Source organism: Pan troglodytes, chromosome 6 (genome assembly GCF_028858775.2).
Source record: "Pan troglodytes isolate AG18354 chromosome 6, NHGRI_mPanTro3-v2.0_pri, whole genome shotgun sequence".
Classification (NCBI taxonomy): Eukaryota; Metazoa; Chordata; class Mammalia; order Primates; family Hominidae; genus Pan; species Pan troglodytes.
In genome coordinates this window covers 47,664,982-47,737,070 of record NC_072404.2, presented here as the reverse complement: position 1 = coordinate 47,737,070, position 72,089 = coordinate 47,664,982, and the positions used below count along the sequence as shown (strand labels likewise).

Sequence of the window (72,089 nt, the reverse complement as noted above, 5' to 3'; positions counted from 1 at the left end):
TGGGAAGCAAGAGAATACAAACCACCCCATGCCATTAAGCTCTAAAGTTAAACCAAGATAACTAGACCCTATTGTCTTACAAGTTGGAGTTGTACATGGTAGATATGTGTTAAATATTGTTTGTTTTGAATATAATTTATCCATGTAACTATTTCTCTCATTTCAAATATTGGAGTTCATTTCCTATTGTTTGTATAGATTGGTACAATTTTCCTGGAGGGCCATTTGATTAAAGATGTGCTTTCTTAAGTGTGCATATGTCTTGATTTACAAATCCACTTCTAGGATATGATTTTGGAGAGATAAACCAAGGTGTGTGTGTGTATGTGTGTATGCAAAATTTAAAACTTTTTAATTAAAAAATCATATTATATTTTACAAGAAAACTGCAGCCACAACATTCTTTGGGTAAGAGGGCTTTAGGAAAATGTGTGCTTTCATTAGCAAAAGAAGTCATGTGAAAAATAAGCATGAATTTTCTATTGTAACTGTATGTTGTTGCATAGACAGAGTGTTTGGTCTCAAAGCTTTCCTTCCTGATTATATCAGAAAGATTTTTGAAACTTTGGGGGATGCTTCCCTGGGTGCTTAGAAAATTCATCTTTGATCCTGATGTTTTGTTTCCTGAAAAAAGTATTTTTGAATATTAAAATATAAGAATCAAGACAAGTGTTACTGTTAAGAGTAGAATAAGGAGTTTGTGTACTTTGATGATTTTTAAGTCTCTGAATCTTGAGGGTAAAGAATCTGAATGCGTTTTATTAAGTATTCAGTTGTGATTTTCTGGCTGGGTTGATAACTATGAGTTATGACAGTGGAATAGGAATCAAATACTTCATTATGGCTCCACTTGCCCCACCACCTTCATTTTGCTCTCCAGTGAAGTGTGAAGTATAAGGATGTGATTAATATTGTCTACAAGGGATTCATGGTCATCTCTGACTCTCTGACTTTCAGGCCCATGGTCAGTTTTAGGAAGCAGAGGGAATATGTGCCATCAAATTCTTAATCTTGAAAGCAGAAAATTGGTGTGCAATAAGGCAATCCACCTTAAGCTGTTTAGATGAACAGAAAAAAAAATGCATAATTAGGACCATTCTGAGCTCTCAGCTCTCAGATCTATAGTACCTGGAAACCATGGAAGCCATCTGAGTGCCTCTGAAGTAGATTTGGTTGGAAAATGGAAACATACGCCCCGACAATAGCAAATAGCATTTGGGGACTCACTGATTTGAGATTAAGTTGCCATTTAAGTGGGGCCTTTACCCCTAAACTATCAGAACAGTGCAGCCAACAAATTTGTCTGTGAGGGGGAAGCAGAGGAAATGTATTGGGTCATTTGAAATAAAATCTCTCACAGCTGACCCATGAGAGGTGCTGATGGCTTCCAGATGGAGCTTTGTCCAGTTCCCATTGGCCAGATGTCTGGGCCTGTCCAGCAGGATTGTTTTGTATGTAGAGTGGGGAACCATGGAAATAGCATCAGGATTGACCAAGGGCTTACCCCTGAAATAAGAAAATTCCAGTCAGAGGTGTGGTCTATAGCTTGAAGCTCATTCAGTGCACTGACTGGCTTTAAACTCCAGCTCCATTCCATCAGAGCTCTGTGCCTTTGGGCAAGTTATTTAAACTCTCTGAGAATTAGTTACTTCATCTGTAAGATGGGGAGAATAAGAAGGAACACAGGCTTGCAGAATTGTGAGGAATACAAGAGGTGATCCATGTGACATACTGACTCAATAGCCCTTAATAAATGCTAGCCATTTATAATTATTAATTTCATTGTCATCACCTTTCTATTACACAAACATCGACTGAGCACCTGTGCTATGCCTGGAGCTTTGCTGCGTCCTGCAATGCAAACATGAGTAGAACCTGGTCATGGTTTTCAGGAACTTCAGTCAATTATAGGAGACTGAGAAATAAACCACTAATTGCCCAGAGTGGATGAGTGGTGACAGGGATGTGCACACAGTGTTTCAGAAGAGGGGAGAGGAAAGTGACACTTACACCCCCCCACCATTGCCACACACTGGCATCAGGCTTGGCAATGCCATCTCAATAAGTTTAAGACAGCCCCATAAAATAGCCCTATTCTCCCACTCAACAGGTGAGAAAACTGAGGCAAAAGTACTTTGCTAAGTTCACAAAGCTAGTATACAGCAAAGTTTGGTTCGTCTTGCCTTGTCCTCTCTCTACTCAACCAGGCTGTCTCCTGAGCACCAAGAACACCTGGATGGCAGGCCAGAAAATGGTCCACAAATTAGGGAAAGTTTCTATTCTAGATAAATAAATAAAAGTTCTGCAAATGGCAAAGGGCAAGAAAATCTCATTCCCACCAGGCAATGGGAATAGTATGTTTAAAAGTATGAAATCATGAAGACAGTGTAGACAGACAACTACAGTTGCTGCACTGGGTCTAGAAAATAGGTTCTGGGTACGCAGGTGGAGTCTGTGAAGAGCCAGGGGAAATGAGGAATGAGACTACAAAAGTCAGTGGGGACTAAAGCACAAAAGGACACTGTCGGTGATCAGAAAGTGTGAATTTATTTGCTATGATATGTGCCTTTCATCTAGTCAGTCTCTCGGCTTAGCATGAGCCATGGGCGGACACTCATGAATTCCACTCCATAGCAGAATAGAGGGATGAGCTGGAATTAATGGGAATTAGGCACAGTTTGAAGATCTCTAACACCTCCAATTGCCTGCAGGCAAAGAAAAGTGCTCCAGTTCATGGATTTTAATGCAGTTCTTCCCTAAATGCAGTGAATTCCACAAATAGAAATTAAGTGCTTACTTTGTAGAATGCACAGGTTTAAGTATCAAAGGTCTATAGGCATGAACAGAAGAAATTCTTGTCTTTCTGGAGTTCACATCTTAGTTGAGAGACACAGAGACTAAATGTCACAACAAGTCAATCATACAGGATGGTGGTAAGTGTCACTGAAAAAATAGGGCAGAGGAAGGGGGTGCATAGGGCTAGCCAGGGGCATTGGTCACAATTTCAAATAGGATAGTCAGGGGAGGCCTCACACACAAAGAGATATTAAAGCAAGATTTAAAGATGTGAGAGAAAGAACCAGATCTTGGAAAATCCCAGCCAAGAGAACAACCTGGGCTAGGGCTGAGGCAGGCTCACACCCGATGCATTTGAGGACCAGAGTGGAGTCATTCATGACTGGGACTGAGCACATGAAGGGGACAGTGGAGAGCTTCTGGCTCAGAAGTGCCTGGGAGTTAAAGGGGGAAGTCATTGGTGGGTTCTGAGCAAATGAGCAAACCTGGACTGACTTAGATTTGAAAAGGTCCCCCACTCTGTCCTCTGTGGTGAGAATAGACATAAATAAAAATTTAAACCAAGAGTAGCTAGATGCCTCACTAGATCAATGGCTCTCAAACTTTTGGACTGTGATTCTTTGGAAAGAACACATTCTACATGATGACTAGGATATATGCATACACATACGTAACTACTGTAGAATTCTATAATGACACCAGTTGCTTGGTTACTCATGCTACATAGGATGAACTCTGATGTTTTCTATCCTAGTTTAGGTTACTCTATTTCACTTTCAAAATGTCTGTTTGTCACCCAATAAACTGACTTTATGAGTATATCAGTTATAATCTGCAGTTTTGAAAACACTTGAAAAGGGATCTTTGGTCATAATGTTGCATTGTGTATATATGGTGGTCCATAGCTGTCTTGGTGCTGAATACCCTAGATAAGGCAGAGATCCATTAGTTTGTAACATAATGGAAATAATATTAAGTCCAATATATTCTTGTGGTAGAAGCAACTGATGACAATATTTACCTTTAGGTAAATCAGAGATATAGCTCCTTAAACTATGGATTAAGCTGTCAGATTAGATAAACTAAGGTCAAATATTAAGTGGGAAGGAAATAAAATATAGCTGCAGTGCACATGAGAAATCAGTGTGTATAAAATGTGTTAAAAGTTTAATTAAAGAATGAAATGTTAAAGCAGGGTGCAGTGCTGTGCACCTGTAATCCCAGCTACACAGGAATATCATTTGAGCCCCAGGGGCTTAAGACCAGCCTAGGCAACTTAGCAGATCCCATCTCAATAAAAAAGAAAGAAAAAAATGTTAGCTTTTTCTATGACCAATATATACCATGACTAGGGAAATATTCATACCTAACCGATTTACTGAATGCTGGTTTTTGTTTTCTAAAACTTTTTCTTTCACATAGAAGGAAAATTTTCAATTACAGATAGTATTTTTTTGCAGCCATAGAGTATGCATATTAAACTGGACACTACACCCAGCATAGTGCTACTGGAGACATCCAGGCTATAGGAAAACACTCTGGTAACATGGCTGGACCTGGAATCAGTCACTTTGTAATGTATTCTCGGAGTATGTTATTTATGTAAGGTTGAGTGACCCTTTTTCAGGCTCTTAGCCACCCTTTGAACCTTTGCCCATGTATATTATCAACCTTCAGTTGATATGCTGAAATATTTGGATGCCGAGTTTATAGCAGGGACTAAAGCAGGGGGTGTCAAAACACGACAAGAAAGGCTTTTTCTTGTTTGATTTCTGGCAGGGATCAGAGTGAAAGTGATGGAAGGCTTGGGAAAAAGCCCAATCCTGTCAGTTATTCTAGCCAACTTGGCAGACTCCATAGGTTTAGAGAGTTCAGATGAGCTTTGTGTCCATAAACCTTTGAATACTTATAGAGGAACTAATCTTCCTGTCTGAGATTTTCTGAGGTTCAACACATCTCATTGCTCTGGAGCCAAACTTCTAACTACAATCAGATCCTTCTCTTTCCCAAAAACAGCAACACGAAAAGGCATTGAGTTCTGATCGCATGTGCCAAACCTAAACTCACAGAAAATGGCAAAAACGTTGATAGAATATGTGCTGTACCTCACCTGGATAAAGATTCTTATTACTGTCTCAGCTTTGTAGTGTACACCCCTCAAAACCATCTGGAGTGTTTGGTTTGTCTGTTTTGTGTTTTTAAAGCTATGAGAGCTAACACAAACCTTTTAAATGTGAAAATTTCTGCTTTGCCCCAGGAAGTTATAGACTAATTTTTAGTGTTCTTTATAAGGGAGAAGATTATTTACTGATTTGCGTTTTATAAGTGAAGAGTGTGTGTGTATGTGTATATAAAATAATTTATGATTTACATATACTCTAAAGCTACTTAGTAGTTAAAAATTTCATGATTCAATTTTTTTAATCTGTCATATAATTTGTTCTAGATAAGCCCTTAATAAAAATCAAGATTTTCCAGAGAAACTACACTATCTGGCAGCCTGTAATACTGAGCAAAGAAGGAAAGGCTCTAATAAGGAATCTGAGCTTTTTACTAGACTCACAGTTTTTACGTTATACAGATCTCGGATATTCTTCCTAGGGCTTTGTAGAGATCTGTGCAAGTCTCCACGTAGATCTAAATTATCTCCAATACACACATTTCCTTGAGAACATTCTTATTGAAACCACATTTTCAACCTTAAGTCCCTGGTGTTACTGTGCCTACGAGGCTGGCTCAGAACCAGAAATATGTCTCACATATTACTGCCACATTTCCTGAGTGAATTCAGGGTTCCAGTTGCAGGCTGAATTTTCTCTGAACTGTAGATACATTCAAGAAAGGCCATGTCTTATAAAATAACCGGAGAATGCTGGCAGGCACACTTCCAGGAGGCATGATTTTTATGCCCAGTGCTACCATAGAGTCCTCTGGGTGTGTGTATCTTCCAGCTTGGTCGGCAGGCCAGTTGGCATTCATTCTATAACACATCCCAAATGTATAAGTAGGTCACCAGAAATGGCCCCTCATGGATAAAAGAACAGAGCATTCGCTGAAGGGAGAAAAGTCGGGAGGGAAAACAATTTATAGGTGTTTCTTCATTACCTATATCCAGAGTCCTTCACCCAATGTCTAACATTGATCTTCCCACTGCAAATATTGATAGTGTGAACACCCAGAAAGAATGTAATATGCTTCAAACACCTAACAGAAATCAAACCAAAGAACAGGAAATACACTCTCATGTCGTAATTTTGCAAAGCTAGTTTTTACCACTGTATCATAGATTCAACAAAAAGAGAGCTCCATTATGCTTCAACCATTCAGTATTTGTGTTTGTCTCTTTCTATTTCAGCTTTGTCATAGATAGCTTTCTAATGTGTTTGTTGGTTTTGACAATACTTGAGACTGTATCAATAGGAACTAACACATTTTAATTTCAATTTAAAATGAAACTCATCATAGTAAACAAAATTGCAAAACTAGTTTTTCATATTGGAATAACCTCTGTAATTTTTAATGGATGCCAGTGTATTCCCTTGTGGATAATTATTAGAAGGCATTTAAGGGCTTTGCTTTCCAACCCCAGATTTCCAAGAGCCACTTACATAGAATCTCATGAACATTCTTATGACGGCCTCTGTACAAAGAAAAAAAATGAACTAACGTCCTACCTTGTAGGAGATTGTATTTTAAATTTTTTACTCAGATTGATGAAGATAAACCCAGAACTCTTGCTAGAAAAAGATAATAAACATTCGCCCCATTTATAATTTAGGACACCTAAATATTTCCACTGTTCTTTGATCTTCCTGAACTGAACAATCCCAAGGGTACCTACATATCTACATTTTATTGTGGGGAGGGGTTAATATGGACTGTTTTTAGACTAAAAAGCCTTCCAGACCCAAAGGAATTAAACTCTAATGGTGCCATTCCTGAAACTGGGGCAGGCAGTTGGGCGGAGATGGGGGTAGAGAAAAAGCCACAGTCTTTTCTACCAGAGAACAGGCACATCTGTCCACTGGAAAGGTCAGCCGTGTCTGTTCTCTGGCAGAGAGGACTGTGGCTTTTTCTCTACCCTCATCCCCATTCCATGGAACCAAAGCCAGCTCCTAGGAGCATACCAGGCACTTAATGAACAACTTCATTATTCTTTCAGGAGAGCACTAGCCACAAATCTAAGGAGTTTGGAGAAGAATTTTTCTTGGATCTATTTTAGTATTTTTTCTTCCACACTTAAATGTGGATAGACAAGATGGTTCCTCATTCAGTCAGAAGAATGCATGTCAGGCCACAGTAGAGCATCAGTGTTAAACATTCTTTCCTACTGGAGAACATAGGTTGGGAAGAGACAGCCGTGAATGCAGAGACAGTCCTGCCCAAGGGAGGCTTGGCAAAGCACTCTGCCTTTCCTGCTAAAATCCTAGGGGTGACTAACTTCCCTACTCCTGGTACTTACTCAGCAGATCACCAAACCATGTTGTATGATGAGGAAAAAGAAGCACTATGGTAGTATAAATTCCATGAGTATGTCCATGTATAATGAAGGCAAGACTACCCAGAAGGAAAATAATACAGGGGTTGTCTACAAGTGTAAAGGGTGTGTTTTCTCCATCTGCAGAGGCTGCAGCAATAATGAGAGACAGCACCTTAATAAGCCAGGGCTCAGTTCCCAATAAGACTTTGAAAGTGATCTGGCTCAACGCACATCAGCATTCAATTGTGCTGAGCATTAAGAGCTTAGGTGCACACAGCAGAGTATACTAATGAAACATTCCTAGGCTTGTTGCCCTCGAGAAACACGCTTTCTGTAGAGTCATAGTGGGCACACTTCTCTTCTATGATTTACTATTTTTAATTTGTTTTGCTGTTGTAAATAGTGACTGGGAGCAAAAGAGTTAGATGAAGCAAAAGAGTTAGAGTTACTGAACGTGCATATACCGATTATGACTTGAACTTACTTGGGATTAGAGTTCTCACTATTACTTACTTTATTTTATTTTATAAGAATTTTGATTTTGAAAAGATTGGGTATTACTTACAAAATAATAATACCTACTGGGTTTTCTGCATCAGATTCTATACCAACTATTAAGAAGAGAGAGAGAGAATGACCAAGGACATGAGCAGGAAAACAATGAATTTGAACTCTAGTAAGAGGAAGAGGAAAAACTACCTTACTGAAGGGGCTTAGGAAGTCTTCACAGTCAAGACCACAGAAATCTGGTTTTCCAGAGGAAAAACGAAGCTGAAGAGGTGATAATGGACTACGGGCGAAGCTCTGATGACATGATTGTGGTATACATCAAAATACGAAACTCCTTCTCCCAAGGGTTAGACTGAGCTAACCTTAAAAGTCAAGTTATTACGATTATGTAATTTCGGGAAAAATGACACACCAAACTTTCAAAACAAAAGTGTCAAGAAAAAGAGAGACAAAAAGAAAAAGGAGGACGACATGACAGGAGAACAAAAGAGAAAAACAGGAGATAAAATCATTTCCTAAGCCTAAGGCAGCATTTCCCTTGATCTTCCTGGTAGATGAGCGATTTTTCAAACCCAAACAATGTTTCATGGGGAGTTACAATTCTGCCTCTGGGGACCCCAGGGGAGGTGGAGCTGAGGTGAGGGAGAAGTGAAATGAGTTTCCAGGTCCAGGCTCCACTGCTTCTCAAATAATGATTTCTACTGTAGATGTAACTGGTTCCCAGAAAATTATTTGGAGTCTGGGGCATAAGACAGTTTGAAAACCACCTTCTAAGTTATCATACCTTATGGTACTATTTAGCATGTTTTTTCAGATGATATTCATGATGGGGCCTCCTTGGCATTCCTTCAAGCCAAGTGAAAAAAATCGGAAGGCTTAATGCCTCAATCAACCTGTCTCTTTCATCCCCCGTAATACCCCATTGCAAGAGTACATTAACCTAGGCAACCGGCATAGTGTCAATTTCGTTGCTTCTCTTGGAGGGCCATAACTGTCAGTGGAAATTATTTTAGTTATGTCAGCTCTGCAGAGGAAAGTACAAAAACAAGGGAATCTAAGTCCTTGGAGTTCTACGTTTGTCTCAGTCTTCAACTTGCTTCCTCAAGAGATAGTATGTGGATTCTTTTCATATGCCAGGTTCCTAAAGAAACCCCATCACCACCACTAATTTCCCATCTTTGCAGTTCCTTTGCCCAACCCCGCAGAACAGCTACTTCTTGTCTAAATTACAAATATAAGGAAATCTCATAGGTATCTTTCTTTTATACTTTCATGGTAGATTTCAGGCATTGCCTGAGGGACTCAGTTACTAAACCTAGTTTAAATGGAAACATTTTTCATTGTAAATCAAACTTAAATCCTTAAGACTTAGAGAACTTGTAATATTGGCCATAATTAATTCATGTGATGGAGAGGGGAATACTCCAAATTTCCTTGTTTTTTTGAACTAGATAGTTTACTATCCCTTGTAGAACATTCCTAATCCACTATATTTAAGTGTGGTTGAGATGTCTCAAAATCCTATGCATTCTGACATTTATAATTCTTAATAGATTTATAACTCATTTCTGTGCTATAATTAGAGTTTTATACTTCTAAATCAAAACCATTCATCAATTTTCATGTCCTTGCACCAGAACGTCTACATATAATAGAATTGCTTAGAGACCCCTAGATCTTTGCTAATCACATTAGTAAATTCTTCCTTGGTACCATATCTTATTATGGCAACAACATGTGTTTCAAATTTCAGCCACTCACAAGTCATTTCTTACAGAAGACGGAGTGCATTGCACATGTCTAAATGATGAGCATATGTTAGCACACAGACATACACATGAACATACTTTGAGTCAAAGTGTGCTATTGGGACTATAACCCATCTGGCCAATGAAAGTTATAGATAAGCATTTGAGGACTGACTCTTCTAATTCACATAATTAATAAAGCTTGTTTAAAATGGAAGGCTCATATTGCTATATTTATTTACAGTGTTGCCATCTTAACTAATAGACTCATTTACTATTCCTGAATTCAAGTTATGGCTTTCTATCTCTTGGAAGGTTTCAGTCCAGATCAATTACAGCTTGTGGTCACTATGCCCTTGTCTGCTGTAGTAATAATGTGCCCAGCTGAAATCTTTCTTTGAAGTATTAGAGACATCATACCAGAAAATACTTACCTTCAGTGAAGTTTCACAATTCCTTTGGATACCTGCTAAATCTGACAACCTGCTGTACATTGTTGAAATTTCAAGTGTTTTCTACACTGAAAAAAATAGGAAATACAGAAAGACTATATAAATCTAATCAATACTGGGTATGATTCTTAAGTGAACAATTTCTATTTAACATACTATATGCCCCTGGTTTATAAGTTTACAAAAAAAAAAGGGACATTTATGTTTAGCCAAGGATGGTTTAAATGCAGGTACTTAATGAAGAGCAGACTTATACCAATAGCTGCTCATCCTGGAACCCAGTGATGCCTGTTACTTCCTGAATTCACATTGGCAACATCACTTTTGATAACCAATAGCCGCTGTAGTAACAAAGACCTGGGAGCAGAGATCATTCACCCAGTAAGTGCTGTGAGTTGAATTGTGGCTTCTAAAAAGATATGTCCATGTCGTAAACCCTATAACCCATAAATGTGACCTTATTTGGAAAAAGAATCTAAACAAATCTAAGTAAGTTAAAAATCTTGAGATGGGTTCATCTTGGATTATGTAATTGAACCCTAATCTAATGACACATATCAGGAAAAGACAGAGGGAGATTGAAGGCAGACAGAAGAGAGAGGATGTGGACTACAGTAGAAGACCCTGTGAAGACTAAGGCAGACTGGAGTGATGGGCCACAAATCAGGGAATGCCTGGAGCCACCAGAGCTGCAGGGGATAAGAAAAGATTCTCCCCTAGAGACTTTGGAGTCAGCATAACCCTGTGGATACCCTGTTTTTGGACTTCTGGCCTCTAGAACTGTGAGAGAATTTTGTTTTGTTTTGTTTTAAGCTACCAAATTCATGATAAATTGTTTTGGCAGCTGCAGGAAATTAATGCACCATGACTTGCAAGCCCTTCTGAAACAGCAGATAAAAATATAGAATCATTGCGTGTCAATAAATGTTACCTTTCAGTTTAGAGAGGAAAAGCAAGCCTGAGCTATAAGTGTAAGCCTGGAAAACGGAAAATGTTTTATGAATGGTACAGAATTGACAGTGGTGCAGGCTGTTCCATTTCAAGCTAAGAGGAATGACATATAGACAACCAAAGAAGAAAGCAAAAGGCAGATTAACTGACCCGGAAGAAAGTTTAACATCATAAGTCAGGCATACTGAATCATTAGGACAAAATATTTTTATAGATTGATTGATCTATAACTAAAAACACTGCATAGAGAAAAATCTTATAAAACCTTCATATACAAGATTGAATAATCAGCACATTTCCAAGAATGTGTGAAAAGGAGTGAGGGTGTTCCCAGTGTGTCTTGATTTTGTCTTCTGATAGGGTTTCCTGAAATGAATACACAGGCTCCTCATGGGTCGATCCAATGTGTGTGTCTGCTCACAGACTGTATTCTGGGCGATCTACAGATACAGGCACAAAACTCCAAAACTCACCATGCATTTTATTGTTTGTATTGTTCCAGTTCATTTTTTTTTTGAAATAATATTTTTTAGTTCAAACAGTTCTATTTTTGGTTCTGCACCATGATTTCTCATTAATTGTGAACTAAGGCAAGTGTCTTTTTTTTTTTTTTTTTTTTTGAGAAGATGTTTTGCTCTTATTGCCCAGGCTGGAGTGGAGTGGCACAATCTTGGCTCACTGCAACCTACGCCTCCCGGGATCAAGTGATTCTCCCGCCTCAGCCTCCCAAGTAGCTGGGATTACACGCACCCGCCACCATTTCTGGCTAATTTTTTGTATTTTTAGTAGAGATGGGGTTTCACCATGTTGGCCAGGATGGTCTCAAACTCCTGGCATTGGGTGATCCACCCGCCTCAGCCTCACAAAGTGCTGGGATTACAGGCATGAGCCACTGCACCTGGCCGCAAGTGTCTTCTTGATGGTATCAGTCTATGAAGATTCACTGCCCATGGTACAAGAGTGTCAGCGTCCATGCTGATTGACTGTGGGAAATCCAGGATTGAGCTGGGGCTTCCCTCCCCAAGAATGAGCTGTGGTTTCACTCTGTTGCCATTTTCATCTGAGGAGACATCTTGCCTTGAATAAATTCTGTGGTCTTATCAGAAGGTCACAGCAGGTTACCCCTTGCCATCTTAGGCATGGAGTCTTTCAAGATGTTATTTATTTATTTTCTTCTACATTGCTTTGCCTCAAATTTGAACACAGGCCCTTGTCCCAATTCCCCAGCGTGATAGTGAAGACTGATTTCCACCTTTAAGAGATTTTACTTGAATTTGGGGAAAAATTGAAAGAGAGAAACAACTTTGACTATGACTAGTTGTGCTCCCAGTCTCCCAAGCCAAGAAGGGTGACACCACAGCTTCACTCCCAGATTTCTATCATTTTGATAGGCTCCTCCTCCAAATAAAAATTTCTCCTGGCGGGCCCGGTGGCTCACACCTGTAATCCCAGCACTTTGGGAAGCCGAGGCAAGTGGATCACCTGAGGTCAGGGATTCAAGACCAGCATGGTGAAACCCTGTCTCTATTAAAAATACAAAAATTAGCTGGGCGTGGTGGTGGGTGCCTGTAATCCCAGCTACTCAGGAGGCTGAGGCAGAAGAATTGCTTGAACCGGGAGGCAGAGGTTGCAATGAGCCAGGGTCACACCACTGACTCCAGCCTGGGTGACAGAGTGAGATTCCATCTCCAAAACAACAAAAAAGAATTTCTCCTCAGCCTCAAAAACCAGGCTTCAAAATAGAAAGAGGACTACCCTAATCAATCATCACACTCCTCTCTATCCCAGCCTAACCTTTGAACAAAAGAAAAAACATGTTGAAAGCAAAATGTTTAGCTAAAGTTCATCTCATCCTGTGGCAACTACTCCTTCTTTCCAGATAATCAAGCCAATACTTCTAGAGTCATCTCTGAATTCTCCCTTTCTCTCACATTGGATGTGGGCTCTGTCAAATCTTGTTACTTCTAATTTCAATATATATCCAGAAACTGAACTCTTCTCAGACTCTCCCATTACCATTTATTCCAAGTACCCATCACTTTTTGTCTGACTTAATGAAGTAGCCTCCTAATTTGCCACCTTGTCTAGACCTTGCTTTCCCTACCCCTAATGCTATGTTCTCCACCCGAGTTAAAAAGACACTTTTACTATTTAGGTCCACTTATTTTACAACGCTACTCGGGACCCTCCACTCCTTCCTATTACCAGCCCTGGCTTGAGCCCCACATTTTTAAGCCTCACTCAGCCCCTCCTCTCACTGACAGTTGTCTTCAAGAGCCAAGAGACGGTGATCATACAGAGCCCCTCTCTTTTCTCTCTTGCCCTGCTGCTGCAATATGAGTAGCTTGGACAGGAATTCTCTGACCAAATGACCCCAGATCACTTCTGCTAGAGCCTCTTCTCTGTCTGTCCTCTCTGGGATAACCTGAGTAAGATCTGTCTATACCTCTAAGCTTAAAAGATGGCGAAGGGGCAAGGTCAAGGGTGTGGCTGTGGATCTCTATTTTCCCTCTTGTCCTGGCCCCAGAGCTGTTAGAGACTGATCTGTGCTTCCCAGGTCCCCAGAGAAAAATCATAGGTTTTAAAGTCCTCCAAGGCTATATCAGATTTGTCCCGCCCCCGTATCTCTCCAATCTCATCTTCTCCAAACTTCTGAGCCTCCTTGCTGTTCCAGGAATACATAGACAGATTTACATCTCTGGGCTTTTACACTAGCAATTCCCTCTGCCTGGAATTCTTCCTCCATCTCTTTTCCTTATATTGTTTTGCTTCCTAGCACATTATCATCTTATAATATGCCATATTATATACTAATATAATATTGTACATAAATATATAAACAGCATAATGCTAATGTGTATCTCATACAAATATAAAATAAAAACAAGTCAAAGATTTTATTTTGTTTATTAACTAATGAGTGAACAGTAAGATGTTAAAGCTGGTTCATTGAGATTTATATTCTTTACTTGAGAAAATTAATATTCATTGCTATGCCCAGGAAGCATTTGCTTTGCTATGGATAGGAAATTATGCGTTCTTATCAGTTTCTACACTTAAATTCTGTCCCTACAGAGTTGTAAAATAGCCTAGTCAATCAAAAACAGTTCAAGGTGAACACCTTATAGATTCCGATAAACTCTGGAGTAGACAAGGCATTCCACTGAGAGGACAGCCAGTGATTCCTTTTACCCAGGCTCGTCTTGGACACATTAAGTTTTGCCAATAACTATATACTCATATTCTATATTAATATACTAACTAGTATTAAAATATGGCTAACTTTCTATATTAGAATGTAAGTTCCTTAAAGGCAAACATTTCTACACTTCCTTTAGTTGCTATATCTCTCATGTCTCGAACACTGGCTAGGACATGGTAAGCATTTAGTAAATTCTTGTTGAATAAATGAGTTAAAAACTTCACCAGTATATGCAATAGCTGCATGGAAATAAAGGCATCTAAATCTACATAGAGAAAAACGTGATTATCCCAAAATATAGCATAGTCTTTGAGACTTCATATGAAATTTGCCATCACATTATGTTTTAAGTAGAATGCTTAACTGCATATCTTCACCTTTCTTCAAGGCTCTAATCAATCACCAAAACAATAAATGGATTCTTACATTATATTTACATAATAAGCATACCTATAGTGTTTTGTTTTTTTGAAAGCCCCCAAGGTAAATTCAAGTTTCTACCTATTGGTACTGGGACGGGCAGAGGGGGGGTGGGGGGTGGGGGGGGAAGGGGGGAAAACAGCTGGCTTGTTTTCCTCCCCACGTTTTCAAAAATCTTGGAATCTAGAAGGCCTGGGGGCCTAATTACAAATGAGCTTTTTATATACTTCATTGGACATTAAGGGACACAGGAAGTTTTCCATAAAGAAACTTATTTTTTTAATTTTTAGTCCAGCTTAAAAATCTTTGTAAGAGAACATGAAAGAAGAACAAGTCTCGTTTTGATACATTTTATGTTTGACCAGAAGGGCTCCGCAGTTCAATTGCTTGGTTTCCAGGTAAGAATTTCAGTGGATCTCTTTTTCCTGTTCTTGGGTTTTTCTCAGGGGTAGACCAGCTATCTTTACCAATCTCATTAGTAAGTATTTTTAAAAAGAAGGCAAAAAGCAAATAAACAAAATCCCCCCTCCAAAAGTTCATCAATGCTCTTGCAACCTCAAAAGCAAATTTAAACACATTTTTATAGGAAATGGTTACATGAAACTCTTCACTTAGCTAAATTGCTTGTGCATTCATTGAATGCAAGAATTAAAGATCTAGCTAGTTAAAATCCTACTCTATAAGGAAGTTGAAACTTTCTAAGCTTCTATCCAAACTGGAATTTGGCATATTGAGCCCCCAAAAAGATACTCTGAAGACAATATGTAGGAGGAAAGAAAACAAATGCATACGTTTATTGAGTGTTTATCATGTTCCTGATGGCGTGCTAGCAATTTTCAAACACTTTTTATGTAATTTTCACAATAATCCTAGGAGATAGTTATCATCCTCCTCAACCTCATCACCATCCTTGTACAGCCGGTCCTCAAATAAGATCTCTTCTTTCAACGTGGTCTTGTTATAAGGTCATTACACATTTTTTTGTTCTAACACTGACCATGTGGAGTTCCCACATTCTCCCCATGTCTGTTGTAGGTTTTCTCCAGGCCCTCCAGTTTTTTCCCATATCCCAAAGATGTGCATGTTGGGCTAACTGGTATGTCTAAAGTGTCCTAGTGTGAGTGTACCCTGAGATTGGAGGGCATCTTGTCCAGGGCTGGTTCCACATTGTGCCCTGAGCTGCTGGGGTATACTCCGGCCACCCAAGACCCTGAACTAAAATAACTCAGTAAATATAACAATTATTTTACTTGTTTTAATTAATCTTCCTAAATGTATGTATTGCTTGCATTTATTTCAATGTTTAATGTTTTGGTCTTTATCTAGAAGTTTGGTGATGTTTGTGTGACCAGAAATATGCCGTAAGAAGCTAAGTATTTTTAACATCAATTCGCCTATGGGAAAATTGGTTTTCTCATAGTTGATTCTCTTAAAGTCACCGTTTCCAAGAAATTATCAATGATGTTAAGTGAGGACTTACTGTATATGAGGAAATTGAAGCTCATGACATCAAATAACTTGGTCAAAGTCACAGAGCTGGGGAGGAACCCAGGCAGGGTTCAGAACTAAGAGTCTGAGGCTCCTATCCTTTTGCTCATTACAACTGGGAAGCTGCAAACCATATCATTTTATTCTCTTCTGTTTTATTCTGTGCTCTGTAAATTGGCAGTGAGGCTTAAAGTACTGCAGGAAGGAGAAATAGAAATGGAAGAGATTTCAATCATACTCATCTTTAAAATATACATTTTCAAGATGTTACAATTACGCATTGTCAATGTATGAAAATGGTATCCAGTGAGCTTCAGATTAGGGCTACAAATACTGATTGATGGGTGCCACAATCAGTCTGACCTGGAAATTCTGACCTGGAAACAAAGTAATTGAACTGAGGAGCCCTTCTGGTCAAACATAAAATGTATCGAAACTAGACTTATTCTTCTTTCATGTTCTCTTACAAAGATTTTTTAAGCTAGGCTCAACTGAAAATTAAAAATAATAAGTTTATTTATGGAAAACTTCTTGCATCCCTAAAACTTTTGATGGATGCCACTATCAAAGGTTTCTTGCCTGGAAATTTCTTAATTCCTCTTATTCAATTGAAAAGGGCTTTGCCAGTAGAATTTGTAATTCTATTGAATTACATAAAGAAGAACATGAAGAATTTTCTTGACAGGCTTCTAAACAAAATAGCAATGTGGCTGTGGACAATTCTTGCATGTGTATCTCATTTTTTGCTGGCGAGCATAATTCTTTTACCTGGCTTCACTTGGTGGTTGAAAGAATACAATGAGGTAGAAGATGAAAAAATGTTTTCCAAAATCTAATTTTAAAAATTGTTGAATGATACCATCATAAGACATGGTGCAACACAAAAATCCATGTTTTCAATTTGTCCTTCTCTGTCTTCAGTGAGATGTGTGCCACTGTCACCTATGGCTGAAGCTGTTCCTTCCTGCAATGAGAGCAGCAGGGAGAAGAGGGCATAGACCTTCCACAGTGAATCCTCACAAAAACACTGAGAACCCAATATTGTTCCCATTTTATAAGTGAGAGAACTAAAGGCCAGAAATTCCAAATCACTGGTTCAAGTTCATTTAAGTGAAACTCAATATTTTACCACTAAACTCTAAGCTGTATGTTCATTTTCCCTTGCCATATCCTGTGATTCTGGAGCTTATACTCCAGAATCCCCACATCTATCCTTTAAAGTCCTTGCTGAAATGATGTAACTGCCTGATGGGTTCTTCTCTGCCACTTCCCAGATACAGCTGATTTATTAAGACAAGAGAATTGCAATAGAGAAAGAGTTTAATACATGTAGAGATGGTTAAACAGGAGACTGCAGTTGTATTATTACTCAGATCAGCCTCTCTAGAAATGTGAAGGCTAGAGGTTTTTAAAGATAGTTTGGTGGGCAGGGGCTAGAGAATGGGTGCTGCTGATTGGTAGGGGTGTGAAAAATGGTACTTGTATGCTGAGTCTGTTCCTGGGTGGGGGGCACAGGACTGGTTGTCATGAGTCATGGGTCTGAGTGGAGCCATCCAGTCATCAGAAATCCACAGTCTGAAAAGACATCTCAAAAGGCCAGTCTTAGGCTCTATTAGATAAGTGCAAAAGTAATCGTGGTTTTAGCCATTATGGCAAAAATCACAATTATTTTTGCACCAACCTAATACAATAGTGATGTTATTTATAGGAGTACTTGGAGAAGTTAAAAAATCTCATGACCTCCATAACAATGGCTGGCAATCCACCAACATCTTAGCAGAATTCAGGCCCCTCTCATCCTCCTAAACGTTTGGTCTTTTATTAGTTTTATAAAGAAAGTTTAGTTTGGGGAAGAACAATTGTCATTTAAAGTATAAACTAAATTTCTCCCAAAGTTAGTTTGTCCCACACTCAGAAATGACCAAGGGCAATTTGGAGGTTAAAGGTAAGATAGAGTTAGTTATGGCAGATCTCTTTCACGGTCAAAATTTTCTCACTGTCATAATTTTTCCAAAGGTGGTCTCAGTGACAGGGTTTGGACAGTGCCCCAGACTGGGAGACCCCCCCAACCTGCAGCCATGCCTCAGAGGTAGAGATGCTGAGGGTGCCTGGGAAGGCAGTCTCTTTCATTTGGAAGGTATAGCACATTAAACCTCTGTCAGGCACTAGCTGCTTCACTTAAGTGAGTTTGTCTCGTTATCTAGTTGTTTCCCACGGTCTCAAAGTAAAGATAATGCAACCATTAGTTTATAATCAGCAAGGACTTCAGAAAAGCCAGAATTTGGAATAAACCCTACATTTCACCTAAACCTTTCTATGAACTTAACAGCCTATGTTCATTCCTGAAGCTTATTAGTTTGTGATTGTGGTAGGTAAATTTAAAGGAAGATCTGTGGAGAAGAAAGGCTCTACATTAGACACATAGCTGGAAATTGCTTAGCTTACACTTTGAAGAAAGTTTAAAAATTTGGTTTGGATGAAACAAATGTGCCTGCTGAGAGTCAAGAGCCTCTTTCTTTCATTTAACCAAATGAATCACATGACTTGACAAGGCAAAGATATCCCAAGTCATATTGGATATGATGAAGTGTTATAAGACAAAAGAAAAGAGACCATGAGTTTAGAGAAAACCTTTTCCTTTTGTAAAAAATAAAAAAGAAACAAAGGGAGATGAATGCAAAACAGTTGTGGCCATTTGAAAATTGGGTTTTGAATATAATGCCCATGTGCACAGATCTGTGTTTTAAAATAAATCTGAACATTTACCTGAGCCTCAATTTAGGTCCACTACTATTTGTTCTGCCTGTTTTTATCATGATTTAAGCTTTGTGTTTTATTGTGCAGAAGGACTATGTGGCAGGCTAATGGTCTAAATACCTATGTCTCATTTTATAAATATTTATTGCCAACTGGTACATTCGTATCTTTGAAGTCACAGGCATGGCCCACTGGGAGCCCACACCCCCCTCCTCCGGCCTGTGGAGGATGACTTCCCCAGCACTCTTGTTTACATCAGGATAGCTTCAACGTGGAGTGATTTTTTTAAAAATCTACATCTTTTCACATCACTCATCTTTGCTCTGTTATATTTTTTCCCTCCTTCACCTTACATCTCATGCAGTGAAGGCCAGAAGTACTAAACCAAACAACCTAATCTGTGTTGCCCTTGAATTAAAGCATTGGTTCAGGATGAGCTAGCTGATCATTCATAACCTGCCTGGGGTTGCTGCAAAGGGCCGACAGGGTCTGGGGGAGAGAAATGAACAAAACTCAGAAGAGAAACTCAACATAAAAGATGTGATCATGGAGAATCTCCAGCATCAAACTAAAACCCCTGGACATAATTCTACTGGTAATCAAGAGCCACTGGAAGTTTTGAAGCAGGAGAACCTCACTGAGAAACATTGCTTCAAGAAAATGAATCAGACAGTATACATGAAAGACTGCTGCAGACTGGAGGAGGAAGGATCAATTAGGAGGCAACTGCAATAACACAGATGAGAGGGGATGCAGACCTGGATATGAGTACAGCTCTGTTAGTATTTAAGACCCAGATAATGAGAGTGGAAATAGATAGGAAGGTGCTGATGGGAGAGATGTCAATCATAGAGTTGATGACATTTGGAACTTTTGGGTATAGGCAAAGGTGAGTAACCATACAGGACAGAAAAAATGTGGAACAATAACGAATAGAAAAATGGGCCGGGTGTGGTGGCTCACGTCTGTAATCCCAGCACTTTGGGAGGCTGAGGTGGGTGGATCACCTGAGGTCAGGAATTCAAGGCCAGCCTGGCCAACATGGTGAAACCTCGCCTCTACTAAAAACACAAAAATTGTCTGGACATGGTGGCGAGTGCCTGTAATCCCAGCTACTCACTGGGGAGGCTGAGGCAGAAGAATCGTTTGAACCTGAAAGGTGAAGGTTGCAGTGAGCCAAGATCGCACCATTGTACTCCAGTCTGGGCGACAGAGTGAGACTCTGTCTCAAAAAAAAAAAAAAAAAAGAAAGAAAGAAAGAAAAAAAAGTGAGGGTCACATTAAGTTTCAAACATGCAAGAGGAGAATGTTTAGAACAAAAGATCATACAAATTACTGGAGATGGAATATGCTGAAACCCACAGAGGTAATAGGTAAGAAAGGAAAGGTGGGCACAGCTTAGTACTTAGCTGTCTAAGACATGGCAGGTGAGGGAAAGAAAGGCAGACAGGAATAGCTCCTGATTTCCAGCTTGGATGGCTATGTGGTAATAATAACCAGAACAGAGTAAAAAGAGGAGGAGTGCTAAGGTGCTAAGGAGCAAGGAGTGAGCCCATACATTTATGTTTAATTTGAGCTTTTCATGGTCTGTGCAGGTGAAAACATTCAATAAGGCAAACTCACTTGCCAGAGCTCTTTGGAACAGATCTATTTGAGCAATATGGATTTGAGAATGGTAACAAGAAATTTAAAATACTGTTCAGAGGAGCAGAATTCTACTTCTGGGTAGATGGAGTAGACTGACTTTTTCCTCTTCCTCCCACTAAGTAGAACTAAAAACCCTGGATGTTATGTATAAAATAAACTCGAGAAGACTTTGAAGGATGGAAAAAAAGGATGCAGAACTATTGGAACCTTACGACGAGAGGAACAGCATAATGGTGAGTTCTCTGGGTTTCTTTGTTTTTTTCCTAGATCTGAGACCTGAAACTGAAGAAGTTCGCAATCTGGAAACAACAACATACACAGACAAAAAAGCCCAACAAAGCCTGTTTTTTCTAATCAGGCTTTGTTATCTCAGGATACCAGAGTGAACCATGGTTATTGACCAACTGCAGGGAAAGGAAAATGGTCTCCCCCAAATCCTGTACCACCGACATCAGATTCCTCTGCCCAAGTCTTGAGCAGCATTCATCCTATCCAGCTCACCCAATTGTTCAAATGCACAACTAATTTTTTTGCCACATTTTAGAAATTGTATTCCTTAAAATGACCAGTCTCTTGATTCTCAGGTCACAAGACCCAGAACAAGCATTTCATTTTGGGCCTTCCATGTCCTGTCCTCTGTTCTCTTCATTTAGCCTTTAATCTCTCACTGCTGGAGTCACTATCTGTTTTCTAAACTTACTTCATTTCTGCCTTCCAGTCAAAATGAGCGCTTCTAACTTCCTACCAAAACCTGTCATCTGTTTTTGGCTCAATTTTAACAACTTCACCAGCCCTGACTTGCCTTACTACAAACCTGGAAGACTCTGAGACTCTGGTTCAAATTTCTAGGAAGTTTCTGGTTGATCTTTCTTCTGATGATAGACATGAAGACCTTTCTCCATATTTCCAATAAAAAGCTAATCCATGCTCACACATTTGACTCCTCTCCTCTTGCCCCCATCGTGCCACCAAGCTCCTCTGTTGCTCAAAAGTCTTCTAGTAGGTTATTTCCTCCATTCTCATCAGTCTTAGTTGATATACACAATATTTATTTTCTTCTCTACCTTGCCTTTTCTGGAAGCCTGCAGTTCCACAGTACTCACCCCAGATAATGGACTTCTGTTCTAGATTCGTATGTCCGCCACATGCAAGCTGAATGACTTGGGCAAGTTTAAGAAATATATCGATAATTAAAATCTTTAGAATGATAAGGTCAACTGTGATTGTGGGTCTGTATCTTGAACTTTAAATACTTTATATCTAAACTTTACAATAAGTCACAAGGAAGGTATTATTATTTAAAATTTACAAATAAGAAATGAGATTTAAAGGATTTGGGAGGAGGGTTCAGTTCCTCGCTTCAGGTGCCTCTCCACAAGGCCTCTCATAAGACAGCATCTGGCCTCCCCCTGAAGGAGCACTTGGGGAGAGAGAGAGAAAGAGGGAGACAGAAGCTGTTATAGGAAAGGGGTCCTGATCCAGACCCCAAGAGACTGTTCTTGGATCTCGCGCAAGAAAGAATTCAGGGCGAGTCTGCAGTGCAAATTAAAAACAAGTTTATTAAGAATGTAAAGTGGTGAAAGAACAGCTACTCCATAGACAGAGTAGAGTGTTCCTGAAAGTAACAGGAGGAACGCATCTACCCTAGGTACAATGCTTACTTAAATGGGGAGACGTGCTCTGCTACAAGAGTTTGTGATAAAGGATTACTTGTCTTAATTACTATACTTTGCAAGATTCAATACTATTATCTTTAAAGCAAAATTAGGAATGCCTTTGTCATCCAGGTATCCGGATATCTGGACACTCCCAAGTCTGGGTCTATTAAGTAAACATCATTAATTTGTTCCCTTAACTATAAACATCTAGAGTCCAGGAATGCCTAACTTTCTGAGAATGCAGCCCAGCACGTCTCATCCTCATTGCCCTAGCCCTCACTCAAAATGGAGTTGTTCTGGTTCCAATGCCTCTGACAAAGCCACAGGGTCTTTTCTAATCTAATCTCAGAACTGACTTGCCATCCTCTGCAGCATCTTATTGGCCACACATACCAACCTGATATGACATGAGATGTGGGAGGGGAGGACACATGGGTGTGATACAGGAAGCCAATATCTGTGGAGGCTGTGTTAGATGGAGACTGGCTGCCACAGCAAAATCAGGACTGGTAGATGCTCCTGTTTAATATGTTGATATTTATAAGAGTAAAATTTATACATCATTAAAAAACTCAGAAACAATAAGCACATAGTGAAAACAATAGCCTTTATATGTAGCCCACCCTCCACTATCATAACCCCACTTTCCAAAGACGAATATTTTTCAACACTTTTAGCTTTTTTTGAGTAGTTATTTTTAAGGGCTAAAGAATGTATATTTATACGATTTTTGATTCATTAACTTTAGACATTGTCTAAAGTCTAAATGACTTAGACATTGGATAAAGACTTAGCATTCTGACTCTTAAATCCCAACAACCATCCCTTACCAACAAACACACATGTAAACACACACACACACACACACTTTCTACTTCACCCTTCCAGTATACCATGAGTCTTCTTGGCTGAGGTGAAGTTGGTTAGTTAATAAAAGTTAGTTAAAGAGGATAATTATACAAAATAATATATACACTTAACATTAGGTTTTAACTTAAAATATGTCATTGCATGTTCATTCATTAAGCTTTTGATTCATGGCCAAGGCTTTTTCTTCGAGAGTAGATCTATTGATCAGAGGTTGCCATTATCTTTCTTGTATGAATCACATTTATAATGCATATTCTACAATGTCCAGTTTGGGATTCTTTAAGCAGAACACAAACTTAAAGATCCCTGCAAAAACCTGTGTATGTAGAACCTTTCTATATTTAGTGTTTTTTATTTTATAGCTGTCTCTTCTATGGCCATTTTTTTTTTTTTGGTTTTGTTTTAGTGACTTTCCTTTAACTCTTATAGATACAATGTAATTTTTTGTTAACTTTTGTTTTGCTTTTCTTTGATTTCTTAAATTTTTATGGGATACACTCCCAAATACAACTGGCAGAAACACGTTTGGGAACAAACATGCCTGACCCTCAATAAGCATACAGTTCAACCAGTGAGAGCAAAAATGCACAGAATGACTCACTAGTTGCACATATTCAGTCTTCTGAGAGCATCAGGCAATGTGTTTTATATGGAAATCAGAATCGTCCATCAATCACAAAGTAAATTAAGTGGGATCCATTAAGAGGTTTCCTATAATATTTTCTCCCATAGCAAAGTAAAATTGGGAAGGAGATTGCTATCTATCACAGGAACTTAAGTTGTTAGCATCACAATGACTGAAGAGACAAAGTATTTAGAAGAGTAGTCCTGGAATTCAAAAAGATCCAGAAACTATTTAGTTTAAGAAAAAATAGACCTGCCTCATTAAATAGAAGTGACTGAGATTATACCTGAACAATTTCTGAATCATCATCCAAAAACTAAGGCAAAATTATGTTCGGTGTTGTCAATTTAAGGATATAGAACATAGGAAAACTGTACAAAGAGTTCCCTCAAGTATATTAAAATAAAATTCTGGCACTTGTGATGTTTGACTCTCTATCATTCACCCTATCCAGTCCCACATTATCTAGTAGCAAAGCAATTTAGGGAATTGACCCTATCTCTGGAAGTTGGTTCTGATTTGTCTTAGTCAATCATGGATTCCTGTCCTTGTGATTGGTCTGTGCCAACTTGGTGCAGAAAGTGACTGGGGAAGACTTACCAGTAACTTTCGTGAAATGTTTTCCTTGCTTTTAAAAGAATGCCATGGGAAGTGTTTAAAGAAAAACTTCAGCCAAAATAAATTTAAAGGAGTTTAATTGAGCAATGAACTATTCGTAAATCTGACAGCCTCCTGAGCCAGAGTAGGCTCTGGGACTCCAGCGCAGCCACATGATGGACAAAGATTTATGGACAGAAAAAGGAAAGTGATGTACAGAAAACAGAAGTGAGGTACAGAAACAACTGGATTGGTTATGGTTTGGCGTTTACCTTATTTGAACACAGTTCAAACAATTTTCCACATTCGATTGGCCAAAACTCGGCGATTGGCACAAGTGTAGGCTACCACCTGTTTACCCCTCCACTTATAATACTTCATGATGTACAGAGAAACCCTCAGGCTGAACTTAAAATATGTAAGGAGGCAGCTTTAGGCTAAATTTGATTTAACACAAGTAATCTATCCTGAATACAAGTGAAGATGAATAATGCCCAGGTTTTTCCTAAGGGTCCTTTTGTGATCATATGCCTGATGAAAAGTCTAAATACTGATGAATGGAGCTATCAGAAGACTATAAGATCATAGAGCTGGTGCCGTGATTACAATGTTCCTGAAAATTTGTTCTTCAACTACATGAACAACAAATGCCCTTATTATTTAAACCTGCTTGGTCAGATTTCTACTTCTTAGAGCCACACATACACTATTTTTTTTTTTTTTTTTTTTGAGACAGAGTTTCATTCTTGTCACCCAGGCTGGAGTGCAGTGGCGCAATCTTGGCTCACTGCAACCTCTGCCTCCCAGGTTCAAGCAATTCTCCTGCCTCAGCTCCCTGAGTAGCTGGGATTACAGGCGTGCCACCATGCCCGGCAAATTTTTGTATTTTTAGTAGGGACAGGGTTTCACCATGTTGGCCCAGCTGGTCTCTAACTCCTGACCTCAAGTGATCCACCCACCTCGGCCTCCCAAAGTGCTGGGATTACAAGTGTGAGACACCGTGCCTAGCCCACTATTTTTTTCAGTATTTAAAAGACCCTTCTTCAATTATATACAAAATAAGCATTCTTTACAAGAGGCACTTCAGTTTCTATCAATTCAAATAAATTAGCTGCTACTTTAATTTATATGTTAAACTAATAGAATTTGTTACCTCAAGTGGTAACCTAAGCTCAAATGAATATTTATAGTAGGATTATTAAAGAAAGATGTTTTGGTCAAACACAACTCTATGATTTATTAACAACCACATTTGGGAGAGTAAACAACAGCCACATCTATTCCTAAAACATCCCAAGGGGCCACTGTCAAAACTAGTGTCTTGGAATGCTTGGGCCCAGGGTATGATCGAGGGAGGTATTTCTGAACATTCTTAGAGACTGGAGCCTTATCAATATAATTAAATATTTCTAGCAGGAATTGATGGCGAACTCACCATGTCAAACACTAAGCTCCACTATTTAGATGTCTTTCCACTTGAAATTTTTCAAATAGCTCTATCAAGAATATACATTTCTATTCCAAATGTAAAGAGAAGGAAAAATGGTTATTGAATTTAAATAACTTGTCTAATGCCACAGAGCTGCTAACTGGCTAACCTGAAATTTGTTATTATTTAACTAGGAAGCTATTCTCTTCATTATGTTTTAATTTTATTTACTTATTTTTAAATTCACTCACTAAGAAAAAAAAACTACGTGGAAGCCAAACATTACAGCATGTATAACTATAATGATTAGAAACATCTACCAATGCTTTCCTCTCCTGACAGTTAACTCAGCTTCACTTGTTCTAATAGCATGTACCCTCTCAATGGGCCAAAGGGGCGCTTCTACCTTTTCAAGGAGAAAAGTTTTTTGTTGTAGGTCTCCGGGAAGTGACAGGTCTACAATAAGTGCATTTCCAATGACTTTACATTAGAGTGACATGGTAAATGTGTAGCATAACAATCCAAAGAGACTTTGAGATTGGCTCTACTTGAAAACACTATGGAAAATACAGCCTTCAAGGTTTAAAAATGTGTGATCAGAAATACAGCTTAACCAAGGTTGTGTCACATGGTCACTATCATTCTTTAATAACTACATTGAAAATAGTGTATTTATCATACTTTGAAAACTATATATCAGGCCAGGCATGGTGGCTCACAACTGTAATCCCAGCACTTTGGGAGGCCGAGGTGGGTGGATCATTTGAGGTCAGGAGTTCAAGACCAACCTGGACAACATGGTAAAACCCCATCTCTACCAAAAATACAAAAACGAGCCCGGTGGGGGCCAGGCATGGTGGCTCATGCCTGTAATCCCAGCACTTTGGGAGGGCGAGGCGGGCAGATCACGAGGTCAGGAGATCAAGATCATCCTGGCTAACACAGTGAAATCCCATCTCTACTAAAAAAACAAAAAAATATCCAGGCATGGTGGCACGTGCCTGTAGTCCCAGCTACTTGGGAGGCTGAGGCAGGAGAATGGCGTGAACCCAGCAGGTGGCGGTGGCAGTGAGCCAAGATCGCACCACTGCACTCCAGCCTGGGTGACAGAGCGAGACTCTGTCTCAAAAAAAAAAAAAAAAAAAAAAAATTAGCCCAGTGGTAGTGGCATGTGCCTGTAATCCCAGCTACTCGGGAGGCTGAGGCAGGAGAATCACTTGAGCCTGGGAGGCAGAGGTTGCCGTGAGCTGAGATTGCACCACTGCACTCCAGTCTGGGTGACAGAGTGAGACCCTGTCTCAAAACAAAAACAAAAACAAAAACAAACAAAAAAAACTATGTATCAAACAGATTATGCTTCTTTATCATAAATTCATTGCTCAGTGGTTCATTGAGGTGGTTTGGGTACAACATTCAGCCATTGAATTAGAAAAGTAAAGATTAGAAACAAATCAATGGCCTGGAAAATTGTGTTTATGGATTAAAGAAATAAAAGGAGTATACTCATCACTATTCTGATTCTTAAATTACTAAAGCGGTTTGACATGAACTCACTCTAAGCACCACAGGGACATAAGAAAAATAGGTATAATTGGCTCTGCCCTACAGAAGAATAAATCTAGAATCAAAGCATCTAGTTCAAGGTCACATTATTGAGTAAAAAGACAGCCTGGAAGAAATACATTTAGTACTCACTCCAGGACGCAACACATCTCCTACTTCTTCATGTGTACACAATTTCTAGTAATGTTAATGCTTCATATTAACCAGGCATATAAAACTAAGTTCACATTTCTCAAAGATAAAGTTATACAATTAATAAAATTGTCTTTATCTTATATCTAAAGAAAAAACAGAGGTGGAAATATATCACTAAGCCCTAAACATACCATTTAAAACCCTATGCATCTTTAATTAGATCAAAGTAAATAATCTTTTACTTCTACTTCTGCAGTTATTATACTATGTGCTCATACTTCTTATCCATGAACCTGGAAAAGACTATCTGAGCAGAGGAAATACCCAGATGTGAACAAATGTGGCTTTTGGCCAGTTCATACTAACATTCCATTTATTTGCTTCCAAAGAAGAATTCAGGGTCACCAATACGGTATGGCACTTTTCAGTTTTTCTAGTTGGTCTGTCTTTACCTTTTGGCAAAAACAAAAAACAAAAACCTCATCTTCACAGAGGCCTGCTCCTCTATTTACTTGTTGAATGATTTTTAAAATGAAAAGCACTAAGTCTGTACTCCAGAACTTCTCTAAAAATGTAGATTCTCTAGTCCTATTCCTGATCTACTGTCTCAAAATTTCTGGTGGGTGAAGCATGGAATATTTATTTTTAATATTTTTAATAAGGTTCCCAGATGACTGTGCACACTAAAGTTGGAGAATTTCTGCACTAAAGAATGAAGTCCCATCTGAAACTTTCCCTGCCCAAGTAGTTTTACTCTTAGTGATCTTCCTTTCTGGCTTTTAGGAGCCAAAGAAAGAATGCTCTCTAGAAATATGAAAAATGATAGAAAAGAAAAACATAGAAGCAGAAACTCTATCAAGAGAGTGAAAGAGAAAAGAGATTAAAATCCAATCATGTGCAAAGTGAAACACAGACCCAGAAATATAGAAATGCAAGCAAAAGATAGCTGGACAACATGCCCAAAACAAAATAGAAAGCTGTATCTGAACATATCTGTCTAATCATAACTAAGTGTGAAACACATGTATCCAAATCTCATCTCTTTGCTTTAGTCTCTTCTTTAAAAGCAACATGGGTTATTCGGCAGTAATTTTTCTAGTCAACTTGGATGAATGGTCTTGACAATTGTTTTTGTCCTACAGGAAGTATTGAAGTCAAATATTTTACTGTTGTTGCTGTTATGACAAAAAGTACTTATTGGGACGTCAAACACACAGTAACAGTCCATTTAAAAATATATCTGATGATTAGGTAGGTCCTTGTGATAAGATCTATTACAAAGGAAGATGCAGAAGCTGTGTCCAAGAGATCCATGTCTTATCCATGTCTAGCTACTTTGCATTTTAGTGTCTTAAGGCTGAATCACACTTGAGAGATTCTCACTTGGCCTTTTTTATAGATGTGGACATTGAAACCAAAAATGTAAATATAACTTAATGACAGAGTTATTTAGTGACTGAGAAAGGATAAAGCTTGGATTTCCTGACTCATGATACAGCATTCTTTCCTCCTCGCTGGTGTCTCCTCTCTGTAGATCACCAGCCGGATAAGTAGTTGGTTGTATCAGCTATAAATATGCAAATCATATAGTAAAGTGGAAGGACACAGTTGTGATATCAGCAGACTTATGGAGGAGCAGGAATCATGCTCATGGTGGACTGTAGTAGGACACATGGCGGAAGTTCAATGGCTGGTAAAGGGCTTCCCCGGGTTTGAACCCCAGCTCTGTCGCATCATAGGTGTTTGACCTTGGACAAGTTATTGCACTACTCTTTGCCAAAATAGTTTGTTTTTCTAACCTATGGAATGGTGGCTAAGATCCACCTTTGAAAAAGCCAAGGGCAGAAGCTCTACCTCATAGAGTTTTTATAAGGCTTAAAACATTCAGAACAATGCCCAGCACATAACACCATCATAGGAGTTTTTAAAATAAATATGTGGTGTACTCATACACATTGTAAATAGTGTCTCTCAGCTACCTTAGTCCAGGAGGCACTGTTTTCAAGTCTGGCTCCTAACTTTGTCTAACTCCTTCCTTCAGTAATTCAGATATTATTTCCTGAGCTTCATTTTTTACACAAAATCTCCCTCAAATTGACTAAGATTCGTCTCTCAAATTGTCAAAAAATCAGTTGCTTGTAAAGTTCTCCTTTAGTAAGACAAATTCTTTTGTAACTTTTGTTTTTGAATTTGGGTTCAACTAACATTCCTTAAGGATCTACCACACTTTTCTGTGTCACTGTGTGCGAGTCTACTGTAAATTGAGTTCCTTCCACTCTTACAAGTCTGTAAAAGCAGACAAGGTTATACTAAGTGAAATGGACCCAATTTCATTAGCTCTTGCCTCACTGCCTCAAAGACAGACCTTAGTCAGCTCCATACCCCATCCCTAAGCTTATGTCTGGGAACCCTCGGGCATCTCATGTGGGCCCCACTCTCACGGAGATCCATCACACCACCACTACTTCCAGGGAATACCTTGTGAATGCCAAAAACTGGGGAAGATCCATTCTCCCAGATCCCCCAAAGCTGTTGGCCTATTTTTCATGCAGCATCCATGATGCTGTCTTTGAAGCAAAATCAGAGAAAATGTTCCTCTCTTCCATAGAGTATCACAATTTCTTACCTGGGGACCAAGAGTGCCCCCTTTACATTGAGTTCTTGATGTAAAAGGATTCTTCCATTGCTGCCTGCAGCCCTTCTCTCTGCTGGTCTGGGCATAAGTCCTTGAAGCCTGACTGGTGGAGGATGAGACTTTCCCTACCCTATTTTCTCCTGGCACCTACTTCTTCAGGAAAACAACAACACAAAACCTCAAGCAATTTGGGTTTTTTGTTTGGTTTTTTTTTTTTTTTTTTTTTTTTTTCAGATGGAGTCTTGCTCTGTCTCCAGGCTGGAGTGCAGTGGTGCAATGGGCTCACTGCAACCTCCACCTCCTGGGTTCAAGCCATTCTCCTGCCTCAGCCTCCTGAGTAGCTGGGATTACAGATGCCTGCCACCATGCCCGGCAAATTTTTGTATTTTTAGTAGAGATGGGGTTTCACCATGTTGGCCAGGCTGGTCTCAAACTCCTGACCTCAAGCGATCTACCCGCCTCAGCCTCCTGAATTGCTAGGATTACAGGCGTGAGTCACCACACCTGGCCGAAATCTCAAGCAATTTGATTCCCAAGGGCCAGTCCATGCCTTCATCAGACTATTCCCTGACACATCTAAGTCACAGTAGAGGATAGAGAAAGGCATTTGATCTTGACCTCATTGCTCCTAGATTGCATCTACTTTTTTCCCATATATGATCATCTGAATGGTGTTTATTACAGGGATTTTTTTTTCCATAAAATTTACTTCCAGTGCTTAATCCATCTACTATCAATTCTGGGCTTATTACTTTAAAAATCAGTTCTGGGTGATGGATGAATTGAGTCAGAATCATAAATGTGTGCTTGTTCAATACAATAATGGGTTAAGGTTACATACCCTGTTTTGTAAAATGTTTAAAGCCCAAAGATAAAAGCTGTTCACCTATCACCTTTTCTCACTCACCAGTGATGCCTAATAGCAGGAGTAAGCTGGGGTGGTCAGGTGGTGGACTGGGAACTTGCTGTCTTGGGAAAAGGAAGGCAAGCTTGTCTTGTTTCTTTGAAGCTGCTGACACTTGGCTTGCTGGGGACATTGGTTGGACCAGCTAACATTTGCTGTCCATCCCGCTTTAAGGCAATCAAAAAGCCACCCCATCTGTTAACCTTGGCAGTATTTAGCTTGTAGATCACTCTTAAGTCCCCAGAATGTTTTCATACAGCGGTTAAATTAATGATTCAATCAGCCCAATTAGCTAGATTTTAAATTGTAATACATATCTTATCCAAAGCCCAAAAGGAAAGGACTCTATTTGCCTACTCCGGGTTTTCAATTCGAGGCCATTAGTAACTTCATGGCAGTATGGGCTAGTCCATGATCTGATGGAGACTGGTTTAAATTCACTCTTTTGAGAACATAGAAGTTAGTTGATTTCAGAAGTGCGAACCCCATAATATTTGGTATATTAATAGCTACTAAATGTATGCCACTGAGAGAACCTAAGCATTTCATCTGGTTGGCAATTAGATCACATTTAGGATATGATTACTCAGATGGAAAATTAGCTTTATCTTTAAAAAATATCCTATGTACTGACAACTTAGAGTCTTTGAGGGATAAGTAGATCAGCCATGAAACACAAACATTTGTTGTCACATCAATGGCAAGAAGACTTCCTGGTTTCATTTAGGAGGGTTTGATGGTTGTCTTCAAAGTGGTTGGAAGCTTTAACACAATAAACACTTTGAAGCACAATGCTTTGTCATTCTCCTGCCTTAGGCCTGCCTGTTTCTGGCATAGATTAACAGTGTTTGTCTTTTTTTCCCCTTTCTTTCTTTTTTTCCTTTCTTCCTTTCACAGTGGAAGAGTTTCCCTTTAATGATTGCTTTTGTCCCATGTAAGTACCAAACTTTTTAAATGGTTTTTGGCTGTGGAACTCAACCATGTTGATAAAACTTCATTAATGAAAGGCATTTTCCATGGGAACTTTTGTTGCCATATTGTAGTATTCGTGTTAGAACATTGGGTCCCCTATATAACAGTGATGCAGGCACCACCACCACCATGACAGCAGGAATTACAGCAGGACATTAACTCTAGCCCTGGGTGGCTTTTTCATTGCTGTTTTCCGACAATGATGGGACCTTCTCTCAACACTTCCCCTGATGTGTTCCTGAAGAGAAGTTAGCTAAACCAAAAAACATTCTTCATCATTTTTGTTCACTCAGTTGGCCTAATATTTCCCAAAACCATCTCCAGATTTCAACTGACAAGTTTTCTGCAAGAAAGATGCTTCTCTGGTATCTGCTGAGATCATTTGAAATAATGGTAGAACGCCCAGAATTATGGGCTCTTCTTGAAATTGGATATCATCAAACGAGGTAATTGTTCATTTCTAAGAAGCCTGAAACAGCTTTGTGGTTCTTTGCTTGTGGACAAACAGTTTGCCTTTCCTATTTTTCTTACTGTAGGCACTAATTACAGAACAATTAACAAAAGCCTAAAAGGGTATAATGGAGAATTTCTAATGAATCCTGACTTATCATGGCTGAAAGAAGACTTGAAGTTGGATTAATGTAGAAACACTGGAATTCTATTGAAGGAGCTGGCGCTTGATTTGATAGAAAAAAAGAATTATTACACTGTTCTATTCCCTTTTTCAGTTTGTAAAACTCCTCAGACAATTGTTTTCTAAGAAAGGATTAAACTCCTATATGAAATGGATTTTGATTTTAAATGATGACACATTCTCTTTCTCAGTCCCATATATATGTGTACAGATATCATATATACACACACATAATCATATATATCATGTATACATATGTGTGCATATATATATACATATGTATGCATATTCAAAGTATTTTTCTATACCTGACTTTAACTTTGTTTTCTTTCAGTAATTTTCACCTTGATTATGATAATATCCATATAAATTTCATTACAAGGTTACTCGTTTTTAATTCAGTGAAGTTTTTACTTCATCCCTAAAATGTATTCATTATTAAACTTGGCAGGAAATAAAGGCTAATGCAAGTGCTCATGTATGTACCTGCAGGCACACACACACATACATGCACACACAAATGTCCCACTGTCCACAAAGTAAAATAAAGTACTTTGGATTACCCCTAGCAAAATATGAGAATAGCAAGATAAGACAAAGTAATAAATGTAAAGCAAAACTAACAATTCCCATTTTCTAATTTGAAAATAGAAACTTTCCTACTAAAGTAAAAAGCGTTTAGGATAAACTTACATGAACTTGGCATTTCACTTCAAGATAAGTGCCAGTGAACTATCTGGTGGGTATGAAGTGTCTCTGCATTAAAAAGTTAGAAGTGACTTCAACACTCAATCCACTCACCCCCTTTTTTTTTTTTACTACATAAGAAAATTAACACAAAAATGCAATTGTGGAAGAACAAAAAGAAAATTAACTTTAGATTTGAATATAGACCTGGGTTGGAATTTTAATTCCAGTTAATGTTACTCAATCATGCCTCAGATTCATCTGCAAAAGCAGCAATAACACCTATTGTGCAGGGTAGTTAAAACAATGATATGTGAATATCAAATGAGGCCATACATGGGACATTCCTGGTCCAAACGAGCAGTTTTGGAAGTTACTTTCTCCATATAAACTCTGAGATGGGCACAGATAATAGAGAAAAATTATAGAAGAAAAGGTCGACCTATCAATTAATGTTTGACCTTACTTCTGTAATTCCAAATTCCAACTCTGTTGGTCCCGGTAATAAGACTAAGTACATTTTCCCCCATGTATATAGTTCTCTAGCTCTAGTTGCTCCATGCATTTCCAGTTTTCTAGCTAGAAAGGAAAGGAGGAAGAAGGAAAGAGGGAGGGAAGGAATGAATATCTCTTCATTTCCTGTGAGTAGTTGCCACTACACTTGAAGAAATGGGAAACCAACAAAAGAATAAAATATCAATATTGCTGATCCAAGCATCTGCAGCCCATTACCAGCCTCTGCCATGGCAAAATCTATTCTTTTTCTACTTGAGCTCTCTCACTCCAGCTTTTGTTATCTCCCACATTCAGTCTGTTTCTCATCCTCTTCTGGATAATTACAGTAAAAACAAAATTATCACCCAGCAAAGGATGTGTCAATATGTGTGCAAAGTTGATCATGGAAAATAAATAAGACATAAAATAAAAATAAAAATAAAAAATACATCCCAAACAGGTCTTTTTATTTAACATAAGGCCAAAGAAGCTATCAGGCGTTGCTGAATACTGTCCACTAACTGTACAAAATATTGACTGCATGCCTCGCAAACACCAAAATATCCGCTGGAATGCCATAGAAATAAATAACTTCTGCTATAAACACATGAAAACATATCAAACTGTTATCTCTTTAAACATATTGTAAATTAAAAAATTACCAGTACTTCTACACAATAAATATTAAGAAACCATTGACATAGTTGAAATGCACTCATATAAATTAACAACTTTAATTACATTAGCCAAACAGACATTGGTTAAAGAACTGCATGTAGTATGCAAAACAAAACAAAACAAAACAAAAAACAAAGTAAAAAACCAACAAAATAGAAACAAACAAACAAACAACATCAACCACAGAACATAAAAAGTTTTAAAATAAAACAGGCTTCAGATTATCTTGGCTTTCATAATTATATTTTTCTTTTAAAGAAAAATATCAACCCATTGTCAATGCACTGTTTTTCAAAGCATTTAAATAGAGGGTAAAACCCTTTGGAAATTAATACAGAAGAAATGATTCACTTTATGCATAAAAAATAAATAATAATATAGCTGAGACATGTGGTTTGCTTCTGCTCTTGAAGATGTGAACAGCTTCTAAGCATTCATTTTCTCTGACCCATACAACAGCTTCTCAGTGATACAGGGTTTAATTTAAACACATACAATGTCCACCCCCAAACCTTCTGCCCACATCTACAAGTTTTATTTATTTTGTGGGTTTTCAGGGTGACTAAGTTTTTCTCTACATTGAAAAGAGAAGTTGCCAAAAGGTGCAAAGGAAATCATTTTTTTAAGTGAATATGATAATATGGGTCCGTGCTTAATACAACTGAGACATATTTGTTCTCTGTTTTTTAGAGTCACCTCTTAAAGTCCAATCCCACAATGGTGAAAAAAAAATAAAAAGTATTTGTTCTACCTTTAAGGAGACTGCAGGGATTCTCCTTGAAAATGGAGTATGGAATCAATCTTAAATAAATATGAAATTGGTTGGTCTTCTGGGATAAGAAATTCCCAACTCAGTGTGCTGAAATCCACCTGACTTTTTTGGAAAAAAAAGTCGAAAATGTCAATTTGGTCCATAAAATACATGTTACTATTAAAAGATATTTAAAGACAAATTCTTTTCAGAGCTTCTAAGATTGGTGTGGGCAGATTTTTAAGAGCCTAGAGTTTAGTCTTAGAGAAAGAGTGAGGAGATAGTAAGGTTAGATAGAGCCACTGAGTTTCAAGAAAAAAACATACTACTAAGAATCCCATATGTTATAATTTAAAGCCTTTACTTTTGGCCTCATGCTGCTAGGTGAAAGAGTGGTTGTTCACAGGACTTGTATTTTCCAAGATTATTAAAGATGGTAAAATACTATCTTTCAATGTTATCAAAAAATGGTAGCAATTTATACTTCTATTTCAAAGCCATATAAATTTAACAAAATTAAAGTTTGTGGGTGTTTGATAACCCAATCACTCAATATCCAATTAAAATATGGAATACGTTTCAAATAAAATATGGAATTACATTTCTCTGCTTCTGATAACTGTGGTCACTAATCAACCCCCATGTTATCCCCGATATGTCTAGGACTTAGCTTAAAAAGATAGCAGATGTATTTGAGATGAGTGGGAACTATACATGGGTATCAGCTTTCTTGGTAAATTTCTGCTTTTTCCATGGCCTTGACCATCTTTGCTACTGCGCAGTGAACCAGGACTTAATTTCTCACACTGTTTCTGCAGGTTCCGGTACCAAAGAAGATGCAGTTCAAAATACTGCCAGTTTTCCAAGAAATTTTGTAAAGTTGACCATGGCCATCTACTCTTGCCTTAAAACTTTTCTCATCACACCCACCTTCCCACATGCATGATATCCAAGGTCGATAGACCTGGATTAGAATCCACTCTCAAGCTTCTCATGCAGTGCATATTGTATTTTCTGCATAAGAAAGGGCGGCCTCTAGAACACAGTAAGTGTATTTGCCCAGTAGTGACATTGCCTACATATAGCCAAGTGTTATAGTATACCAACTTAGTATATTTTTCAAGGAGAGCTAAACCACCTTTTGTAATGTTTGGTTTCTCACTGTTATCTTCCTTTCCTATAATTAATTTATTTTAATCTACAAATTGACATAGGGCTAAAAGCTTCAATATTTTACAAAATATTAATTAATGTAATTGTTCCCAATTATTAGAAACTTTTTTCCATTTTTCAAAATGTTTGCCAACTTCACACAAGTGTGTAAAAATAGGGCTCTGGATTTTCAAAAGCACATACATGAATAATTTATTAGCTATTCCAGGCAAGCTAAATACTAGAATAAACTAGATAAAAACTTGGCTTTAAGCATGTACTCTGATATTTATAAAACAAAGGTGTTTTTTTTTTTCATTTCTGCATCTGAATCAATACAAATTTACACATGAAGAGTTTTGGCTATAAATTAAAATTTTAGAGATTTTTACTACTGCCCTCACCTCTGCCTCCTCTTAACTGTTCTCTTCCTTACTCTCCTTCTCTTAACACTTTCTCCCAAATTAATTATCTTTTAGTTAGTGATGACATTATTTTTCCCAGCTGGTACAGGTAATATTTCTCACAACCAAGCCTTAATCATTTTTAAAAACTACACTCAACTCTAATTCTGGCCTAAATATTATTTTTCTGAAAAAGCTTCTGATTTAAGATTGATTCCAATAGACACTAAGTTGGAAAAACATCAGCCCAGAGTTTTGATTATCATCCTGTTTTCCCCACAGGGGATAACTTGTAGAAGTGGGAGGGGGCACAAAAAAGAGGAGGAAATTTGATCCCTGTACAACGAAAGAGGGCCTTGCTGAATATTCACTGGAATTTCCAGGCTTTTTCCCATCCGAATTTTTGAAATGCGCCCACCTAGTTCAGAGTAAAAGCAAAAACTATAGCCTATCCTTCTTAAAAATACTGTGTTTTGCACACAAACATTCATTGCTTTAAGAACATTAAAAAATGACAGCCTGAAGTGCTTAAAATGTGTATGGACATGGTACAATACATGTATATATACATACAGATATGCATATGCACAAGCAATGTATATATACACATACAAGCATGTAGTTCCATGAATTTGATTGAACTTGATATCCAACAGTGTACAACTACTGTACATCCAGTATGAAATGTCCTGTTTCATGGATGTAAAAGGAGTCAAAAACCAAACTTCTCAGGTCTTTTAAGCCTGAACACAATCCACACTACTCAACCTTGAATCCCAACCCCTGACTCATTGATGGTGAATGATACCAACCACAGACAGACTGTTTAAAGGCTCACACAAATGTCTTTGGTGTATGTGTCTATTTTTTAAGGTACAAAATAATAATAATAATTATAATTATAATAATAAAAATAGCTATTTTGTGTGCTGTAGCAGTTCTTTTATAGCTCACATTAAGTGCAGCTCTTAAACCCCACCCCCACCCCCAACCAAAGAAAATACTTGTTAAATAAGGATTAGACAGGTCAAACACCATTGTAGTGCAAATAGTAAACGATTAAAAAAAAAACAACAACAACATTTACAAAATATAGAAATGTTTGGATCCAACAGATGGACAAACATATTCCTTTCAAGTATCTCTCCTTGAAGAAAATAAAAATTAATCAGATTACTTCCAATACAAAAAAGTCTCTCTTTTTGTTCTCTCTCAGGTAAACAGTTTCAAACCTATTAGGTTGCATAGTTCTAAGATCATAAGCACCTTAACGAAATGTAACTTGGTATTCTTTTTTCCTTGATCTTTCATTCTTTCCATACTTGTTCTCAATTTTTTAATGTTGTTTGTTTTGTTTTGTTGCAAAAGTGGTACAGAAAAAGGAAGTGTGACCACCTGCACACGATTGTTCTTTTACCAGTATGTGTATATATGTAATGTGTGGAAATGCCTGTGTGTGTGTGTGTGTGTGTGTGTGTGTGTGTGTATGCTGATATACACAGAGATAAGTGTCACACAGACATACCTTATGACCTGGGTAATTGGGTAGGAAAGTGCCTGTGATGGGCCCTTTCAAACTCATGGCTTTCTAGATGCTATTTGGGTTGTTCTAGTCCACACTACTGCAGACTAGATTGGTTGATTCAAGGCTCACAAGGGAACCTCAAGGGGGGAAAGGACAATACCCCGTTTAAACAACTGATGTCATCAGTGTGATTTCAGAAGAAATAAAGGGTACACCATTCTCCCTTTCCCTCCCAATTCCTGTCTCTTTCACTGCTTCATCTCTGAGCCCTGGCTAAGGATTTTTTCCACATCTTCCTTCATCTGTTTCATCAGGTTTTGTTTTTAATTTACTTTTGTTTTTTTTGTTTTTTTTGTTTTTGTTTTTAATTTCTATTTTTCTGGTTAACTCAGAAACCTTAAAAATTTCTTCAATTTGCCACTGTCTTCTCTGGACAACTCTTGCTCCCTTTCCCCCTGGGCTGGGCAACTCTACGAGCACCCACACTCCTCCACGATCATGTTCTGAATGTCCTTTTTGATGATGTTTTGACCATCATCATAGTACAACATGGACATGGGTCTCAGCTTGGTGGGCACACAGCACGATTTGAGGTTGGCAAAGGGGCTATGGCCCCGCATGCGGTAGTGGTTGATGACTGTTGAGTGGAAGGACAGTGAGGACCCGGACGTGCCTGCTATATGGCTCGGGCACTCACCCTCGCAGTAGTTGGCATGATAGCCAGAGGGAGCAATGATCCAGTCATTCCAGCCGATGTCCTTGAAACTGACAAAGAACTGTTTCTTACAGCAGATGTTGACCTTGCCATCACACTCCAAGCCCCGCCGACGCCGGCGATGAGGGTGGTCTTCAGACTGCCGGGCCTGCAGCATGAGGAAAGGTCTGTGCGACTGCTCCTTTTCCTCATCTGCTCCTGCCCCACCTTCACCTCCGCCCTTCTTTTTCCCTTCCCCCTCCTCTTCTTTCTTCTTCTTCTTGCCCAGGAGAACCAAGCTGGCGCCACTCTCCTGGCACTGCTCACAGGCAATCCGAACGTCCAGGGAGCTCTTGCCCTGGTCCAGCAACCGCTGGATGCTGCTGGAGACAGGGAAGACGTGCCAGGTGCTCTTCCGAGCGTCTACTACTTTTTCAGAGAGCAACAGTTCACTCCTCTCCCCCTTTAAGCCCACTTCCTCGGCCTCTTCCCCTGTGTCCAAGCTGCCCTGCGGGTGCTTCTGCTGCTGGAAGAGGCGGATGGTGACTTTGGTCCTGGTCCTGTTGGCCTTGGGGACTTTTAGGAAGAGCCAGACTTCTGCACGCTCCACCACTGACAGGTCACTGCCTTCCTTGGAAATCTCGAAGTGCAGCGTCTTCCTGGCTGTTCCTGAAGATGAAAGACAGCATAAGAGAAAACAGGGACACCTGTTAATTCCAACATTTACATGCACTCGCAAATTTCAGGCAAGCAGGAGTCTTCTGTGATAGACCCTCTTGAATAGGGGTCAACAAATGACAGCCCATGGGCTGAAACTGTTTCTGTACTGCCTGCAAACTAAGAATGGCTTTTATACTTTTAAGTGGTTAAAGAAAAGTGATATTTTGTGACATGTGAAAATTACCTGAAATTTAAACATTAGTGCCTGTAAATAAAGTTTTGTTGGAGCATGGTTATGCTCATTTCTGTACATGCTGCCTATGGCTGTTTTTGCACTATAATAACCAAGGACTGCGTAGCTGCAATAGACTGCCTGGCTCACAAAGCCTAAATTATTTACTCTCTGGCCCTTTATAGAAAAAAGGTTTTGGACCCTTGCTTTAGAATGAAGAGGGCCTGCGAGTCTGTGTCTGTTGACTAATTGCTTAACCTCAGTTTCATCTTCTATAAAAATGGGAATGACATAAGGACATTTGACCTGTTATCTCAAAGGTTTAGGAAGGTCAAATGAGATAACATAAACAAAAAGACACTGTAAGCTCTAGAAAGCTAAGGAAATACTATTCTCAGACAAAAATGCAGCCCCTGGCCCCACCTCACTGTGTAAGTCTGTGCAGTCGAGACACACTTGAGCCAGCCTCTTCTTCCCTTGTCACAGCCTGATTCCTCCGCCATCACCTCTTTGCTGGGTCACTGCAGCAGCATTTTCTTTACTTTGCCTCTGCAACACTAAGGAAGGCCTCCTCTCCAGTCATTTCTCCATGAAGCAGCTAAAGGCATCTTTCCCACAGGTGGATCTGATCACATCACTTCTTCTTGAAAGTCCTTTACTGAATTCCTATTGCTCAGTATCCAACAGAAAGTGCCTGGGACTTTGGGCTCTGTACATGCTGTTCCTCCCTTGAATGTCAGCTCTTGCCCAGTCCTGTTCTCTGGGGTCTAAGGCCTTGAGAATTCCACCCCCTTTCTCAACTGCAGGCAGTGACACCTGCTGTTCCTTCTGCCTTAAGTGCTCCTGCCCCAAATCTGACATACCATCCTTAGTGCTGCCTTTAATAATGTTTCAATTTTCAGATTGTTTGGATGATAGTTCCTCTAGGAGGCTTACCTCACATCACCTCCACCACCACCCTCCTGCCAGCCTGGTTTAGAATGCCCAGGGTCTAAGGTCACTGTCATAGTCTAGTGTTTAGCAGAAAGTAGCCAATGACTTGATTACTTATTAACAAATGGAGGCGTCCTTAGCATTGAGTTCTATTAAATTAAGAGAGCCACCTAGTACCTCTGAATCCCCCATTTTTGCCTCTGACCCATTACAGGGCAGATTAATGGGCACCAGAAACATATGTCAAATAGCAATCGCTGCTAATGGACAGGAAATCCCCACATTGTCAGGGCAGTTGAATTTAGCAACCACTCAGTTCCAGCCTAACTCTAAAATTAGAAAGTCACCTATTTCCTTCTCTTTTCCTAAGCAACTGTATGTTTAATGACACAGCAACAATTACTATGAAAGCAGGTATCCAAACTAAAATTTTTTAATTAATCAAATATTTTCCCTCACTTCCATTTTTCCCACTTGGTGGCATATAGAAACATATCCTCTTTTCCATGACCGTGGACCTCCTTACAACTGTCTGCTGTACATGTATCCCATGCACAAATCTGGGAACAATCTTCAAGAAGTTTATCTTAGAACTTGCAACTCCCTGGGAGGATCTCCCTGCCTGGATTTCTATAGTTAACGGAAATCCAGCCATACTTATCACTCGAAGCCCTGAGATGTTTACGGTACTATAAATTTTAGGCACAGTTTCAAGTTCTCTGCAGCAGAAGGCAGGCTTTTCTGTGCATTGCGTACTGTGGATTCTGTTCTTAATTTAACACACTCTGCACACTGTGATTATGATAGTGGTAAATTCACTGAGGCAAGGGCCAAGCAGGGCTGCAGATGGATAGGAAAGGTTCTCTGGCATCTTTCTATAAACTTACGAGGATGCTGGCCATGATGATGGTGGCGGTGGTAAGGGGAGTTCCTCTGACTCCGACCTCATGTCTTTGGCAGGAGTTGAAATGAATAATAAAGCTGGGTTTATGATTAGATAGAATACCAGAGCAGAGAGCAGTTAGAGGGAGAAGCTGTCTTATTTTAGGAAGCATGATGACTTATTTTTTCAAAATCTGAATTCGATATTCCCCTTTGCTAAGAATTGGTGTGGGTTTTGTTGTTATTGTTTGTTTCTTAACAAAATAAAAGAGAAGAAGATTCCCATAAGCAGAGCTTAATCATTTAAATCTAAAAAGGCAATCAGCAGTTGATTTTAGGGTGGCAGGGTCCTGCCAAGGCCTTAGGAGAAGGCCGAGGGAAACCTCCCAAGCCTTGGATAACTGGCCTGGAGGGTGTGCAGGTTTCCTCCAGCGTGGGCACATCTGCCTTGCCCCATGGAGAATGTTAACAAGATACCTGCTGTTTTCCCTTCTGCCTCTATGCAGGACAGCTTCTGAAATCCTAAACTGCACAGGGTGTCACTCCAAAAACAGAGAGATAGTAGCTGCTAAATTAGAGAACCCAGAGGGCACAAGGTTGGGTTTTGTTTTTCTAGGAAAGAGTGTGAAACTGGAGCGTCTGACTAGTGCCCCGGATAGGGAGGCTCAGTGGGTTTGGGGTAACTCATCCCCATGAGCTCTGCTCTACTCTCATCCACACCTGCCAGAAGGGGTCAGGGTGAAGCCGATGGACAGCAGTGCTGACCGGCATGCAGTGGACTTTCCATGAATAAAACCCAAGGCTGACTACAGATGTTTAGGTGGGGGTGCCAAGGGAGGGTTACTTGGCTGACTAGAATTAGGGACAGCCGTGTGCAAATTGCTTTTGTAGGGCTAGAGAGGCTGAGGCTGCTGGCTTCCAGTCACACAGCCTACAGGACAGCCCCTGATTTCACAAGAGCAGGTTTCTGATGCATGATCTAGCCCCACCCCTTCTTCACAGGCAGCTGTACTTGGAAGCAAATGATTTAGTGTTCCTGAGAGAGGATTGTACAAAGAGAGTACTCATTAGAGGGGGCTCAATCTGTCAGGTGCTGTTATATTAGGATCAGAGAGTCATCATAAAATGACTTTCATGCTGGTCTTGGCTGATAATTAACTGCATGGCATCGCCTGGGTATTGTGGAGAGGCAAGGGTGCTGATTTATGCATCCGTTTAATTATCTGAATTGAAAGACTCTGTTCCCTGTATTTGCATCCACTGCCTGCGTGCTTTCTCTCTCCCCCATATTTCTGACATTTGGATTTTCCCCCTACTAATTGACATGCCTGTCGCCTCCTTCTCCTGGTGTCCATTTCTGGAACTGCTATTTGTATATTGCATGATATTTTATCAGGAAAAAAAATAAAACAGATCTAATTTCATGAAAATGCTGTTGCCATAATGCTCAGGAGAACAGGGGGAAGAGAGAGATTCAAGTCTTCCTAATGTCTACCTTATATGCAGGTACATTTTACAAGTTCTATTGTATTCTGACTTATTAAGCAGTGCATATTTCTTTCTTTTACATTAGCTTTCATTGCAGAAGGGTGTGGGGAGATGAGACTGCTGGAAACTGACGTGGGATTGATGTTTATCAGGGCTGTAGGCTTCAGAAATATATTAAGCCTCGGAATGTCCTAGGTATGAAAAAGATAATAAATAACAGGTCAATTTATTATATTCCCTTTATCTCTATATTACCTGAGAGAGATTGCTATACTGCAGTGACACTTTCAAGATACCCCAATCCTCCAATCTCCATGCATAACGATTTGAAAAAGGGAAGGTTGACTAAGGCTGGGATGTTCAGGATCAATTTCTAATCAGTTTCAGGTTTTACTCAAATATCTCATGCTGTAAACTCTTGAAATGAATGTCTTCCCATAATGCGCCGTGAGCAGGTTCTGCATTAGTTTGTACAGGTGCGACCTAGGTTCCTGCACTATTACCTAGCTAACCAGATATAGCTGGTTGCTTTGCGAACCTTTCATTACCTACTCTCTAATAATATTCTTTTCATCCTCTGTGCTATTTTTTCCCTCCCGAGGCTTGTGAGCAAGGCTGTATCACAGCCTGCTCTGCCTGAGTAATTCACTAAGAAAGTCCCACGCAAACCCATGTGGGTGATAATATTTCATCACTTAAACCTCTATGAGCTTGGTGGACACATACCAAAGAGAGAGAAAAAGAGGTGCAGAAAAATGGGCAAAGAGAAATTTTGTACCTCACAGGGAATACCTCTGAAATGCTGCTGGGTGGGAAGGATTGGACAGAGGAGAGACTGTGTAAGCTGGAAGGAAAGATAGCTGGAAGGGTGTTTGCAGCACATTTTCCTTTGCTTTCAGAATTTTAAAAATGTTTTGAATAAGTCAATCACGAAGGCATGGCAAGGGTTAAGCAACTAAGCCCCTTGTTGTTCCCTCCCCCTACACTAAGATGCAAAATGCTGGACTCATCCAAAAGTCCAGCATCTCAGATTTGTGAGTGTATGAACATTTTCAGTTAAATAAGCAACACACACATGCAGTGTTTCGATTTGGTTTTGTTTTCCTCACCAGGGTCCTGCTTAAAATATGTTGCTCTTTTACATATGGGCAATAGTTATGTCTCTAATGTGAATGTGGAAAGCCTCGTTGTTTATAGAACATATTTAAACTTACCATGGGGTGGGAGCTGGGGGAAGCCTCCCTGTAAAAAGCATCTGTTCCTTTAATTTTCCATTCTTCATCAAGATTTCACTGTGCCTAGATATGGTATAGTCAATGGTAAGGGTATACACAACTACCATTTACAGGGTGCATTCTCTGAAGCTCTAACTTTGCATTTGGACTGCTTCCAGGGGTTTCTGCAGAAAGCAGCAAGTGAGGTCTTAAGGTTATTCCTCCTTTGACCTACAGTAGAGGATCTTTCCTGCAGTAGAACTATAGGTTTGGCCATAAATTATCTTGATTAATTTTTTAGCTTTAATTTCCCTCCTTAGGGTCTATTATTGATTTATAAATGCCCTGGCACAAACATCCATCATCCATGCCTCTTCCATTAAAATGGTGATGAAAAAGGTTAAATATTTTGGGAGAAAGGGGTTTTAGGTTCCTACAAGTAGCAAAAATTCTTAAGGTTTAACCCACAAAATTTCAGAGACTTCTTCCAAAGTTCCTGAGAACTTTGGCACTTCTGATTTTGGACATAGGAACCAGTCGAGTACGAAGAATTCAGAACTACAGCTAGGAGATCACGTGCAAGTATTTTTTAGCAGAAGAGAGGCCAAGACAAATATGTGTTTTCAAGAAAAGTGCCTGGGAAGGTATTACTGCAGTTCTTTAAATATTACAACGGACTTTCCACCCTGGCATCTCCACCACCCCCAGCCCAGTCCATCCACTGCACAGGCCGCAGACCACTATTAATCTCTTTTCCCATCTTTCCCCACCATTTCTCTCCACACCCTCAGTTCGGAAACAAACGCATCCTCAGAAGCCGAACACCATGTTCCCACAAGGCATTACAGAAAGAACCTTTTTCCTCCCTGTTTGAAGTCACTTGTCATTTGTCGCTGGTGGAAACTGTTGATAAGGCAGGAAAACTAGGCAACAAAATCAGGGGAGATGGAAGATGTTTTTGTTACGACCCGGGAGACCGTATTAGGGAGAGACTTGTGAGCAAATCAGTATCGCTGATGATTCATAGTCACATTTCTCCCTGCTCCGCTTTGTTTGCTTTTGAAATTTATCACTCGTCTGCCTTCCATAGAGCTCCGGAATGTTCACATGTATCACTAGAATTTCCATTTCCTTTCCTTCTGTCTCATTTAATGTATTACAGGTAGTCATGCTTCTCCCATCTCATAAATTCCTAACTTTTTCTGCAGGATGAGAGGGAGCAGGCGGTAACTGATAATCACCAAGATTAGGGCGCTACAGACAGGGGCTTCCAGTAGGCGCAACTGCCTTTCCCTGGATACACTGACAAGGAGCAAAAGTCTTTGGAACGCGCCCTCTTGTGGCCGCTCTTCCCCATTATTCACGGAAGAGAGCGTGTAACCCCTAAAGGCATCCCTAAAGGAGGGGTGATTCACAGAAAAGTTCGGAAGATGGGATTGGAATGGTGGGAGTCAGCTTCATTTTGAGATGGCTTTCTTGGGGTGGGGAAAATGGTCATCCAAGCAAAGCTTCTTGGATCCCTGTCTGGGCAGTGCAAACTTCTAACTCAAATCTTCCATACATAGTATCCTCCAAGGGGTAGACTTATGTGTTGCGCTTAACAACACCTAGGCTACGTGAGCACATCCATTTCTTGGTGTGTCATTTGTCTTTCTTTCCCTATTCTTTCTACAACAAGTGCTATCAATTGCTAAGCTAACTACCAGAACCCACATCCAGGTTTGACAGCATATGGAGACTTAGAGGTACATTATTATTATGCATTGATTGACCACCTACTGTCATGAGTCAAAATAAAATAAAAATAAGCTGCATCAGCCGAAAAGGCCACTGAATTTAGCTTCATGACATTTATAGTGATAGCTTGGCTTTACCCATCCCTTCTATCTTTCCTTGTGAAGAACTCTGTAGGCCTTAAGGTAAAACATTGAGGGTTTTGTGCCAGCCATGCAAAGAATACACTAACCTTGGTGAGAAATCTTGGGTGATGTGACATATATAAAAATAAAATAATTTTTGTTTGTTGGGATACATTTCAGAGAGCCGTAGAGTGATTCCCTGCTGTTTAGTCAATAACAACTCGCATCAACTTTACAAAAATTGAGCACTTTCTACCTAAACAGGATGGGACAAACTCAGTTAAAAGAGTCCTCAGCACTTCAGCTTTTGGAGGCTCTCTACTTCTGTAGCCAGGCCTTGGCTTTATCCAACAATCAAGGAGAGAAAAGGCAAAAATTAAACATAGCCTCAAATTGAAGAATCTTGAGGTTGAAAGGGGCTGCTATGGGTCTGCATCTGTGGCATGCTCATGGGTGACAATGTCTGGATTCTATGCTGCACAAAATGGTTATAAGGGAAAGAAAAATGCATTCCTTTTTCTATTCTCCAAAAACTCTTGACATTCCACATAGTTGGAATGTTATTAAAGTTGAATTATTCCAAAAGCAACAAGACATAGGTCTTTTCTATTTATGTTCATATATTTGCTACAATCATTTGGATGATAAATGTCTTTTCCTGGACTAGCAAAATCAGCAGCAAAATGCTCACGTGGTTTTCTGCTTGAAGAGTAGACAGTCCATACAGCAATCATTAAATACGTGAAATTACATTAAATCAACTTGAAGTTGATGTGTGAAATCCCTCAGAGAAAAATAAGCAATTGTAATAAGTGTTTTCTAAGAATCCAAAGTCAAGTTGTAAAGTCAACCAGGAGTTTCCCATTACAAATCTTAAACTTGACTCAATGTGAACGTCCAACGAATCGCTTTTTTAAAAGTCGCTCATTTTCTTTCAAACTAAACACCTAACTGAGAAGTAAAAAATGACAAGATCTCATACAACTGAGAGAAGATTGTCACAGAAAGGAAGACCACACATAAGAAAGAATGTAGATGGTCAAATTTTTTCACTGCCAAATCTCTAAATGCTAAGAGAGTGATTTGCTATACAAGTCCAGTAAGTCAGAAAGAGGGGCATATTGCTAGTAACGGTAGTGCGGTGAAAAGTGGTCAAAGGCATAGGTATACTTAGTCATATGACATGGTTAAAGGCAACTGGATACGAGCTGTCATTGAATCCATCATGTGTGGAGGTTGGTATACAAAGACAGGAAGCAACCCTCTAGACCACTGAAATCTGTTTCACACGCACAGCCAAATATTGTAAATATTTTCTTTTTTACCTTTTCCCACCATGAAAAGTTGAGAAAAAAAAATGGGTGTCAACTTGAAAAGTTCCAACCTAGCTTTCTTCCTCAAAAAGCTCCAGAAGATAAAGTCCTAATGATCATGCCTTTTGGGGCTGGGTTAAGAAAGAGCTTTAGGGAAAGAAAGTAGGATCTTCCCTAAGTGAGAGAGGCTTCTGGTGAGACAGCCAAACTGGGAAGCTTGTAGGACACCAGGGCTTCTCCTGCAAGGGGAAGCCACACAGCCAGCAGGCTATCTGCACCCCCGGAAAGATGCCCTGGTCTTTCATGGTTTTCTTGAAAACAGAACATCTGAGTCAACAGGTTTTCAGATTGGAAATTCTGAGTGTTGCCTTAATTGTTTATACTGCTGCGGCAAACTTTTAAACAAAAATGCTGGGAGTCCCTGCACATACTTTACTGGCCATATGCTCTACCAAACAAAACAATGGCATTCCTTTCAAATGGAGTTGGCAAAGGATGCAATTCTTTAGCCTGGCATCACCATGAAAGTAACACGGTATTAACACATCTGTGTGCCTGACGTGCATGGGCTTGCAGGCATGCAAAGGATCTGTGTCACTTAACTATAAAAATAGCCTGGCTCCAAGTCCATGGGCCCATACTTTTGACAGGTATTGCTATTCAGCAACAGGTTAGTGTGGTCCTGGGCCAACGATTAGAATCTATTTATTAAAGTTCTTCCTCTTAAGGATTGAGTGAGTTCAGCGTAGTATCTGAGAGTACTTTGTCAAGGTTGCGTTCCTTGGCAGAGAGCTCTTAGTAACTTTAGAAAGAACAAAACTGGTTGTTTTATTTATTTTTTTTTCTTTCAGAGAGCAAAAGTCAGTGTCCCAAAAGTAACTGCTGGTTCAATGACAACTGTCCCCCAAAGTAGCTCTTCCCTGTCTTGAATGTGGTGCCTGTGCACTTATAGACAGTTTCTAAAGGTAAAAATGACTGTCACTCATAAATATGCCCTGCTTCTCCAATGTGGCCCCAGGTTGGACTTTTAAAGGGGAAGGTTTGTTTTAAGAGAGTGACTTCATCTGTGCCATTCCACTCCAATCCTGGCACATTCTCCCCTCTACCCTCAATAAAAACTTGGATGGGGTCCGGAAGCCTCCTCTGCTCCCCTAGCACCCGAAAATGCCGCGGCTTTCCTCCGGCTGCTCAGATCTGGTTTCACAGGCAGGGCAAGGCAGCCCCTCACAGTCTGCCTTCCAGCTCAACATTGGCCCCGAGCTTCCTCTCTGTGTGACCCGCTGGGTTTAGTAAGTGTAAGCCAGTCATCTCCAGGCAGAGCTCGACCGAGAATTCCTTTTCTGTAAAGTCCTCTCCCCCTCCCCTGCCTGCCCTCCGTCGGCTAGTCCGCTACCATCACCTAATAACTAATAACCTTCCCAGGCAGTTTCCAGCTGAAGGGAAAAGAAGTTCCTCCTGGGACTGTCAAAGAAATATATTTTACCCTCCCACCCCCCACCCCTCCCCACCCCCTGCCAATGCCAGCACCAACCTGACTCGGCAAACGTGATGATCTCCGAGGTCTGCTCCATAAGTTCATTCATTTCTGCCCTCCTTCCAATGTCATCCTCTATCTCCACATACCCGTTCTCCCCGACTTTGCCCACATGAAGCTTTCTGATCGCGTTCAGAAGCGCCGCCTTGGGCACCGGCTGGGTGACATCGGGTCTCTTCTTCAAGTGCAGCATGTTTAAAATGTGCTTCTTGACGGCCTCCACCATCTCTGGCTGAGAGTTGGGTACATCCTTTGGGAGGGCGGCCAGCGCACAGGACGGACAGTCGGGGGCCGCGCTGTGCCCCTCGGATCCTGGGGTGGGGGAACTCCTCACTATAATCCAGCAACTTGCCAACAGAAATCCTCTCAGCCAAAGCAAGGGCATCCTGGCAGCAAAAGTTGTTGTGATTGCCTTTTTAAAAGGCCCTGCTTTTCCTCCCCCCTCACGCGCAGGTTTTTTTGTGTGTGTGGGTTTTTTTTTTTTTTTTTTTTTTTTGGTTTTTTTTTTCCTTCTCCTCTTCAGCAAATTCTCTGGAACAAGAACAAAAAGTTTTCTGTGAAGTTTTGTTTGCAGGTTCCTCTCTGAATGCAGTCAGTGCTGTAGGTTTGTGGCTGTCAGGGAGGAGAGTTCTGACTGTCTCCGAGTAAGAGAGAAGGAAGGAGGGAGGGAGGGAGGGAGACAGGGAGGGAGGGAGAGACAGGGTGGGGGGGAGACAGACAGAGACAGAGAGAGAGGATGGGAGGGAGAGAGAGACAGAGAGAGAGGAGAGAGGGGGAGAGAAGAGAGAGGGAAAGAAGGGGGAGAGAGAGGGAGGGAAGGGAGGGGGAGAGGGAGAGAGGGAAAGGAAGAGAGAGAGAGAGAGAGAGAGAGGGAGAACGGATTGGCCCTAAGTAAGTGAGTGAATGGAGAGGGAGGGAGTTTTCTGTGAGTAGGGCTGTGATTAGGGAGGGAGGGACAGCCCGTTTTCTGACAGGCTGCTCTCCTTCTGCTCTTAGCTTCCTCACAGACACCTCTCTTCAAATATCACCATTTTCGGGGGTTCTACTTTCTCTTCTAAAATAAATTATCCTGATTTTGTTCACTATTTTTTTTCTTTCTCTGCCCAGTCTCCTGGTTTCACCTTCTTCCTTTTTTGGAGGGGAGAAAAGAAACCCCAAACAAACACAGTGTCTCAATCAATAGGGATGACTTGATTGAAAAAGTCTGTTCCCACCGCCCCTCCACCCAGCCAAGCCACAGCCCTAGGTGGTAGAACGCCCACCTGGCCACGTGGTGGGGCAGAGGGTGCAGGGAGGTCCAGTGGACAGGTAGTGGAGGTCAGGGAAGAGGGACTCAGGGGTAACAGAGGATTGTTCTGGCCTGATGGGATCCAGGGGAGATGGTCCTTTCACCCCATTCATTCGTATTTAAATGTTCAGGTCATCAACACTGGCAGGCGATCTGAGGAGAGCGCAATGGAACTTTTGTTTGGGGTCATATAATACACTCCACTCTTCCCAACTGTGAAATGCAGCAGGGCACTGAAGGACCAGAGGGCAGGCAGCCTGTCACAAGCCCAAGTTCCAGAAGCGCTTTCTCCCCATCGCGTTCAGCTGCCCCCTTGTGCCGGGGACCCACTCACTCTCACACATTACAGCCTACCACCACTCGCCGGACTTCACAGATAAAATGCAAAATTCTCTTGGCCTTTCCCACATCCTTTTATAAAAAGAGTGCACTCGTATGACTTGAATAACTGGTCCTATGGGAAAAGACTCTCTAAAATATATTGGCAAATTATTTTTCTCTGTCATGTGGTAGTTTTTTTCAGCTTGCCCCAAGCCTGTCCCGACCAGTGCATTCATAGACAGCCTCCTTGACTGCTTCTTTTTCCCTCAAAGGAACAGTGCAGATGAAATCATCATGGATTTTAGTGTGCACAGAAAAAGAAAAATGTGAATTTTTTAACAATGCCTTTCTAAGGCTTAAAAAAAATTCTTCCCCCTCCCCTCTTTTTCATTTTCTGTCTTATTGCTTTTATCTTGCAGAAGAATCTTTAAGGGGTCCATCTGTTAAAGCGTTCCTTCCCTCTCGGTTTCTTTCCCACACATAAGCCCTCTTGGTTTCTGAAGATACACTCAGCTTATATCTGACACCTAGTGTGTTCATAGCATTACAGTCAAGCAATGCAGTTTAGGTGGAAAGAGTTAATAAATATCATTACTACAAGATAAGATCTGAGTGCAAGGGGAAGAGGGCAAGAAAATTGTGACACTAAGTTATAATTACAGTTTGCACAGATTAACAATGCTTTCTGAATTATATATACTGTCCCCTTTTCCAAAACAACTATTTGTAAGACTTTTTCTGTTACAAGTAACCTAACACCTTTGGGGTTTCAGCTCCAGAAACATCAATTACTCCACCATTATTGTTAAAACTTTGTCAACATTGCCTAAAAAGCCTCATATTTTTTACGGGGATGGTGAAAGAGAATGGGGGAGGCAGGGGACATTTGTGTTACAATGGTTTTATAAAAAATCTTTGTGCTATAATACTTAACATCATCCACCTATTTGGAGTCACATATACAGTACCCAAAATGTTTTGTAGTTCAATTAAGTTTTACAAGAAAGTCTGAAATACAACCAAAAGTTTAATGGCTCTAAACAACTCAGGAGTCCTAATAGCAGCATTTAGATAAGTGCAACTTATCAATATTTGGATTCTGTCTGCATCTGAGTATGTGTGTGTTCCCTGAATTTACTGTTTGCGAATGTAACTCTTAAAAATAGCTTTCTCTTTGGCATATGTACTTGTATATATGTGCTGAGTGGCTTGTATAAACATATAATCTATTTGCATGCTCTAGGACTATTAAAAGCTGTATTAACCTGCCTGAATAATATAAAAAGGTACACATCACAATGCACATTGGAAATGCCAATTAGTTGTAAAATTCCTCCTAGCTTTCCTATCTTTGAATGTGTAAAGAGCTCAGAAGTAAGAGTTAAAAAGCATTACCTTTCTGGTCCCCACTCTTCCACCAGCCGGCTCTTGTATCATGTGGTAAGAGCTGTCTGAGCTCCTCTTCATGGTATTGGCACTGTGAAGTTTTATACTGTACTACTTATTTGTACACCACACATTGGTACCACTGAAACAGAGGAGGGCTGGGGCTTTGTTTGGGATTGGTTGGAATCAGCATGACATCAGCGGATGACTGGTTTTTCCAGTGTGAGACATTTCATAATTCATTATCTAATGGAAAGCCCTTCCTGGCTTCTGATACACTACTGGGTGATGCACTGAGCCAGTGAAACCTCTGGCTAGGATTACTCTACCTTTTAGAAAAACATTGGAATCAAATAGATATGTCTCAATGAGTGTGTCCAACTTTCAACTTTTACTACTCGCACACATGTCTCGTTATATTCAGGTTCAGTTTTATGTCTTTACATAAAACATCTGTTACTTCATGAAGTTGCTTCTATTTACAAAGTATTTTATTGTTTCTTTCAGGAAAGAAAATTGGTAGTGTTCTTTATAGGGATTCTAATTTTATATTTTTAAAATAAGCTATTTCATTGAGGAAAAAAATTGGGAAAATCTGTATAATCATATGATGATGGTCTCCCCCCACCCCAACCAACTTACACTATTATTTTATATCTTGAAATTGAATGCCTGCTTCATAAATCAAGAACTTTGGAAATAGTAATTCTCTTTAAGTGAATTTCATAAGTATCCTTCCCAGGTCTTTAGAATCCCATTCTAACTAACCAAACACACAAACACACACACACACACACACACACACAACAACAACAACAAAAACCCTCATGCATCATTCTTTTTTACTTCAACTCCTATAATTTCTAAATTGTTACAAATATAACAGCAGATTAATGAAAAGAAGTGAACACTCCTTGAAATAGGGGTAAAGCTGGTCAGGCTTTTTTTGTGGGGGAGGGGTGTTGGCAAGTCTGGTAAATAACACAGGAGGAAGGGGTCCTCTGACAAGAACGGTGAAGGGTTGTTTGAAGGACTATGGTTGAAGCATAAGCCCAGTTCTCATGACAAGTTGGATAAAATGTGCAAAATTGGGAGCTAATGAGAGCCATATGACCAGATATGTTGTTTTGTATGCAGGATTTAACATGCATAAAATAAACTTTTCACTGTGCCCACAAGCAAAATATAGAGGCTCTGGCCTCCTGATGTGTGGCTTAAGCAGTTTCCATTAGGACACCAGAAGTTTTCTGTGTAAAAGGGTCTCTCTTGGCTAGATACAGAGAAAGTGTGGGTGCTGAGCTGCATGGGGGTGGGGGGAAGGAGTATTCTAAGAACTGCATATGCAGAAATGAAGTAGGAAAAAAATCATTAGGTTGTAGAGGAAGAGAGTGAATCTGAGTGGCGAAGACAGAAATAGGATTAATGATGGTGAACTCCAAACCTGCCCCTCAGCTTAGCACTGGGTGAACTCAAACCCTTTATAAGAAAGAAACTTCTCCACCCTTTTTGCTGAGAATTAGTGGAGTCAATGACCTTCAGGTCATCTAAACTCACCCCTGACCCACACATGAACCCTAGTGTCCTGAAAACATCCCCTCCGCCTCCACACAAAGTAGTGTGTGTGTGTGTGTGTGTGTGTGTAGGTGACGTGGGGTGGGGGTGGGAGGCACAAAACAAACCCAGATCAGATCCCAGTTCCTCTGCTCACTCACCGTGTAAACTCAGGCCTCAGTGTTCCCATCTATAAAACGGGATCCATGATATGAACCTGTGGGGGTCAAGTGCAGCTGTCAGATAATAATAAGTGATATTATTTCTGAGAAGCCTGGTGGCTGTTCTTAAACTTGGGTGTCACAGGAATCTGCAGCTCTCTGACCAGAGGAGCCACAACACAAGTGTGACTCTGAAACTCCGCTGGCCATCTGATGCCACCGAATGCCCACCTGCCAGGCCAGCCTACCAGCCGTGCTGCAACCCCTCTGCAACCACCTGCACCACAGTGGCAATGCCTCCTCGCTCGGTGCAAATCAAGGTGGGGGTGGTGGAGGAAGCAGGCAGGTTAAAATAGCTTCTGTGGAATATTCTAGACTGGGAATCAGCTTTTCCCTGCGGAACTCAAGGGCCCGGGGCACAAGCTGGTCAGCCCAGTCCTGACCAGAATCTCCTTCTCCTTCCTTGGTTTGGTTTCTCTTTCACTTCCCCCTCCCCCGGAGCTTCCCCGCACCCCAGGCCCTTCGGGTCCCGGCTTCTCGGCCCTGCTACTGTACCTTGAGCAGCACCTGCTGGCAGCTTCCAGGGATCACGCCGGAACGCGGCCGCTGCTCGAGCCCAGCTCGCAGGATGCCTGGAGCCAGGGCCAAGCCGGTCTAAGCGGCAGCCTCTATTTTTACCCTGAGCACCAGCAAGGGCAACTTCTTTTAAGAGCAGCTCTTGATTTTTTCCCCCCTTTTGGCAGCTAAAGAATTCAGGGAGGGGGAAAAAAAATCACTGTTCAGTGAGTGCAGCTGGGAATCTCTGAACCCAGCCCTCAGTGCCAGGGAGTGAAACCACAGCAAATGTCAGGGAGCGGGACCTGCGGAGGGGCCGGCTGGCTCCCCGCGGACAGAGGCGAGCCGGGAGCGCTCGCGCACCAGCCAACTGCCCCCTTCTGAGTGCGGAGCGCGGTCCTCCAGCGACTGCACTAGCAAAGTGGCCCGCTGCCACCGCGTTATTCACCTAGTGGAGGCGGCCTGATTTACTGGCGACTTCACAAACCCAACTCCACGCTGGAGCATTTGCATGGCTCTGTTCTCGCCTCGAGGAGCAGCCACTAGCGAACCCGGTGGAGCAGCTTGCTGCGAGAAGGAGCCGGGAGGGAAACTGTGGTACCTTATTTTACTGTAATTGCAAAAGGAACGATGTGCCAGAGATTTATATTTAGAAGTTGTATGTTTCTACTTTTATGTAAATGGAGCAATTAGGGCCTGTCTTGCTGCTGCTAACTCCAATGCGTGTGCATTGCTGGGGAGCTGGTGTTTTCAATCACAATTAGTGAGCTGGTCAAAAAACAAAGTTCGTTTAAGGATAAGAGCTCAATTGTGCGAATGGGGGAGAGGCCAGCGTTCGTGTGCCGGCCCGTGGCTTACGGTGACACCTAGCTTAGGGCCACGGCCAACCCTATAGTGGTGTTTACCTGTGGCAGCAGCTGTCCCTGTTCAAAGTTGGCATAGATGAGGAAGCAAGAATGTTCACTTTTCTTCTCAAGCAAACCGTCTGTCCTTCAGCTTTCATCCACGCTATTAATTGGTCTCTTTCCTCACTACTCCTGGAGCAAGGAGACAGGACCAGAAAAGGGAGGGGGGGTTGGGGCATTTTTCAGGGCTCTATTATTTTAGCTGCTGCTCACGGATTGCTGTTATTCAGTCAAAAATACAAGCCAGGAGACGCGAACACCCCAAGCAGGTGACTGGGATGTTGTTCTCTGATTCAGCTGAAATGACACAAGGCTGGGGGTTCAGAGGCACGGACAAGAGTGCTGACGAGTCACGGTGTTTTCTTTCCTTCCTATGAAAAAATCTGTTTCCAAAAAAGCATGATTTCTGGTTCATCCCGTCTGGGAAACCGAACATAAAACGTGACTATGGAGAGAAATCAAAAGGACTCGAGGTGTTCCCAGCAGCTGATGTGTTATTCTGGGGCTCAGGCCGGAAAACCTGGCCTTGTTGGTGAGGGGTGACTCCCTCCAGAGGCAGCTCAGAATCCAGAGAACGTGGGCAGGATCCAGAGTACTATTTGCTGCAGGGAGACTGCGAGAGTCTGTGATGAAGGGTCTCATCAAATGGTTTAAATCGAACATGGGATTGGCAAACCCTGCCTGTTTCCTGGACAGCCGCAGCCTGTACATAGCTTGGGCTGAATGTTAGGTAGAAAGATTTGGGACAAAGGAGAATCAGCATTTCACATCAAAATTGAACTGGGAAGCTGTTTTGCTTTTAAGTTAAATCAATGAATGAATAGATCGAAACAGAGAGAGAGAGGAAAGCATTAAAAAGTCCCCTGAAATTCATTGAGAACAACAGGGTCAGAAATGATTAATCTGAAACTTGACTCGTAAGCTTCACATTTCTTTCAGAACCACCAGAATATCCCACAAGGCCTTCTGCTATGTAAGAGCACTCTGTTTTTAGATTATTTGGAAATGCTGCTTTCTGAACCAAGGGAACCCAGATACTAGAACTAAAACAATTAGGGAAAAGAGAAGGAGGAAGAAAACCCAGTAAGTAACCTATTACTGTTCATTCTACAGCAGTGGTTCTCAACCGGGGCGATTTTGCTCCTCGGGGAACATCTGGCCATGTTTGAAGACATTTCGGTTGTTACAGCTGGGAGGGAGGTTCTACTGATCATTAGTGGGTAGAGCCCAGGGATGCTGCTGAATATCCTACCATGCACAGGACAGCCCCCAACAACAAGAAATTACCTGGCCTACAGTGTTCATTGTTCTGCAGTTGAGATACCCTGATTTCATATTATAATTGTAAAGTTTCACCCAACCTTCTCCCTATCCATCTCCAAGAGGCCTTGGAAACCAAGAAAAAAAATTGCAACTCTACAAAATACTAATAATTCAAGTGATTCTGCTTCCTTTTGCATCTTATGTTTTCTGATTACTGGAGACTACAGATACAATGTTCCTCTTGGGCAACCTCGTTGTTCCAACCAACTTTCACGTATGGTCTCAATACATTTTCCTGCTGGCTTTTTGTTTTAACCTAAAGCAGAATCTTGGTGACCAGCAACAAAATGAGATGGGCTGGCCCACACCCAAGTTGTTAGGAGACAAGAGACTCATGCAAAAGAGTAAATGAATAAAGGATTGAGTTGTTCATTTTAGCAATTCAGTATCAGATAAATCCATGCAATAGAGAATTCCCTGAAGTAAAATTCACAAAAGTAGGATTACCATGCCTTTCTCCTAGAGCAAACAAATATGATGTAGCTTGATTTTATTTGTTTAATACCTTAGGGGAATGACATACAATCAATATCCAAAGAGATAAAACAGTGTTTTGCTAAATCCTAATGGCTGTTGCAAGCAACATTATATTCTCCAAACTTCCTTTGTAAAAGGAAGTGGTATGTCTGTTAAAGGAAGGCCATGCCCTTCCAGGTGTTGCTCTCCTGTGAGAACTGGGGAAACTATTGTGAAGGATTCCATCTCATGGAAAATCGTAAGAGTAATCAACAAATATTGGTGAAATGCATAAAAGGGAAGTTGCCTGGATGAAACTAGCTTAGAACTGAAATCCTGTTGTCCAGACATTGAGCGCTTACTTCCCTGGTTCATCACTTAGCTCCTGAGTGACATGGGTCATCCAGAAAGGAAAGGGCAGGTCAGAGATCATTTTAAGATGAAGGGAGCCATGAGGGGAATGTCTTAGACACTCTGACGCTGTGTCATCTCTTCCAACGTGTGAATCACTGTCTCCTCAGGTAAATGGTCATTTTGGAACCAAAGGCCTCAATCAACTTTCAAATGATTCAGAAATGCCTGGACTTCTTCCCAAGAAGTAACCATGTAGTACATGTAAAAAAAATTCAATATTGAAAGAAATACTCATTTACAACCACTATATAAAAACATATATTGAAAAAAACCCAGACTAACTCAATCTGAAGAAATATGCCCTCAACATTCTTCCTGACCAATATATATTTCAAAATTGTTTATCATGACTCAGTTCTAACCCAATCAGGAATCATCTGCTTCAACAATTTATCTTCCTATTGCCCCAGAAGATTATTGAAGAATACCCCCCAAGGAATGCGGAACAGATTGTTGTAATCATTTTTCTCACCTGGATCCCCTTGGGTAATAAGTTCCATTGGTGACTTGAAGACATGGTGGTTTAGCACGTAGATTCCATTGGACTGATAAGAGAGCAGCAATCTTGATTTGCATCCACTTTTGCCTGTCCACAAAGATCCCCCCACAACCTGTTCCCAAATCGCTGCTTGGAGGGAAAAAGCCCGACAGAAAAGCCTGGGGGCAGTTCTGTGTGTATTTTTTTTAAATCAGTGAATTGCTGCCTCCCTCATGTCCTAATAGAGTCCAAAGGTTCTGCCCTCTGTGGGAGCAGCTCCAAGGCATGGGCTGAGTGCCGCTGTTCACGAGTCCTGTGGACTCGCGTGGACACTGGCAGCAGCTCAGCTAGGTGAGTAAATATTTCCAGGTGGCCCACTCTAATTTTAGGAAGGTCAAGTTTGCAAAGGTGAAATAGCAAGTAGGACTTCTGTCACTTTATCAGATTGGAAAAGCAAACTGTAATTAAGCACAATATTCTTACAGAGTTTAAAATGGAATCACTGAATTCTACAACCAGCTTTAAACTTTCAAAAAATAACTTATGGCTACAATCCCTCTTCTACTCATTGAGTTCCTCTTAAAAGATGGAAGAGTATAATGAATGAGGGAGGAGCCTCTATAGTAGAAGGAAAAAAACACTCCAGAAAACCTCTCTCCAAAAGGCCAGGGGTTCATTTGTGATCCCTTAATGAAACAGGGGCAGAAAGCCAACAAGGTAATTTTGGCCAACTCCAACATCACTTAACTATGAGCTGAGAATAATTAAAATGGTGCTCCCTGTAGAAAAGAGTTCACCCAATAAGTTTCCCAAATTTCAAGGAGCTTTTGTTTTATTAGATGCTGTTAGCTTCATGTTAGTCACAGGAAAAAAAAATGCCCACATACACACGCACAACTAAATGTAGTCAGTTTGCTCAGCTGCTGCTGACGTCACTGCTGCCCACTAGGAGTGAGTTACTGTCATAACCCCTCTTTTATTAATCATAGGCTGGAGGAAGCACAAAGTGAGTGACATCATTAGGCAAAGGACCGGCTAACTCATGCTCCAATTTACTCAGCTTTATTATAACATTTCTCGAGTGTCATATGAAAGTGATTACCATTTCACACTTTCCCCATCTGAGCAATCATCCCTAACCTTCAATTCAAATTCCCAGAGAAAAGCTTAGCTTTTCAGATGGAGGTGCATAAAGGCCAAATCTCACTAAGGGTCCTTGTCCCAAGAAGGAATGTTCTCCTCAGAACGCCTTCTTCCTGGGCTTGAAACAGAGGCAGTTTCTAGAACCACTGGATACTAAATAATTCTCCATTGTCTCTGGCCCTGGCGGTGGCCTCTGACTGGAGAAGACCCTGACAGTCCAAATGGGTGCAGCCAAGTATGGCCTCCCAGTGACCAAGGGCACAGCCACCTCAGTGCTCTGAAGTATGCAAAACACCATTTGAAGATGAGGCAAAAGGTAGTGGTTGAATGTGTGGGTCCTGCAGTCAGAATGACTGGGTTCAAATTTAGGATTCACCACTTTCAAACTGCTGGGCAAATGACTTGGTTCCCCAATTAGTATAATAAATGTGGATAATAATAGCACCCCCTTCATAGATAGGATTGTTGTCAGGGATAGCTGAGTTAGTCGTGTGAGCCACATAGAATGTGCTGGTACACAGTCAGTATTGCTTACTGGTATTATTTCTCTTCCTTTTTTAAAAAAGCTTTATTGGCTGACCTGAACTCCCTGCATCCTATTTTGTAGAGCCTTGGAAAGATGGGCAAATGCTCTGTGACAAGCCACCAGGGTAGACTGGTACTGAAAAGACCCTACTACACACAGGGGCTCTGTCCCTGGCTGGAAAGTTACAAGTCAGCCTACCTCTCTGTGATCTGGTTTCCACACCTACTACTCCTTATCCCATGAGGAGCTTCTGGAAACTAAAAAAGGTACGTAATCAAAACCAAAAGAAGACATTGGTTCAAGGATCCTCAAGAGCTCAGCATCATGTTTCTGTTGTTTCTTTTTGAATAGACAAAATTCTCAGAGTGTTCAGTAGCTACACACACACACACACACACAAACACACACACCCCACACACAAAAGTAGCATCTCCACAATGTTGCATGCATCAGGAAAGCAAATGTTTTTACCGCAGGCTGGGCTATGCCTCATCCTCTTAAACTAGCATCTTGAGGTCTTTGCAGAAGCCATTTTATAGATGCCTACACTCATCCCATTACTTGCATTCTCATCCTGAGGGTATTTTAAGGAGTCAAAATAAAGTTTACTTAGGCGTGTGTGAGAGACAGAATGATAGACCAAAAGAGAAGGCTAGGGCTTCATAATATTTAGATAATGATGAAACTGAAATGGCTGATGCAGAGTGCAGTAATTATATAGGATACTTTATTATTTGGGTTCACCTTTGCTCAGTAGTGAATTATAAGCACTCTACTAGGTGAGAGGTTTGGCTTCCAAAATGAACAGCTGGCGCAGGATGGAACTCTCAGACCATGTCACATGGTAAATAAAATAATAATACATAGAAACTTTAGGATCTCCTAATTGGAAGCTTCCTTTAGACAACGAAAGATGCCAGGCTATCTGCTGCCCCCTAACTGGTACCATGAAGAACAGCACATAACTTTTTAAGAAGCAAAGTCTGATTCAGGTACAATTAGTTAGTGGCTGAGTCAACCTCCTAAGTTATAGTTGTGAATTTGGCCATTTCCATGAACCTGTTTGTTGCGATTAAGGCAAAGTCATCGGGTAGAGTCTGTTTTGTTTCTGTCTTTTCCTGATGGAGAGGCACTCCTGATTTGCAGCAGCTGCCCAGGTAGAAGAGTGTTGACCAAAGGACACATCACCAACACAGACTGTTAATCATGTGACTAGAGAAAACTCTCATGGTGGCATTCAAATTTCCATATCCTTCTTCTATGGAAATTTCTGAGAGACCCAGAAAAGAAGCATAACCACGAGGGAAAGTGATTCCTGCAGACCTGAACATTCCAGACTTACCAGGTGATCCAGCTGTCTGTCAGCGAGAAGAGGCTGAGGCGCCCCCTTCTGGTGCATCTGAATAGTAAGAAACCCTGTGTAGAAAGAAACCCTGTAGCAATTGGGCACCTTCTCTGTGATCTGTCCGCTTCCAATACCAAAATTGTTGCTTTTTAAATGATATCCATCGTAAGCTTTAAAAAGACGCATATTATTTGTATAAAATGTGGAAGACGCAGAACAAAAGATGTAAATCACATGTAATCATCCCTTCCAGAAATAATCATTATTAAAATTTCTGTGTATGTGTTAAAAAAAATTGCAATCCGACTGTAATATAATCCTGTATACTGATATTTTTCACCTATCACTGTATGTTGAGCATTTTCAATAGTCAAATTATTTCTTGAAAATATTAATGACTGGGGAGTAACCTTTCAAATAGGTGTGTCTTTATTTTTAAACCAGTCCACAATTATTGTATATTGAAGTCATTTCCCAAATTTTGTAAGTATAAGTATTGCATCCATCCTTATATGTATTTAAATGCATCTCTTATTATTTCCTTGAGATAAGTTCCTAGAAGTGGAATCACTGGATTTAAAAATGTGGACATATTTATGCCAGACGCGGTGGGTCATGCCTGTAATCCCAGCACTTTGGGAGACCGAAGCAGGTGGATCACTTGAGGTCAGGAGTTCGAGACCAGCCTGGCCAACATAGTGAAACCCCATCTCTACTAAAATTACAAAAATTAGCCAGGTGTGGTGGTGCACGCCTGTAATCCCAGCTACTCAGGAGGCTGAGGCATAAGAATCACTTGAACTCAGGAGGCGGAGGTTGCAGTGAGCCGAGATGGCACCACTGCGCTCCAGTCTGGGCGACAGAGTAAGACTTCATCTCAAAAATAAATAAATAAAATTAAAATTAAATAAGATAAATAAAAAATTAAAATGTGGACATATTTAAATCTTCATATATATTACCAAATGCCCTCCTGAAATTTTTTACCTGTTACATTCCAACCAATAGTGTAAGGGCATGACTCTTTCCCTGTGTTTTGGGATGGATGTTATCAAAGTTCTCTCCCACCCAGGCCAAGTATGGTATATGCTTTGTTTTAATTTGAATTTTTAAATTATTATTTAAAATGGACATTTTGTTGTCCATTTGAACAACTTTCTTTTGAGTCACTGTTCATGTTCTTTGCCCATTGTTTCTCTTTTATTAGTAAGAACCCTATTGTCATTTTTATATTTTAAATAAAATTTCGTTGTATATACATTTATATTATCTATAGTAAAGTATATTTTATTATTAATGAGAACTCTTTTTATATTAAAGATCCTAACCTACTGTCTGCTACATATTATTGTAATTTTTTTCCCTGTTAGTTCCTGGCCCTTTAATTTTGTTTATATTAATAGTGTTTCAGGCCAAAAGAGAGTTTACACTTTTATATGAACTAATCTAGGAATTGCTATCTTTTTGCTGAGGCTTCTCCATCAGGAAATCAAATTGATACTCATGTATATTTTTCACTAAATATTTTTTGGCACTTTATTCTTTAATCTAACGTATCTGGAATATATTTTGGCATACAGAACAAGGAAGAGTTATGACTTTTTAGAAATTTTTCCAAAGATTGAATGAATGAGCACCATTTATGAACTTTTCACTTTGGAATGCCATTTTCATCACCTATTGAATGTGTATAAATATGAGCACTAATTTCATTCAGTAGATCTGTAGTGTGTTGCTAAGCTTGTGATCCCGTTCCATTGATATCTTTTTCCAGTTTTAATGTTTTTCTTTTAACTCTGGTTCTGTCCTATCCCAGGTCTTTTCACGTATGTGACTCAAATCCACAACTCAACAGTTATCTTGATTAAAATATCATTTCCTAATGCCAGGGCTTTATAACAACTGTAGATAATTATAGGTTTTTCTCTACCTGCAGTTACTCAAAGTTTGTCATTTAATGGTAGCATATTATTGAACAGTGTGTTTGTTTGTTTGTTTGTTTGTTTGTTTGTTTGTTAAGACTGTGTCTCGCTCTGTCGCCCAGGCTGGAGTGAAGTGGCGTGATCTCGGCTCATTGCAACCTCCGTCTCCTGGGTTCAAGTGATTCTCGTGCCTCAGCGTCCTGAGTAGCTGGGACTATAGGCAAGCGCCACCATGCCTGGCTAACTTTTTGTATTTTTAGCAGAGACGGAGTTTCACCATGTTGCCCGGGCTGGTCTCGAACTCCTGAGCTCAGGCAATCCGCCTGCCTCGGCCTCCCAAAGTGCTAGGATTACAGGCGTGAACCACCGTGCCTGGCCTTAAACAATGTTTTTGATTGAAAAAGCTTCTTCCTAATTCTAAAAATAATAGGTATTCATTTGTCAAATACAAGCACCATCGAGGAAAAAAGAAAGGAAGGAAGAAAGAGAAACAGGAGGGATGTAAAGAGGAAACAAAGAAAGGGAGAGAAGGAGGGCAGGAAAAGAGGGAGGGAGGGATAGAGGGCTCCTACAGTTTAATCATTCAAAGAAAACCAGAAACAAAATTATAGTTTATGTCTTTCCAGAAATGGAAAGATCTTTCTTCATTTCAGGAACATTTTCTTCTATTGCATTTTTGACAAGTGTTTTTGTTTGTTTCTAAAATTTTCTTGAATGTGTAAATTGTTGATTTAAAGATCCTTTATTTTTTGAGTGTGCTCTTTAGCTTTCTTTGCGCTTTGTTTCGTTTCTTCTTGTTAGTTGAGGAATTTATGCATAAGCCCTATGTTGCTGTTTATTCTTTTCTGTTAACTCATTTTTGAATGGGATAAGACAGCAGGTCTACTGTTTGTCCTAAAATAGCATAGGTGTGTTCTCATCTATCCTCCTTTCTACTTCTCTCAACATCATCTACGTCTTGTCTAAGGGTTGGGTGGCCTCTGGGGCCTAGGACAAGAGCTGAGGTCATGGGTCGGAGCCTTCCAGTGACCCTGCAGCTAGGGCTTGTCTTGCCAACTTAGGAGTGTGTCCCTTCTGTTGGAGGAATACCCTTCAGGTTTCAGCTCTTTCCCTAGTTTTAGAATGGACTGGGTTAGAAAGATATTGGAGTTTGCAGTCTTTTTCTTTTGTACTGCTGCATGTGTTTAATTCTTCATCGTGTCTCAAGCTGACTGCTCTCACTCCTCATTTCCTTTTCTTACCTGTGACAAAGCCTCTGTTCCTCCATCCTTGGATGTAAGGTTATGCCACCATTAACAAAACTTAGGGAGAGAAAACTAAAATCACCCATGCACTCCAGGCTTGGCAGATGCTCACACCTGACTCATTCTCTTGTTTTCGGGTCCTTCACCCAACGGCTGCCACAGCTGTCTGTTGGCTGGCTGCTCCCCGGTCCCCACTTGAACCCTGCTTCTCTGCAGTCCCTTGCATACAGACTCTCTCTGTAAGACACATTCTCCTCCCAGGCCATCCTCTTGGGCAGGACCTAAAACAGCGCCAGGCCTGCCTTCCCTCCCATGTAGACCCTATTAGCTCCATGGGAAACTCATGCATTTCTAGCCCACGCTTGATGGGAATGTGGTTTCTTCATAAACATAGTCCCCTCCTCCTTTTATCCTTTACCTTGCCTTAGACCAATTTACATTTATTCAGGCATGAGTCAAGCATCAGTATGCAGGGGTCCCTCAGCTGCAGAAGGTGCTGTTGAAGCCTATGTTAGTTATCTTCCCTGCAGTTGAAGAAGATTAATTAACCCTCTCCTGTTGGGAGAGCTGGGACTGACACACACCTGGCAGGTGCTTCTTCTGAAGGTGTCTCCCAAAATTCATCCCCCTCCCCGCCTTGCTCTCCACTCTCTTAAACTTTTATATTCTCAACATCTCTCCAGAGTCTTAAAACTAATGGAACCTGTTCTCAGATATCTACTTTAAAGATTCCTTTGCAGTGGTCTCTATCCCCTTCACTCTGGTATCTGATAGCTATCTGGTATCTTGGCCCCTGGGTTAGAATTTCAATTCTAAAACATTAGACTAGTTTTAAAACACTAAATGTTTGTTTTGTATTATTGCTTGAGTGAGAAATAAGCCTTTATTGATTTTGAGGCATCATCTTTTTGGGAACTATTTCTTCTAGCAACTATTACCTTCAAGACAGAGAAGAGCAGAAGATGAGAAATTTAAAGGCAGAGGCTTGGGAACCTTCATATTTGCGAGGTGAGTGGAGGAAGAGGAGCCTGTGAGGAGCTTTGAGAAGGAGTCAGATGTGTAGGAGAAAAACAAGTAGGGAACATTGTCAAGGAAGCCAAGAAAAGTGAGAGTTTGAAAAGGTCAAATGACACGATGTGGTCAAGTAAGACACTGACAGAAAGGCCCAATAGATCTGGCGATATTCTAATCAGTGCCAGTGCTAGCCTGAGCAGATCAGCTTTGTTACTTGGGGACAGATTTTAGTGGGAAGAGAAGGGGATGAGAAGACTAAGGAGATGTATTCTATCAAACGTGAAGAAGAAATTGAGTAATGACTAGAGAAGGAGACACTGAGGATTGAGAGAAAGCCCTTTTAAATTTTAAGTTAGAGATTTAAGCTTCTCTTCGGAGAGAAGTGAGCTGCTAAAGGTAAATAATTTTACAATATGAGAGAAGACAGATAAGCAAGTTTCCTGCTGAAGTGAGAAATGATGGATTGATTCCAAAATAGACCCACGTTCACACCACTCCTTACCACCTCCACCACCGTCCCTCAGGCCAAACTGCCATCCCTATTGACCTAAATATACCACCACACCTGAATAATTGCAACAGCCTCCTAGCAAATCTCCCTACTCCCATCCTTGCCCCCATAGACTATCTGGAATCCAACACTTAAAATGACCCTTTCAAAAATGCAAGGCAGATGAGGTCTCTCCTTTGCTCCTACCCTCCCGTGGCTTCTCCACTCGCTCACTATTGTGGCTAGAGAGAAGCTACGTGACCTGGCCACATCCCCGAACGTGCCTTCTTCTCTGTTTCTCCTTGGTCTCTGTCTTCTTCCCATGTGATCCCCCTTGCTATCCTTCCAACAGAATGAGCTTGTGCATGTCCCAAGCCTTTGTGCTTGACATCGCCTCTGCCAGGAATTTCATCATTTTCCATCAGACACCCTCGCAGCTCACTCCCTGAATTTCTTGTTATTTGTTTCCAGATCGCTGAAGCCTTTTTGGACCACTCAATATAAAATAGCAACGGACTCCACCCTGGTACACCCTAACACCCAGGCTGTTTCATTTTTCTCTGTTATATTTATCACCATCTGAGGTATTTTTTTATTGCCTATGTGACAACACTAGAATGAGGGTAGAGACATTGTTTTGTTAACAGCTAAATCTTGGCAACTGAAACTTTGTTTGACATGTAGTAGTTGCTCAATAAATATTTGTTGGCTGATGAATTAATCCTAAGCATAGGTGGTAGGATTAGCCTTAAATTAAACAAGAAGAAAAAAATAAAGGATAGGCATAGAGAGACATGATAATAACTGACAGAGAAGGGAATTAAGAGAATTTTCATCTCATTGATTTTGCAGTAAAAAAGAAGGTAAGCTCATCTGCTGAGAGAGATGTCAAAGCTGGTGGAGGTGGTGGAGTGGAAGGTTTGAAAAGACAGATGAAATGTTATAACAGTGGCAGAAGCAGATAGGAGATGAGGGGGCTTCCGAACACCTCCAGGCATTCTGGAAGTCATTGAGACTGAATGCATAGAAGTTTCAGGAACACCAAACCACAGAGTTGTTCTGTCTTACCCAGAAGTGTTCTTCACTGTAAAGTGTAGAAGAGAGAAGGTCAATTGTTTAGATATAGCACTCCTGTCCAGTAGAACTTTCTGCAATCATGAAAAGTTTCTACAATCTGTACCGTGCAATCGAGTAGCCACTGGCCACGTGTGCTTATTGAACATTTGGAATGTGGCTATTGTGACTGGCTGCACACTACACAGTGCACATCGGGCGATCCAGACTCAGATTCTGGCAGAGCAGGAGCTGAGAAAGGACAACAAAGAATGGCAGTAAGAGGAAAGGTCAGTAAAGAAACTGAGCTGTGCCCTCAGGAATCTGAACCAGGTGAAGAAAGAAGTGAAGCCAGAAAGCAACTGATAGTTTGTGAAAAATAGCATCATCCAGGAATCAGAGATATTGATGATGTGAAATGTAGGTATGTTGAGAGAGAGTGAGAGCTAATGGGCATTGGGTCTTAGAAAATGGAATGCTGAAGATTAAGATTTCAAAGGACAAACCATTGTGAATAGTGAAACAGCCCAGGGCATGGGCATAGGATGTGATTCTTATGTGGAGTGGTTGTGAAAGTCTGGTGTTAAGGGATTCAAAGGTCTGTAAGAGAGGGTTGGCTGAATAAAAAACCTGGGGTAGATGTCTGGCACAGAGATGTATAACGTGATAGCCATAGCCTCAAGGCTGTTTTTAGGTGAAGGTGGAAATATGATGAAGATGATGCTCTGTTAGTTATCATTGATCAAGCACTCATTTCTGCTACGCATGGAGCACAGTGCTTGATATATGTGTAATACCCTTTCACCCTTCAAATAACAATTTGAAATAGGTTTTCTTATTATTGCTAATTACAGATGAAGCCACTGAGGCTTGGAAAGACCAGATAACTTGTCCAAGGATATACCCTGAAAGTATATCCTTGGAGCTAGGATTTCAATCCAAGCAGCTTGGCATGAAAGCTCATGCTGGCCAGGTGCAGTGGTTCATGCCTGTAATCCCAGCACTTTGGGATGCTCGAAGCGGGTGGATCACTTGAAGTTGGGAGTTCGAGACCAGCCTGGTTTACATGGTAAAACCCCATCTCTACTAAAAATACAAAAAATTAGCTGGGTGTGGTGGTGCTACTGGGTAGTCTCAGCTACTCTGGAGGCTGAGGCAGGAGAATCACTTGAACCTGGGAGGTGGAGGTTGCAGTGAGCCGAGATTGCACCACTGCACTCCAGCCTGGACAACAGAGTGAGACTCTGTCTCAAAAAAAAAAAAAAAACCAAACCAAAACAAAACAAACAAACAAAAAAAAAACAAGAAAGCTCATGCTGTCCAGCACTAAGCTCCATTGCTTTCTTCTTTTTTCTTTATATATTTCATGTTCTCATCTGAGCCTTCATACTTGGAGCAGCAGTGGTCAGCAGTAAGAGTCCTTAGTGGCTATCACCCACCCCCATCCTCATCCATGTCTCCCAGATCAAGGAGCTGCAGGAAAACATGCATGCATGCTAGGAGGTGGAATGTCCATGGAGGACTCCATCTCAGAGAAGTTAGCTGGTGGGCAAGCTTAGAGTGGAAACTGAGAGTTATGGCAGCAGATTACAATGGAACAAGTGGGAAAGTAGGAAGGGATGTAGTAGGAGGAAGATGGTGGGGATACAGAGCCCACTGGATGAGATTCCTGGCAAGGAGAGTCCTTGGAAGGCCTTCATTTGGGATGGTGCAAAAGGCTGACAAGCTAATATTAATTGACCTTAAACTTTCATACTTATAATATATATGGCATGCACAATACTCATATCTCATGCCATGAGAAACATTTAAGTATAATGCTTACATATATTAACAGATATTAGAATGGCACTAAACAGGAAACATTTTTAAATTTAGGAGTGCCTGGTTAGCATAGTGGCATTCAACCGGTTCTTGCTACACCTGCTTCCATGAGAGTATTACACAAGATAAAAACTTCCAGAAGCACTGAGATAAGAGTGAGAATGAATCTTAATCTACATACACAGGTGGTCAGGATAGGTAATTTACTTTATTTTTCTGTGATTGCATTAAATTCCTACCCTGAGGCTTCAATTTGCCATATGCTAGTAAATAAGCCTCACTCTCTTTGAAGTCTTCACATTTTTTTCTGTACCTAAATTCAGGAATGGGGGAGGGTGGATGGAGTAGAACAGAGGGATGAGAGAGCTTGTCTAGGTTTTTCAGTCTTGAGCTAGAGAGTGTAACATGCGGCTTAGCACCTATCTTCTCTTTGTCCACGGAGAACCTTTCTTCCTTCCTGGTCTAGGCAGATCAGAGCCAACTTGTTCCTCATTGATAACTGTGAGGCCTTTTATTATAATATTTTTCAAGTTCTGGTCAGTATAATAAGGCAAAAAATAAAAATAATGAGCAAAACGCAACAAAGTGGTGACAAAATTATCTTTATTAGTAGATGGTGTGAGTGTGCTACAGGTGTAATTTTTCAGTGCACAAATTCATATGCAAAACATGTGACATTTCTTCAGTTCTGAAATCAACACAAATCAGTGGGAAGTCAAATCTCTCTTATGGTTTTTTGCCCTCCCCCCATTCTAAAGTTTCCTGGTCTTGGCAAAGGAAAGTTCCTCTGTTCATGGGTCCCCACTGGCTAGTGCTGGGGTGCCGGTGCTCTCCGAGAGGTCCCACAAGGACTGAGACCTTGCTGCTCTCCTAGGTACTGCCCAGCCGCCTGCAAATCTCCACTGCTCCTGTGAGGGGTGTGCCAGTCTCTCACCCACCTCTTCCTCTCCTCCCTTGGCCATGTCCAGTTCATTTTCCTTTCTGCGCTGCATGTGCCAGATACCCACCATTGCCTGTTCCAAATTTAGTAAGAGTCTGCCCTGCAGAAGCATCTGAGGCAAAGATATACAAAGCCCTGGCTTTCTACATTTCATACAAGAAAAAGAACAATACAAAAGATAAACGCAAACCAATATTAAAACAAATTGTATTCACCATTGTGTGACCACAACAAACCCTAACTATGTTAATTTACAAACTTATGTTAAAGGTTCAGCCAGATAACAGAACACAAATATTTAGAAAATATATAACATTTTATAGGACAAAATAATATACAATGTCTAGAAATTATTTTAGAAGATAGTTGTTTCTCTACTCTCCATTTTATAGATGAAAGAAAACGTGCATAAACAGAGTGACTAGTCCAACTTTATGCACCTATACAGTGGCAGAGCTAGACTACAAACCCAAGTCTATCCAGTTCCAAACTCCATGCATTCAATCACTACAGCACACTGCCATAATAAAGTGATATATTCCAGTATTATGTTATAGTGATTGGGTGATATATGGAGAGTTATGTATATATCTCTCTCCTGCATTTGTTGAGCATGTACTATGTGTCAGGCACTTGCTAAAGACTCTTCAAACGTGATGTCTTTTAATTCTACAGTATCCACTCACATAGGTATTATTAATCCATTTTGCATCTGAGGCAGATGAAGAATGTGATGAACTAATTCTTTATTCATTCTTCAACTGTAATCTGGTGTGTGCCAAGAATGCCATTAAAATTGTTCTGACAAATGTTACCAATAATCCTCTCTACAGAACATTTCAGTGTTCTCTTTTTGAGTGATTGCATCTACTTCCTGGTTTCAACTGATAATATTGGTGATTCCCAATCTCCCTCTGGCAACATCTTTTATCTGAGCTTCAGACTCATACAAACAACCATATATTGATTTTATCCATTCAGGTGTCTTTTAGGCACCTTCAACTCAGCATGTTAAAATTTAACCAACTTCTTTCTCCCTAAACAAGCTCCTACTTTTGAATTTTGATCTGTTATTGGTGTCCAATCACCCAAGAGTTCTTTCCTGACTACTTTCTTTTCAGTCCGCACAACTAAATGCAATCAATAACCTCATCATAACCATTTACCTTATATGTAGTTTTAAAGGATGATAAAACAGGACATTGTAGGTTAGGACCTTAGCCCAGATTCTAGCACGATGAAAACTCTCAAGAAATGTTGGCTATTGTTTTTACTAATATATAAGCAATGACAATAGCCACTACCACAACAGAGACACACTGACTGTGCCACTGCAGACCTCGGCTGTTAATTAGACGCTGGATCTTTTTAATTAATGTCCCTATTGTGTCCTTTTTTTTTTCTTTCATATTTCCATATCTTTGCTTTGTGTTTAATGAGACTTCTTCAACTTAACCCTCTATCCTTCCTTTTACTTTTGTTTTAACTAATATTTTTAATTTGTAAAAGCATTTGAATTGCTGTTTCCTTCCTGTCTTTGGGTTTAAGTTCTTTTAAAATATTTCTAAGAACATTTTTTCAACGTGCCCTTAGAAAAGACACTTTCTGTTTTGTGCTCTGAATAATTTCTGTTTTCCATATCATCTATTTTTTTGTTTGTTCACCTTTCATAACTTTGGTTTTCCTCATGCCTAGTGATTCTAGCTTGTCCCTTTGTATTCAAGATGGAATATGCTAATTATTATAATGGGCATGTTAATTACCAGAGCTAGAGTGAATGCCTTTTGCTGTTGTCTAAGTGGTTTGTTTCCTGTCATCTAATTCTTGATAGGAAACATGAGTAGGTGATGTTGTTTGGTTTATTTCTCTTTATCTTGAACTCTACGCCTAGAAGAGCATCTGGCACATAATAAGGACTCCCAAAATAAAAGCACATTGTTATTGAAGGGCTTTTCCTATTGTAGTTGACAAGATTGTTAGTGGAATCTAAAGAGACTTCTAATGAAACATAGGCACTAACCTAATCCCAGGAAAGAAAGAGGAATGTATTTTAAGCGTGGTCAACCCTTCAAGCCAATGTTCTTTTATTTTCTCCTGCTTTTATTACAGAAACTTCCCAAAATCAAATTAAAACAGAAAGGGGCAATGCTGATCTGATAGCTCACACCCTCTGCATTGAGAATTAGATATGAATCCTGATTCCATTTCTATTAGTGAGATCCTGAGATACATCCCTTAACTCTCTAAATCTTAGTTTCTCTAAATACAGAGGCTGTAAATCTTATCTGCTTGCTTCCCAGGGTTTTGTGGGAATTTAAGTAAATAGTTTATATTTCAGTCATCTTAGAAACAATTCATTTTACAAATACAGTTTACCAGGCTTCATTTTTAAACTCATAATTGTACCATAGCCTATGTTTACAAGAGTTCCTTCAAAAAAGCCTGGGATAACACATTGTGTTAACTGGCACATACCAGGGAATGTGTTCCTGGGTTGTCAGACATGAATCAAGACTTGATTAAATCAAATTCTCAGGTAATAATCTTTTAATCTTAGCACTCTATTGATGTCACCCCTCTATGACCTTCTGTTTGCTTCTGGAGAAGTCTAAAGTCAGCCTGATTTTTTTTTTTTTTTTTTTTTTTTTTTTTTTTTTTTTTTGCTGCTCTCAAAGTTAGCTTGTTACTGTCTTTTTAAATTTTCTTCGTGGATACTTCTCAGCTCTATTTTATTTTGTTTTTATTTCTCTTCATAATTCAAAAACTCACCATGGTG

At 40.3% G+C, this 72,089-nt stretch overlaps 1 protein-coding gene and 1 long non-coding RNA gene across 3 annotated transcripts; one reads left to right on the top strand and one right to left on the bottom strand.

Annotated features, from left to right (window-relative positions):
* Nucleotides 1–34,101: 34,101 nt before the first annotated feature.
* On the bottom strand, nucleotides 34,102–54,553 carry INHBA (inhibin subunit beta A). 2 transcript variants are annotated; one of them, XM_054687501.2, is made up of 4 exons: nucleotides 54,237–54,553; nucleotides 53,682–53,737; nucleotides 48,972–49,505; nucleotides 34,102–39,528 (listed from the first exon to the last, which is right to left on the bottom strand). In XM_054687501.2, exons 3-4 carry the CDS (start codon nucleotides 49,357–49,359, stop codon nucleotides 38,636–38,638), a joined length of 1,281 nt encoding a protein of 426 aa, XP_054543476.2. In that variant the 5' UTR covers nucleotides 49,360–49,505; nucleotides 53,682–53,737; nucleotides 54,237–54,553; the 3' UTR covers nucleotides 34,102–38,635. The 2 variants fall into 2 exon arrangements, with proteins under 2 accessions (XP_054543476.2, XP_519063.2); XM_519063.8 differs by lacking the exons at nucleotides 53,682–53,737; nucleotides 54,237–54,553 and adding an exon at nucleotides 51,979–52,085.
* Nucleotides 42,765–62,158, top strand: LOC104007196 (uncharacterized). The gene is made up of 3 exons (XR_681311.4): nucleotides 42,765–43,072; nucleotides 59,563–59,747; nucleotides 60,628–62,158. It is a non-coding gene; the product is annotated as an uncharacterized LOC104007196 (long non-coding RNA).
* Nucleotides 62,159–72,089: the final 9,931 nt, after the last annotated feature.

Coding starts and splice junctions, on each gene's coding strand:
- INHBA (XM_054687501.2), bottom strand. CDS start 49,359: ATGCCCTTGCTTTGGCTGAGAGGATTTCTGTTGGCAAGTTGCTGGATT. Junction 39,529..48,971: donor CATCACGTTTGCCGAGTCAG/GTTGGTGCTGGC, acceptor TTTCATCTTCAG/GAACAGCCAGGAAGACGCTG.